The sequence below is a fragment of the Dermacentor silvarum genome, chromosome 9, assembly GCF_013339745.2.
Source record: "Dermacentor silvarum isolate Dsil-2018 chromosome 9, BIME_Dsil_1.4, whole genome shotgun sequence".
NCBI classification, from domain to species: Eukaryota; Metazoa; Arthropoda; class Arachnida; order Ixodida; family Ixodidae; genus Dermacentor; species Dermacentor silvarum.
The window spans coordinates 65,557,009-65,629,097 of NC_051162.1; the positions used below are offsets into that span (position 1 = coordinate 65,557,009).

A 72,089-nucleotide genomic window follows, 5' to 3' on the forward strand; every position below is an offset into this window, starting at 1 on the left:
GGCTACATTAGGACGTCCCAGAGTCTTTTCGCATAATTTCCAATACTCCTCTGCGTAAGTTGTGGTAAAAGGGTAAAAGGATATGAAGACTTTTAGTATTTCTGGAATTTTGTGAAGGTATATGGGAATGGTTCAAATGATAGGACACGTGCGCTGCATATTGAGGGTAGAATGTTTATGTTTCGAGGTACTGGTTTGTACTAAGCAAACACGCTTGTGCAATAATTCGGACAGCCTTCATTTGCACTGAAGGTCAGGTATACGCAAAAATTCTGCTTTGATATAATGCAAATACACTCAGTCAAATAGCTTCAACTGTATTCCTTTGTAAAAATACTACGTCTGGGGCTGCAGCCAACTTTTCTACTTCTGCGTCTTTTAATTGCACACACTGGGCGCTATTTATTTTTGTGGCACGTTTCAAGCCGCACAAGAGTTGCACAAAACACGCCTTTCCCAAGACGTAGCTGAAAAGGCAAAATATTTCTTAGTAATGTTTTCATAAATATTCACCTTAAGAAAGAAATGTACTTTCAAAACACGTTACCTGGGTTTATTTTCCAAAATACAATATACCTAAAGTGCAAAAGATGATTGGAAACACGTTCGCATGTTCTCTAAACCAGCCAGCAATTTTTTTAGGAAGACGTTGGTACAGTAGAAAGAAACTAAACAAGAACCGTAACCAAATGTCCTGCATTTCGGAATATGCCATCGGGTGGAAAATTGCCAAACTAAACAGCGACAAAGCGATAAGAAGCAGCGCGGCACAGCTGGCTTCGAACCTGCGAACTCACGATCGTGGTTATCAGCGATCTTGATCTGTGGTCGCTCAACACGCTCGGCTACCGCTTCGAAGCGCTGCTGTTGGCTAAAACTAGGTTTATATATGTACCACAATAAATTCCGCGAAATTTTTATGAAAACTGCGATTTTGGAACGACTTCTTTGCCATTTCAAGAACTGCTGCTGCAACTAGCTGAAAGCTGATTCATTGAAGTTGATAAATCCCCAGGAATGCGTCAGTCAATGCAATAGGTTCATCGCAAATTGCTTTTTACTGGCCAAAAAAGTCTCCAAAATTTTGGCTTTTCAATAGACTCCCATAACTGAAACTTCACCCGCAATATGGAACGAGTTTTCTGCCGTAAGTAATGGTACCACTTGCATGTTATTTCGGGCTAAGCGCCAAGAGCCTATTTCCACGGGAATATTTTAAAACACGGCTTCTATGATTAGTTATTTGGAAAAAAAAACGACGCTCTCCCGTAGAAAACGCGTATGTTTTCAGAGGCGGCCGCTAGAGGCGCTGTTCGGCGATGTCCCAAATTCCTGGTAATGTATAACAATTTTACACGCCTTTAATTTCAAAATATTTTTCTTTTAGGCTCATGGTAACTACGAGGCTATTCTTTTATTTTGTTTTTAATGCCTCCCCATAATTTTTTTGTATGCTACATACTGGGGCCGGATTCACAAAAACGTTCTCACGCTAAAACTGTTCGCAGAAGCAGGTGTCAGCCAATCGTGGTGCAGCACTTACGATCGAAAAGCTTTGTGAATTCGGCCCCTGGTGCTTTGTTACTCTGTTTTAGATCTTGTTTGGTTTGGGTATCACTTCTTATAATGTTACCTTGAAAAAAGTTTTATTGCGTGTATACATGCTCCCCGCTATAATCCTCCTCGAGCGAATATGGGACTGCGGGATAAATAAATGAAAGGCTGTTCCAGTGACTGAATCGTCCTGGTTCTGTTTTCAAGAAGGCTTAAATGTGCGTGCGATGAGGCGAAATTTAGTCACGGTGTTACGCAGGCTAATAACCAAAGTGGTCAATGCAGCAATAAAACATATACGTACCACCGCAAATATACACAGGCTTCAAGCGTTGAGTTGTACGAACAATGCTGAAAATGTGTTCCTATATTAAAGTTTTACCGCATGGCCTGCATATTGGTTCTTGGTTCACTAAAGTCCTGTTATTCTATTGATGGTCTAGTCGTATGCACGCCGTCATATGCAACAGTTGTCGCCTTGCGTCACCCTTGAATCACCTGTTAACAATAAGATTGTCGAACTTAGTGTGTCCTAGTGGTTTTTCCCACATTCCTTTGGTGCGAGATATCATTTTGTAGTTGGATTCATGATCTGTCTCGTTAGCGAATTTCTTGTAAGGATAAGACTATGCCGCGTGCAGTTGGGCCTTTTCTCTGTGCTCTATTGTGTCTGACTAGCGGCATTTTCAAGCTCAGTACATTAAATAAAAGAAGCAAAACAATGCAGCACTTACACCATAGAACATTCATTTGAAGAGCACAAATTTTTCATGTGCCAAGAAAATGACAACGTAAGGGTGTGTAAATGGTGTCATGCCACCCAAAAAGCGTTTAGCATTTAACGAGAGTGCAGCAGTCAGCTGCTCAATATCGTATTTGACCGTTTTTTCCCCAAATCTCTACGCAACGCCGCCACACACGTCGAACTGCGGTAGAAGACGAACACTGTCGAAAATGTTAACTTCCTATTGAGAATGCTTATTTTAACCAGAAAAAAAAAATTCTGCCGACTTTTTTCTAGGGCAGTATGGGCTCTAAAGAAAGCAAGTGCTAAGATCCAAAAACAAAGAGTTGATAGACTATCACTATCCGCTTTCAAAAGCACAAAGCCAATTTGTCTTGTTTGTGGTAAGTCCACGTCTCGGCCGCACGAGAGTGGAGCCACGTGTGCAACTTTCAATAAAAAACGACTACAGCGCAAAAGCTTGTAATACTCGCCTTCGCGCACTACCGTTAAATGTCGCACGTTTAATAAAAGGAAAAGAAAAATGAAGCAGCACTGTGCTTTTTGATCACCTCGGAAGGGGACTACTTCCAAGAACGCCGAACGCAAATGACTCTACCTACTGCAAAAATGTTTAGGTGTTTCCGTCGAACGAGACAGTGACCTTATGTTAATGTATTGAGACGCTGCCCAAAACAAACAGGAAGAAAACAAGAAGAGACGGGAAAGAGCGCACACTACCTAATACCACCATTTTTGGGCACTTGTACTTTGGATTCACTTTTAAAGCAACGGCTTGCGCGAGAGAATATATCCATTTTTCCAACAAGGAATCGACCCACCACCCGAAATTCTCTTTCTGCGTGCTGATATGCGTCATCCAATAGAAAACCGGATTTACAACATGTCTATGCCACCATATCCGCAGTGGCAGACACCAAGCTGCTTTTTGTAAACGACACGCTGTGCCCCATTTGCTCGAAAAAAATTATCGGCACTCAGTCGCAAGAAGACAGAACTGCGCCTGTATTCGAAACTTGTATGTGTATTGCGCCTGGCTTGAGCGTAATAAGTAATAATAATATTAACTACAATAATATTAACAATAAGGTCAATTTCGCCCGACAGGCGAATCACTGATTGCGACAGAAATTTACTAGACAGCTGTGCAAACTGAGGTTAGTCGTTTTATCAGCTGCATAAACGGCTGTAAACATTCGCTTACTAACTAAGTTAACCTGCACGTTGTCACGCGCGCACAATCACAAACGAGCACATTTCTCTCGATAAGCGCGGACACTCGCTGTCAAAACGATGGCGTGGGGGAGAGTGGCAGCAACAGCGAGCGAATTGTCCATCGTGCTACTTCTAGCTTCAACGCTAACTAATTGCGCCGAGAATACACCACACACGAAGGCATCAGGGGCACCTTAACGAAAAGCTATTCCAAACTGATTCTATTCTATTTTTGCAATCAGGCCTCCTTGATTGCCCAACTTCACTTGTATTTAACGCAACGTAAAGGAAAAATATTAGCGTAGCTTGCAAGGGAGGCGCAATGCTACAGAGAAAGAGGAGCTGATGGGCACCTAGCTTGGCATGGCTTTTGGACTAGGCTAAGCACTACCAAGTCATTCCCAGCATTTTCCGGAATTTATTGATCATTTATCGATTATCGATTAGCTGCTGGTTGACTATCGATTGTCTATCGATGAGAGACTAAGCTTAAGTAGTCCCAACCATGCTTAGCTAGACTTAACCAGGCTCAGCTTCGCCAGTTCACAGAGGTATGTGTCATTGCGCTTGAACGCTTTCTGCACTACCGCCAGGATCGGCCCACAATTTCTGTCCGCAGGTTACGGACTAACGCTCGGCTTAAACAGCTCCGCTGTTAAAAAACCGCGAGAGCTACTCACTCTTATATGACGTGTGCACACTAATTATGCATGTGAGACCGAACAACAGAAAAATATTATTTTTCGATTCCATGTCTTTTTACCATCAGCCATCCGCAATTGGTCAAAAGTTTTCGGGCTGCGTCCACTTCGCCTGTCTGTCACCTGACGTCCAAAAACCGTGAAAAATCACTGCGTCAAGGTGGCTTGTACGCATTAAAGATGCATTATTACCCCGATCAAAACTTAATTTTCTTTTTAATAGCCGGACACTGCCCCGTTCCGACATCAATAGAAGGTGGGTACCCGCCGATCGCTCTGGCACTGGCTAGTCGGAGCTGCCGTGGAGAATGGATTTATTTGCCTATATTAAAAATTTTGCGTGACATTATATGGTTGTAGAGTCCTTTCAGCACGAAAACGACATCGCTATGTCAAATTTTCTTCACTGAAGATTCGTTTTAGCTGCATTGTTACGTTTCCGTTGCACGCCGACGTGATTTTATAGCAGACACCGAAAGCTAAGTAAGAAGAAGCAGGGCAAACGCAGGCGCCGGCAACACCCTGCTCATCAGGTTATCTACTTTCACTGCTCTAGCCCGGCCCCACGTTACGCCCTCCACTTCTGCGTGCTCATCGCCCTTGGTCAGCCAATCAGGTAAGATATACATGTTAAGTTAGGCAATGCTATTCCTTTTGAAAGCAAACAACATGTGACCTCCTATAAAATAGGAGAGCGTTTCAATAGCCTTCTCAAACAATGCTGCGAGTCACCGCCCGATGCTTGCGTTGGCGGTTACGTAAAATGGACATCAGGTGATTAGAAGGAAAACAGATTGGAATAGTTTTACGTCATAGGGTCCCAGCCATCGGCCCGCCTAGGCTTTGTACCCAGCGCAGATCGCTTTCTAGATCGGGGCCGCGCGGCCGCGCTCAGCCGCGCCATACGTAGCCGCCACGGGAGTAAAACGTCCCCCACTTTCCCTGCGGCCTTGTGCGCGATGGAAGAAGGAGCGCTTTTTCCCCGCCTTCCTCCCTTGCGCACGCGAGACTGAGCAACCATTCTTTGCTCACCCTCTCATGCTTTCACTTTACCCATACCACACGGCACGCAGCCACGATGTTATCGCACTTGGACATTATACGAAACATCACGTTGATGACGACGGCGGAATTGTGCCTGGAGTGTCCATATATTTGCAATCGCAATAAAATTATGTGGATCTGACTCAGTGTGGTAAGCAGAGTAAGCTAAGCTTTCTCTGCTGTTTGCTTTGACTGACGATAGTACACGGTGATCTTAACAGTGAATGTTTAATTTCTTCAGCCTTTAGTGCAACCCGAGAGTGGTGAGTTGATGTTCTGCGTGCACCTGTTTGTCCGTGTAATACACACAATTTACAGCGAGACGTGCTTGCTTGAGGCATTGTTGTGCGCCGTTTTTCATAACCTTCGAGATTGAGTCACCAGGCTTCTAAGATGAATCTGGCACGCTTCCACTCGCACCGTCATCATACGGCATCCGGCCGCGATGTTATCGCAGTCGGACTTCACACGGAACATCGCGGCGACAGCGAAGGCGACGCGGATGACGTCGGCGTAAATGCGCCTGGAGTGTACATATAACTGCTTTCACAATAATAATAATAATAATAATAATAATAATAATAATAATAAAAAAAGTTGCAGTGGCTCAGCTCGGCTATGCCAGGATATACGTAGCGTTAGCAAAGGTTCAGCTGATTATTCTTAGCTTTCCTGGTTGTCTAGATTGTCAAGGATTAGCTTGATTGTCATGCTTACTGCTGCTCCAATGACACACACGCGGTATACGTATTATGTGGCACAGGTATATTTATTTTTGCGCTTTGCTAGACGTTCTTCCCTTTGCTCCAGTGTCTCCGCAGCACGTTTAGCCTTCTTCTGTTCATTCCTCCTACGCTCAACTGCTAATTGCCAGGCAACTACTTCGGGATCCGATGAGTCAAGCTTCTCCGTTCTTCTGCGCTGTTGAGCAGCATTTGCGCTCTCCTTCTCCATGGCTATGCCACACTGGCAAACGCCAGTCAGAAGCGCAGCGGCTCCAGCGCAGTGTCAGACGGCGACTGCACAGCGAGCGCGCACCGGCGCCAGTGCGTCTACCACGGCTACGACGTCACTCCTCTGGAATGCGCAGACCGGCGGCGGTGAGTCGCGCGCGGCGGCGGCGGAGTGCGCGAGAGGTGCCGGCTCCGGTGGCTCCGGTGCGCAAGCCGTGTGACATCACTGATCCTTGCGCATGCGCAGCACGGCTCTTGATGTGCCGCGCGAAACGGGCTTGGCTAGGCCAGTGTAGCTAACGCTACAAAAAGTTGTGTACGGGAAATACCGCTGCCATAAACTAGAAGCTTGTTTCCCCACAGTACGACTGAGTCTGTGGAGAAACAAACGCATTGTATGATTCCTTCGTATTTCCAAGCGATTTGGTGCGACTACATTTAAAAGCCCGGAATCAGGTTAGTCATGTCCGAACGATCGTCAGACCAGTGTTTTGCTGCGCTACGAGGACATTGTAAGAGTCACTTTACGAGAGGAAATATTCCCGACAAAGCGGGGCTCCGAGACGTATTCTCAAGAGATTACCAATTTGCTCAGCTAAGCAATCGTGTGGCTCACAGCAGACCCTACAACAATTGACCCGGTGTAGTTCAGTGGTTGCGGCTCCACTTTCTCAAACCTTCACAACCTTACCTTCGCGTATAACGTGCGAGATTTGCGTACACTTAACAGGCACGCATGATTTTAGTTATACTTCCGAACTGAAAAACGAAATCACGCAGAACCTCCTCTGGGAGTTGCCTAAGTATGCACAACCATTGTGCCGCTTGCTAATCCCCACGCTGCCCGGTGTCATCATCAATGTTATGAAACTTGATTCGACCAGCATAAACCCTTATAAACCCTCATCGGTCGTTATCAACCTTATCGAACACGATCCGACCCTTACGAACTATTATCGGTCCTTATCAACCTGTATGTCCAGCTAAGCTGTTACAAAACCACCACTACAATTGCTGAGGGAGCATGCAATGTTTATTCATGGTTCGGATGCTTGTTTTGCACTTGTTCTTTATTGAAACGTGTGCTGTTCTGTGTATTGTATGGGTGATCTGAATGAATGTATGCGCTCTTCGCTTCACTTCGCTGAGCGCTTCTAGCCTCTGCTTTACGTGGTTATGAGCCATTGCCTTCGTCTTACGTGACGGACGGACAAATTTCTCATTTGGTAGGCATAGAAATGCTTATGCATTTAAAACTAAAACGGGATGGTTTATTAAACGAGACGAAGCTGCTGATTTTCGCTGTAACACGGGGACTATCTTTTCCTCTTTATTTCGTTCCGTCGCGCGCACTATAGATCATGAGTGTTTCCTTTCAATTTGTTTTTACACTGATAATATTCAAACCTTCGCATTGTCGGCATATTGCACTAAACACACGCTTCACACGTAACAAATTAAGTAAACACCTAACAAGTAACACGTAAACACACGTAACAAGTGCTCTATTTGGCGATGTCCTTTTGCGTAAAAAATTTGCCTAATACTAAATCTGTCTAAGCACCTTATCTTTCTAAATACCAAATGAAACACTTTACCATGCACCGAAACTTGAGAAAAAGGGGGGCGCGCAACTAGGCTTCGCGCTTCGATGGCACTCCATAAAGCCATTTGGCCCGCTCCTTCTTGCAGAATCTAACACCATCATCTTTTCTTATACGTCATGGCGCAAATATGCATCACAGCTGCACATTCGTGTCCATTTTTGACATGGTCCGCAAGCTCTTTCCCATCAATTCCACCGCAAACGAATCTTTTGCCCCTGTAGAGATGCTTTGCCGCATAGTAGCCAAACAAAAGCGTCCCAGGAAAAAAATTCAGGTAGCGGAATAAAACCAAACTGAACCTACACATATAGAGAGACCTACAGTATGTGCCACTAGAGTGCAATTAGCGGATGAGTTTTTACTGTGCTGCAAACTACATTTTAAAAATTACCCCATGCATTTTCAATGGGTCTACAAAAGTGCCCCAGGAAAAAAATTCAGCAGGTGGAATTAGACTACACTCGACATATACCGTGAGAACGTTGTCGGGAATTAGTGCCTAAAGTTGAAATCGCGAAAAACGAGCCATTGCTCAGTAATCGATTTTTAAAAAATGCTTCCCATAGAGTTACGCCAACCGCATCGCCCCAGGGTCGGCTTCGCCGCAGTAGTCGATGTCCCAGATTGCTGGACTTTGCCGCGTTTACGGAGCTACGAGCCATTGCGTAAGGGGGCATGAGCCAATCATTCTCTTACGTGACGGAGAGATTTAATTTTTGAAGCAATTTAATTTCGAAGAATCGCAAGCGGCAGTGGCGGGCGAATGCTGCTAACAACGCCGCCGGGCAAATTCCAGACATCGAACGCAGGCGACAACGGCGAACTGCGGGCATACCGTCAGTGACGTTCTCCAAGTCGCAGCCGAACGTGTGTGTAACCTCATAATTAATAAATACTTTATTGAACCCTAGGGATTAACCCAGTGATAAACACCGGGGCCGCACGTTTCAGCTTCGCTGGTTAACTATCTTCACGCAGTGGTAGGGCCGATGAATTTTTTCATTCTGGACCAAGTGCCATTTTATTAAAGATATAGTTTACCCTGTCGAAAGCCACTAGCCTTTAACAAGGTAAATATTACCTTTATCAAACGTTTATACACTTGTGTTTCAAACTTGGTTCCACCTATAAAACATTAAAACAGGGCTCTACAAAAGTAGATAACTGCGTTTCAGCCCTTTTGAAAGTGCCCGGCAAAATTTTCGATTAATCGATGAAAAACCCTGCATCGAAAGCGATTAATCGATTAAAGGCTAAAACGATGAACGATTAATCGTTAATCGAATAAAATAATTCATCGACCATCCCTAGTCGATCGTTCACCGTCGGCGATCGTGCGTGATATACACATAGTTTGTGTAGCTGTTACCGATGCTTAGGTGGTTGGTGACAGCAGATGTATTTAAATGAGTATCAGTATACGAATAGCGCTTTCAACAGCTGTCATGTGGGACGGAAAGGCTAAATGGGGTATGATTACGGAGCATGGGGGCTGCACGGAAAGAAAAAAATGTGGTTGATCCCTCTTATATAGGAATCGGTATAGAACACGAAAGTGAAACGTGTCTTCACAGAAGTAGTGTAATGTTTATTGCACATTGATATATAATGTCTATTGGTGTTTTGTGGCTAAAGCGCCCTTAGGCGTTGATGCACCCACGCTGACGCCTGGTGGCACGTCTCCTCCATCACGACTACCAACGTCGATGACCATGAGCAACCGTCGTGCATATGGAAGCTGCACTACGCTGCACACGCTAGCACAACGCGAAAGACGAAGCACGTAACTGACACACTAATACAACGCGCAAGACAAAGCACGTAACTGAATCGTCACCGAGTCAAATCAGCGCGTACAGCGCGTCGTAATTGCAGCCTCCGCGATCAACTTCAGAAACATTTTCAGAGCTAATTGCGGAGGCCACGCTCCGCTGTGCTGAGTACGGTGAACGCCACCTTGGCGTTGGTAGTGCTTCTTGATGCCAGCGTCCCTTCGAATGCTGGCATCGAGGCGTCGTAGTGTTGAGACCACCGAAGCGTTCACTGTCGGTGCGCGTTAGTGTCATAATGCAGTACTTCTCTTTTCTGCTCGTAGGCGGCGGCACCGCCCCGAGCAAGAGCGCGGGTACACGGAGGAGTGTTAGATATATAAGGCGCGTCTGTGTAGCTCTCTGCAAATGCGTTTGTGGCGCAATGGGTTAAACGCTCGGCGATCTATCGTCGCGGACCGAGAGGTCGTGGGTTCGATTTCCAAATTTTGCATGTTTGTGGAACTTTTTCTTCTGGTTTCTTTCTTTGTATTATGTTCTATGACGTATTTCCGTGACGGAAATACGTCAGTGAAGTCTTGGTGGACCCCGGCATAAAACACTTTCGTGTTAAAATTCCTTCGCCAGGCAAATCTAGTTCTTTAATATTTTCTCTTTATTCGCTATGATGCGGCTGCAGTCACTGTTTAACCGGGAACTCGGCTTTGAGAAACTTTCAACCTCGATCAGAAGGTTCAGTTAAAACTGATCCGCGATGCTGCGCTGCCTCGACGGTATACCGACAATACGGCTCCGATATTCCGAGACATCGAATAAGCGGGCGGGATATTACCGGCAGGTCTAAGTTTGTTAGACCGACAAATATTTCCATTCACCTCCACTGGCCTCAACAGCGATGCCCTGTCCGAAAGACTGACATATATAGCTTTTGTGAGTATCAAGAAGAATGCTCTCGAACCGATCCTATTATGATGTTCCTTTGTAGTTAATGATTCAGTGTTTATTTTGAAGCAGCAAGGCGCGTCGGTATCTCCGCCCGTGAGCCTACCGTAACAGCATTGCAAATATCGGAAGCTTCACTGCTTTGCACACGCTAGTTTGTTTTCACCTCTGCACCTGCCAGGCGCATACATGCGACGTTGCAACGAGCTACCATGGCCATACCTGCAGTGCCGTCGATCTTAAAGGAACGAAGGGAGGTAAGAAATCGAGGCGTCATTAAAGAATTTATATTATGGGGCTTCGCGTCATGAAACTGCTGTGGATTACGAGGGACGCAATAATAGAGAGCTACAGATTCATCGTGGCCACCTGAAGTTATTTAACGCGCACCGAAAGAATGACACAAACGTTTTTGCATTTCCGTCGGAATGCGACAGGTTCGGCCGAAACGCTAAAGTCACCTTGTTACTGCGGCGACTGTCGTTGACAGTGAACGGATCAGCTGTTTGAAATTTCGCATAACAAGGTGGGATTTTGCCAGGCGTGTCGAAGCTTACGATGGCTCCATTCATATACCCTTGCAAGTCGATGGCTTCGACGCAAAATTAACGTGGAATAGCCGCAATTTGACCATTTTATCTTGCGCTGGATTTGTGTGATCAGCACCCCCGCAATGAGCACTCTCTGCTATCTGGAATGCAAGTGAATCACCGTGCGCAAGACGAGCCGCATTCATGCACAAACTACTTTTAGTTATCTCAAAAATAAGAAAAAGAAAGCACCGTGCAGACTGCAATAAAGTGCACGCACTGTATTTAGTGGGCACGCACTATTGTGCTGTGTCCGGCAAAGGAAGGTGTGCCATGGAGTGGTTGCAAGCAGGTCAGATAGACTGCCCGCTTGCATACCTAATTATCTCGAAGGAGAGATCGAATTCGGATTTAGGTGTCATGTACATTAGTTGAGTGCCTCTGCCTTCGTCATATCAACTGTGCCCTATATGCACAGTTATTAAAAGCACAAGTTTTTTCCTACAACGTTAAGTATGCTTTTTGCGGAATGTCCACTTTATCTGTGCACGCCATCTGAAAGCATGCTGTACATTATTGCAGACGCGTACGTTCATGCAGACACAGACAAAGAAGATATTTTTCAAAGCAGCATGATTTATTTACAATACAACAAAGTGAAAAGTGCCCAGCATAGCTTCACTGTAGGTGTTCAACACAGAATGGGGACTTATATACCAAGCTCTAACAGTAACAAATAAAAGCCACACTGCCACAGGAAATCCTAAAGCAGATAGGCAGTGTTAGTGCCTGCAACTTTTAAAATGTGAAACAAGCATAACGCATTAACTTCCATGTACTTCATGCAGTTGCGACCAACAAGAGTTGGGCCTCTCAGTTCACTCTTGTTCAATAAAGAATGTTTTGTTTATAACCAAAACTATATATATGCGTAAAATAGCAGATAACTACAACATGAGGAACAGAACGCACATATGTACTAAACTTACTGTAAGGTCACATTTTCTATAGATAAGTTATCTAATGAGGAATTTAGACAGCTAAGTGCTCGCAGCTTTAATGAAAAATAGTTATCTATGACTAGCACGAAAAAATAAGGAAGAATGAAAGCGCTGCATGAAAATCTATGAGGTGTGTTCAAAAGAAACCAAACTTTTGAAATAGCACGCAAACCGGCAGAGAGCACGCTGCGGCTCCTGAACGCATGTAGCCGCGGGTTTAGACAACAAACTGCCACTTGCCGCGTATCACTCTGACCATTGGTTTGTGAGCTACAGCCGCCGTTGGAGCTACAAGCTGTTTGTTGGAGTAGGGCAAAACTAACAATGAATGAGGTCGAAGAACAACGTGTGTGCGTGAAATTTTGCTACAAACTTGGCAAAACTTTCACAGAGACATTTCAATTGCTTAACCAAGCATACGGGGAAAATTGTATGAGTCGCACTCAGTGCTATGAGTAGTTTAAGCATTTTGAACAAAGCAGAATGTTGGTTAGTGACGATCCCAAGCCTGGATGACCTGCCACATCAACAGATGGTGATCATGTCAAGAGAGTGTGTGCTGTGATTCGTGAAAATCGTCGTTTAACTGTTCGAGAACTAGCTGACGAAGTGGTCATCAGCATAGGATCATGGCATCCTATTGTGAATGACAAACTTCAGATGCGTCGTGTCAGTGCAAAATTCGTGCCACGTTTGTTGACTGTCGATCAGAAACCCCTGTGTTGAAATAAGCCAGGAACTGCATGCCACTGGCAATGCTAATGAAAACTTCTGTAACATCACAACAGGCAATGAGACGTGGGTTTATGGCTCTGATATTGAAACAACAGTGCAGTCGTCGCAGTGGGTGGGCGAACAGTCTTCTCGTCCAAGAAAGCACGCATTAGTCAGCAAAAAATCAAGGTAATGGTGGTGTTTTCTGACCTGAAAGACATAGTCCATCAGGAATTTGTACCACGTGGTCAGATGGTAAACAAGGCAGTCTACCAAGGAATTCTAGCGAGTTTGCGGGAGGCTGTGTGCAGTAGGAAGCCTTAATTGTGGGAAACCCAGTCTTAATTGTGTCAACATGACAATTAGCTAGTTCACGCGTCGCTCCTTGTCTGCGGCTATCTAGAAAAACATCACACTCTCGTGCCCCATCCACCGTACTTTCCAGACCTAGCCCAAGAAGTCTTTTTCCTGTTTCCTGAACTTAAAATCGCGTTGAAAGGACGTCGTTTCGAACCCATAAAAGCAATTTCGAGACAATTGGACACGAGACCTACGCTCCATCCCAGAAAAAGCGTTCCAGGAGGCTTTCCAAAAATAGATGAGATCATAGGAACAATTTATTGCCAGAAGAGGGGACTACTTTGAAGAGGACATGCATAAAATGTTGTACAAAAAACGTTTTCTTCTTTCCCAATGTTTGTTCCCTCCAAACATAGTCGCGCTGTAATCGCTGCTCCCATAACGACCCTTGCTGATGTCGGTGACAATTCGTTCTGAACCGCTTTTCGCCCGAAGCTTCGCGACCATTTGGAACGACCTTGGACGACGTCCTACGCATATCAAGTGTTTCGTAGTAGCCCAAATAACGACTGTGCTGCCATGTGCCTTCACTGCAGCGCAAGTCACTTGTAGAGGGTTTGCGTGCAATAGCGACGTTTAGCCTAGCGGACACGTGCAAAACTTACACGCTAAAACACCCGGCTTAGACGAAGGCAAGAGTCTTATTTACGGCTTCTGGTGGCCCCTTCGTAAATGAATGCAATCCAAACATGTTTAGCCACCGACTGAGCTACAGCTATTGGTGAGCGCAAACTTCTGTGGTAGCACTTTGATAAATAATGCATTTTTACATCTGTCCTGTAAATACTCTTGATGCATCAAATTTTCATGCGTTTTCATTGATCAGAGTGGTTCAAACTGCTATCGCCATGCAGAAGCGCAGCTGCGCATTAATTTTTTGATATTACGGCAACCATACCTCCTAATTCATGACACGGCCAATATAGCTCCTTAAAATCAACTAGCGCGACAAACCCACGAGTTATGTATTTGTAGGACTTAACGCCGTGAAAATAAAGAAATGTTTTACGCACATAGACAGAACATTTTCGAATGCTTCTGAAGCGAAACTTTCGTTAAACGGGAAATGAAATGCTATAGGTTTAGTCATTTCGTTCCAATGTCCGACCTAAATCCAACTGACGCAAGCATGTGCTCTCGGAAACCACTGCTACGCGATGTGACCCACACGTGATTCATTTAAAGGATCTAGTTGGCGTTGAGACGATAAAAGCATACGTGCGATTGTGACCTAATGGTTATAAGGCTTCGCCCTTTTGTGCGGGGGTACCGAGGTAATTCAATTCTGTAAGTATAAGCTATTCTGCTAGATATCAGAAGCAACGAAGGTTGGGAGAGCTGGGAAAGAAAGCTATTCTTAAAAAAATCCAAACTTTCAGATGCCAAAACCCCAGCCTGATAATGAGGCACACCGTTAAACATCTCAAGTTGTAATACCTTTTTTTGGAGAACTCACAAAAGGTCGCACCACTTCTGATGTTTAATGTGCACCCGGCGCACCGGTACGCGACCATATTGGCATTGCACCCTCAGCTAATAGTGGCAGCTACGGGTGGGAATAAAACAGCGCCCTCGTTCTCAGCAGCTCATCTCCACGGCCACTTATCGACCATGGCCAGTGATGCGCCCGCTAGTTAATTACAGCGTGTGATGTTTTTCGTGTGTCACTGATCTCGGGGGCGTGCGGGTGTTATGAGAGATGGAGAGGGAAGAGGCATGGCAACACAGCAAACAGATTTTTTAATTCTCACACGAAAGCCAAAAAACCTCAAACTAAAACTCAAGTGCACACAGAACTAAAAGACAATGAATAAATAAAGGTTAACAAAAACAACCTAATGAATCACTAAATATCCTTAACTTCGCCTCCGTTAGTCCTAGGCCCTTCCTACCCCAAAGTCTGGCATCACTGGCCTACTGTAGTGACGATAGAGGAAAGTCTTTCTTACGAAAGTCCGTCGATGCGCGTATTCTCCCGGCGGGGATCTCGTTGGGCCTTTCTTAATGTCGGTGCCTCCGTCGACCGTCGTATATTCGTTGCTGCCTTTCGGTCGGTCCTTCAACTCGCTCTTCTCGGGAGCCTGGATAACCCGGTCGCTGCTGCTGACGTGGCCGGGAGAGGTGACGGGTTAGGCCTAGCGACGTCCTCGGCCGCTGCTTCCGTCTCGCTCCTTTCCCGAGAGCCGACGTGGCGTTCCGGGGATCATCGAGCGTGCCGGTCTGCCGTAGAAGGGGGAGCCTCTCTGGGGTGCCTGGTCTTGCCGTGAGGAGCTGCAGCTCGTCCAGGAGCCTCACCCGAACTTGCCGAGGTCGACGGCCACACCGTGGACGGCCAACGTCACGGACTCGGCCAGACCCCCAAGTCTCCCGTCGCCAGTGCGGTGCTGGCGATGCGACCTTCCTGGCCCGGAGCCACGTCGATAATGCTCAGACAACGCCGTTTCTCCTTCGATCACGCCTCGGGTCACGCGCCTCGCGCGCTCGCGCCGTTCAGAACGCTCCGCTCACATCGTCCTTGCCTTCTTTTATGGCGCCGCCGGCGTCTTACTCATGACACAGCGCACCAAAACAAATTTCCGTGAATAATTTTTGAAGAACACCAGACAGCAACCATAACAGTAGTGTTTCACGTTATCAATGAATAAAAATTTGCTACAGTGCTCTATTGTCAATCAATGTACAAAAGACGAGTGGACAGTATAGAACGGAAGAGTTCAACGGACTGGCGTGCAAACATTTCGCATTACAGCGTTCTTGAAGTCCACAAGTGTTGGGAGTGTTTAGTCCCGAGCAAGTCGTCTGTTTTCGTCTTCAGTCACCGCTTTGGGGGCCATGTCGCAGGGCTTCTGTCCATAATACACTTTGGCCAAAGGTAAATTGACAAGCGTTGCTTCCGTACGGCAATAGTTTAACTTTATTTAGACATCGTAATACGTGAACCCCAAATCGGCAAATAAGCAGAAGTGCAGCATGTCAGATGACGGCGCCGGATAGAGACCACAGCCTTGAAGCAACTGTAGCAAGACACCGATCACTAAGAGCAACGACATCAATTTTTTTGAAGATTGAACAGAAGATATCAGACAAGTATGGGGGCACCGAATGGCATAGTTGAGCAACGTATTTGTTGGGGCAGTGTTTTTGATACGCTGCGCATTGACAACCAAGACAACATGGGAAGCGCATAAGGTTTTAAGATATAGGTACTGCAGAATCAGATTACTGTAACGAGTCTGCGTTTGTTCGAGTACTCTGCTTGGTAAACTTGCTGAAAGAAGTTTGAAATGGCGCTGCCAAACTTTGCCGCACCGTGGCTCGAAGATTACTTACACATGCAACGTTCCTTGATGTCACTCTGGAAGTAGAGGTGCACTTTGGCACGACTTATCGACGGCCTGGTCAGTTCGTGCGCAAGAGAGCACCAGTTCTTGTTCCGTCTTTTCCTGTCCCTTGAACTTGCGCGATAAATCAACCTTGAGTCTTCCGTAACAGTCTGATGTGGTTTGATTTTACATTAAAGGAAAAAAAACGTGGAATTAAAGCACTAATTATTGTCACAACAATATCGACGTAAAAACAGTACTGTATATTTTCTAAGGCGATAGCACATCGAGAGTACGAGGTTACTTCCATGTACTTATCCATAAGGCGAGGTGGAGTGGGGGCGGGGGGGGGGGGGGGGGGGGGGGGAAGAGCGTTCATTGGCTGCGAGATGACACTAGATCAGCCACCTAAGGATCTTAGCCGGGAACGTTCGCAACATGTTTGATCTGTTGTAATGGCCTCTGCGCATGGCTCCTACAACTATGGGTGTTTGGCCAAGACGTTCTTAGCCAGCGCTCCTGTCATCCTTATCGGACAGGGCACAGATGCAGATGGCAGCGCCACTGTAGGGCTAACAACCTCATCCGGGGCTTTGAATGCTGCAATACAATAACTTTTCTTTCATGCACATTTTAAGGTTAAGGGCCTCATAATAAAATGGTCAAACACTCCCTGGCTGCTTTCTTGACGTGCTGTTAGTAAATCTGGAAATATTATCATATACTTACCCACATAACCGCCACTCATCCATTCTAAAGACAAAAGGTGCAAGATTTTGCGATTTTCCTCGTCTGAAGTCAAGAAAATGCTGCCAGTTTTCATTTCTTAAATAGTTTCAAACAGCGACTTTTCAATTCCAACTTTTCAATTCTAAAACAAACTTTTAAATAAACAAATTCGAGCGTCTTTTTCCACGGGTAGAACCTGCACTTCATCCGCGTCATGATGTAAGATCATATAATGAAACACAATAAATGAAGTGCGTATTTTACGCCAGGTAATGCACCTCCCCTTAGCGCACGAGGAGACCAGCGATGTTATACCGGGTGTTCTATTTGTTCTTTGCTAAATTCATTTTGCAATCATCAACCTCACAACATTGTTGAAAATGTATCGTGCCGATCTGAGATTCTAAAGGCGACACGGCGCGATAGTTGTTGCTGGTGCTTCTACTCACATTCGACGCACTAAATTCAATGAGCACGCTCACACACAGACGCACACACACATACATGCAAAAAAGAAAGGAAATATTTATATGGAACGGGCGCTGGCGTCTTCAACTTACGCTGCGCATGTGAATGCAAACTCTAAGATAGAGGCGTACGTCTTCGGCGCCGTGAAATCAAAAGCACTTTATGTGAAAGTCACGTCCAGGCATTTTCCTGCCAAGCAATTTGAGGCCTTTTTTTGAATATAGCAGACAAAGTGAATTTAAAATGGATGCGCGCGCATCACTCTGCCAAAGTGTATTCCGCGCCGCTTACAAGAACTAATTTTGCCCGAAAACGTTAGTAACAGTTAATCTTTGTATGGCATGCTGTCTACTTGTAGATGAAAAGGAGCGTCGGATAACTCATGGCGAGTCATATAGTTCCTATGATTTGAAAGCCTATTCATCAGACGATTTTCGTTCTTCCTCAATAGACTGATATACGTTTATCTGGTAATAGGCTCATTGATCAACCAACTACTTTTGGACAGTTTGAAGGACCAACTCGTTCAAAAAAATTTTCCTTGAAGCCCACGCTCATTTTGTGACATCGTTTTAAGCACGTAATTTTTGAGGTGGACGAAAATATGTCTTACCAGAATGCATTTTGAGGCCGTCAGCGTTTGGCTACATGTGCCGCCCAAACACCTCAGGGAATGTCACCGCTGCCAGCTGTCCGATTCCACGATTACCCATGTCATGGAGAGCGGCAGCGAAGCCGCTGCTCAACGTCTCGTAACCGCCAACCAGGTGCTCATCGAGGCTGCCTCCTAACACATTGTTTAGAGTGAGCATCAGCTTTCTCATATCGATCACATCGACAGAACGAACGGCCAAGTAGGGCATTTCCAACCAAGCACACAAACATATAATACTGTGCTGATCATGCTCGTCCTCCAGGTTTCCGGTCACAGCACATGCGTAGCGGCCATGTGTGCATGCCAAGGGCACGTACAGTCGAGTGCAAAATATTAGAGACCACGGGAGCGGCGACTAAACTGCATTGCTGCGCCTTCTGACGGCTGCGCGCCGAAGTTGGAGAGCGCGTACTGCGCAAGCGCGTACTTTCTTACCTGCCAGCCTGCTCGTTCGCTCGTTTCAACCGCGCGCGCACCGGAACGCGTGAGATAGCGCAAGGTGTCACTTCTGCTAGCCACTGTATACTTCTGCAGCCGCCGTTGAATCGCCCGAGTAATGATGTCGTCATATCGTGACGAAAACACATTTGCACTGCCAGCGCTTGGAGCGCGCCACTCTCTGCGCCTTGCTTCTTGATGCTGCGCGGCGCGAAAAATATGCTTTGCGTCACTTTTTCTATAATCGAGTATTGTGATAAGGTCAGGAAGCAGCAATGTCTTTTGCGCTCCATTTCCTGAAACTTAAGCATGATGCAATTATTTGTGGTACTCAGTCCAAATATCATGTACCCAGACACATACGTGAAACCACCGAACATCGAGCAGCGGGAGAGAAGAGCCAGGGAAGAGAACGGGGAATCATCGCAGATTTGTTCTCAGAAACAGTAAATGAAAAGGAAACCCCGACCATTACGATAATTCCTAATGCGAAATTTGAGCGCACCTCTATACGTGTTTTCATTTATCGCGGGCAATCTGCCTCATGCGGCGCGTTGCAAACGATCGAAGTGTGGCGCGACTGCCTCGCATAATTTGGAGATCGCGAGGGCCAGCGCGTGGGTGACGCGTGGGCCATATTCTGTGTTGCGGTACAAAGCGTGTCTGGCGTTTCACAGCCCCGTAGCTGAGCGGGACTCTTTATTCTTCCCAATAAACTATGCATTGCATTGAAACCCGGCAGATCGGACACTCGGTACTTGCCCGCGTGCCTTCTGCGATGATTCCCCGTTCTCTTCCCTGGCTCTTCTCTCCAGCTGCTCTATATGCAGTGGTTTCACGCATGTGTCTGGGCACATGATATTTGGACTGAGTACCACAAATAATTGCATCATGCTTAAATTTCCGGAAGTGGAGCGCAAAAGACATCGCTGCTTTCTGACCTTACCACAAAACTCGATTTCAGAAAAAAGTGACGCGAAGCATGTTTTTCGCGCCGCGGAACGTCAAGAAGCAAGGTGCAGAGAGTGGCGCGCTCCGAGTGCTGCCAGTGCAAATAAAGTGTTTTCGTCACGATATGATGACATCATCATTCGGGCGATTCGACGGCGACTGCAGAAGTGAAACCTTGCGCTCTCTCACGCGTTCCGGTGCGCGCGCGGTTGCAGCGAGCGAACGAGCAGGCTGGCAGGTAAGAAAGGACGCGCGTGCGCAGTACACGCTCTCGAACTTCGGCGCGCAGCCGTCAGAAGGCGCAGCCATGCAGTTCAGTCGCCGCTCCCGTGGTCTCTAATATTTTGCACTCGACTGTACGTGTTTATCCTACCTCGATAGCTGAACTCTCGCGCTATCATAGAGTGTAGCTTGAAATCGGCGACAAACTGTTGCAGTCTGCTGTTGAGGCGATAAATATGCCACCCTTTTAGTCTGTCGTGCGGTATAAGCCAGCAATAGAGCCATGTGATCAGTCTAAGCCGCTCATGTAATGATCTGATGGCTTTCAAGTTGCCGCGGATTGCCTCAACGGCTAGGTGCCGTGGAACGCCTGTGACCCGCACATTTGGAAGTATACCGGTGCCGGTCCAGCATTGCCAGTTCCTCTTCCGGCATCTCATGTAAGCGATGGCATAGCTTGTCCAAGTCTTTGTCTGTCATGATCGGAACTGCGAACGCTTCGTAGAACTGCTAGAAATATGGTGATCAGACAGGCGGTAGCTCCGGTAGTTCCAAGGCGTTCAGTCTCAACTGAATTGGCCCAATGGAAAGAAGCACGCTTGTTGCAGTGGCAGATGGTGGCGATGATCCGTGGTCAGGAGGCTGGATTTCGCAGTTGCCGTCGCATTATTGCAAGTGTCACACTGAAGTGCTTATGTTCGGCTTAGCAAGAATGACAGCTTTAGCAAATATATTACAAGCGATATTGTATTAGTGATAAGAATAAAGAAGAAAATTTTAAGACTTGCGTTGAAAAAGTGGCGAAATGGTTTGAAATCACGCGCGCTTGAGTTCCTGAAGATTGTGCTTGCGCATTTTGTCCTTTTCGGATGCTGCACAAAGGTTACACACGAAAATACTCAGATCTAAGTACGCTGGCGTTGTTTGCACTTCGGCCCCATGAAAATGCTGGTTAGCGTGGCCCTTTCTGCGTCATGCTTAGCGAACTTAAAATGATACAGCAGACTTATGCGAGCTTGGAGAATTACAGTTCAACTTGCTGCGAAGCTGCTTCTTTAGTAGCGCCAATATTAATTTTAACTGGCTGTTAAAAAACAGCCCACTTAAAGGTAACGTTGCACTGAGAGAAGAAACGTTGACTGTTTGTCTACACGCTTAAGACATTCGCCAAATCGAACGCTTTTGAGTGATTTTTCCCATAATTTTTAAGTAAACGCCATACTTCACCCATAGATTTATACCTTTACATGCGCATTAAGAATAAGATTTCTCTATTTTCAGTAAATGTATTCTTACTGTGCTTATAGTTCTATTAAGCTAACTAAACTATACCAGGCTAGTATAACACGCTTATAACGTTTTGAGTGCTCGTTCATAGGCACCCTGCAGTGTAGTTTGTGCGTTACGTCAGCGTCATCTACAAGTGAACCTTTGGGACGGTCAGCGTCAGAACCAGCAAAACGGGAAAGACTCTGTATACATTCGCAGCGAACATTCAATCACTTATCACGAGGCAAGACTGTCCGAGTTGTAAAAGCGTCGAAGCGCCCATGCTCTGCTTACGACAGCACACGTTCGCGATCGATATCAGAAGCGCGAACAATTGCGAGCTTGATCTCGTCAAAGCGCAGCGCATAACACTCTGACGAGCGACGAAAAGTGAGTCATTGTCCTTTGGAATGGCGTATCATTTTCATCGCATCTCCAGCGGCCGGTGTCAGCAATATTAGGGCTGAAAATAAAACGTCGTAGTGCCCTCTGCACATCGCGTGGCGCGTATGCACCTTCTTTTTTATGTGCGAAGCACTTTAGGCGCCCGGGCTGCCGGCGTGTAATGTGATCTCGTCGTCGTGGTCACGCGCAGAAACAGGGTCAAAAGAAATGCAGAATTGATCAAAATCGGTTCATTTCGCCCCCATAAATGCGCCGCCCCGGCCGCATTTATGGAGGCGATATGCAGAAACGTATGTGGACCGTGCTTGGGGTGTACGTTAAAGAACCTTGTCATAATTATTCCGGAGTCCCTCACTGTGGAATGCCTCATAATCATATTTTGGTTTTGGCATGCTAAACCCCGGAATAGAATTTTTAGGACATTCTGTAGGGGGGCTGAAACGTCAAGTTATTAATAACTTCTTCAAGTCGGTTGCAGTATTATCCGTTCTCTTTATAGTGAACAAGAATCGCTCAGCCATGTGTGCTCATTCTAAAGACGGAACTTATTGCGAACAATTGCCTAAACTTTAGCTAAACTGCTTGCCCAAGTAATGCTAAACGAGTGAACAACGTTATGTTGACGTCATTCCGCAAGAAACATATCCTGAATAACCTGAGCATTGTTTTCTACAAGTCAGCTACTAGCGAAGGCAGACGAATCAGTCTGTAAGCAATATGATTTTATTTATTTCTTTATGGAAACACCCTAAGAACCCCAGATGCCCCATAGGAAACGAGGGTGAAGCATGGCGATGATATCAGCATATAGATTCTGAGAGGCGAACAAATATTTGTCTTTTTCAAGACGCTAAGATTGCATCAAATGGGATTGCTACGTCTGTATCTTTTATTATAAAACAATATGGTGTTATTTTTCGCAAAGGTGTGTTCTCGTTTCTCTTTATTTTTCTTTTTGTCTCTCGAGGTGCTCACCGATCCTGTGTGCAGGTGGAATTACGGCTGCGTCCCCAATGCAGCGTAATGGCGGACAGATATATCTGCGAGAAATTATCGACGGTAGCTCTGCAACTGCTGTGTTTCAACGCCCGTGCTCACAAGGTGCTGGCGCTCCTGACGTTTGCATTTCATCAAATAAATGAAATTGCGCCACACTATTCTATGGAGGCAAACTTTAAGGAGTTAAAGGGCACGTAACCAAGCTTGGGCATTGAAATCTCAGAGACGTGGCGCATGGTATCAAGCCTATATACACAGCGCCGCTCAACACAGCTGAACATTGAGGCGAAAGCCCAGGCCCCCTTCCTCCTGGGATGGTCGTCTGGAAGGGCGGAGAATCAAAGCTACCCTAATCATTCCCTCTGCATCAGGCGCAGTGCTTACAATGTAATTTACTATAGTACATGACTTGGTGTAGAATATTCAAAACAGAACCGTAGACCAGTCATTGGAAGTGAAACACGTAGCAAAAAAAAAACGGAGAAAGGAAAAAAAGCAGAATCTGAGAAGCGAAGCCTTCGTGAAGTGGTAAATAAATGATATGCAAATGATTTTCAGCACAACCTTTTGCACCATTGCAGTAACCTGCCATCCGGTAAAAATGGCAAGACAGCAGGAACCCCCCTCTCTCCCTCCCCCGAGCCCCTCCACATGTACCTACGTCACCACTCATTATGCTGCCTTTTCGGAATTGCCCCCCTGTCCTATGACACTGTACCCAGGGTCGGCGCGTGGCCAAACAACGGCGGATTCTGGAAATATTGCAATAAAACTGCACTTAATTCGGCGAAAGATCGGACAAGTGCATGCTGCAAAGCCCAGACCGCATAAAAGCAGGCATAGTTGACATTATTAAAAGAATTGTGCTCCAGGTGACATATATTTAACGCATTGAGAACAATTGGGTATTTTTTGTTTTATCCGTGAGTAATTTCGTAGAAAACACGACCAACAGCCAGGACACCTGTGAGAGAGTCAATATGGGAGTGCTTTCTTTCATATGATCTATTCGGCAAAGTAGCAGCACCCAACCACGGTTACAAAAGTTGGGGAGGCTTGGTTGGATTGATTGTTCTTCTGCGAAATGGCGAGTCCATTCTGAGTGATCGCCCATGAATCGGACAATGCGAGAGAGAGTTCTCAAAGAAAGAGTTTCCTTAAAAATAAATAGAGGGGCGCATGACGTCAGCATGGCCAAAGCATGACGCGGTCCCACCGCTCTGGAATGGGAGAGGTAGGGGTAGGTAGGAAGCCTACATGCAGCGCCGTTTTAAAACGGCGTTGCATGTAGTCTTCCTAGGGGTAGGGGGAGCAAGGCCGTTAGCAGACACTTGCCAGTACAAAACAGGAGTGTCCCACTATTGGCACTAGAGTTCGCTTCCTTGCAGCGTGGTGGCGTGAGCGTTTATTTTGTCTGACCTCCTCGGTCATTCAACGAAATGAACAATTAATGTGGGTAAAAAGCTACCTAAAAGGCACTTCACATGTTCTAGTGAATCCACAAATTTTACCGTGGGACTTTGGCGAGGGGCTCTTTAAGAGGCCACGTGATATAAATACGAACTTCCCCTAACATTTGTTTTGAAGACTGCAGTGCCTATAGTACGTTAATATGGTTATCGAAAACGAAGCATGCGTATACAGAAAACGCTGCTTCCGTCATGCACTGAACGTGCAGAGTTTGCGTAATTATTGAATTTGACGCCCTTACTGCGGGTGCCTGAATAAACCTGTAGATGAATTTATTGCTGTTCAATACATTGAAACCGAACTGTTTATCATGAACAGCACTTTTAAAGGTACTACTATTACAGCCCAATAATATTTGTCAATTCTTGCAGTCCAGTGTTCATCTTCGTAGAACAGTTTTAAAATAATTAACTTACTGCAGCAGACTAAAAATGCATTTAATATATTCGCATCGCACTAGGGGCAGGGGGGTTCATGCTAAAAGCAACAGTTATGATGGTGTACACCGTAGTGGGGCCGCTGGGGTAAATTTGAGCTCTTGGTTTTTTTTAACGTGCACAAAATGCACGGTACACCAGCGTTTTTGCATCCGCTCGCTATCAGCGTGTGGCCGCTGCTGTCGAAATGAAGCCCTCGACAACAGCCCAACGAAATAGCCACTCAGCTACCGCAGTGAGTAACCGCTTTACATCATTGTACAAGCAGAAGTAACTCGTCAGACTCCATGTATTTCACGGCGCTTTATTAAAATAAGTACACAGACATAAAAGCACACACAAATAAAAAGTTGTCCATGGTGGTAAATGCAGCAGCAGGAAATCATTCAGGGCAATTTAAAGAAATTATTGTAGAAAAGGATTAATGGTACGTCTTCGTGCACCAAAACTGATGACAAGAAATTAATCTTTTTGAGGTTGTGGGGGCGGATATTTTCTATCACCCTAATGCGTTGAAGGTTACTTTTGTCAATAGCTATATCGTCTGAAAATATGCGACCAAATGTAACGCATTCGCTTATAAGATGAGCGAGATGAATGGCGTAGCTACGCAATTTAGCTACGTAGCTACATTGTATTCTGGTAACTTAAAAGGGTGACAGAAGGCGAGTTGGAAACACCAAGTTACCACTTTAAAATTCCAAATCACGTGGCGGTCTCTGTGTCGGTGTTCGTAAATTCTTGCACATCTAAAATATGATAATTAAAACACAATTCAGCCGTATTTGTGTGCGGCCACGTCGTGCATGTCTCTTCTATATACATGCAAATACATTCAACTGTCTCTTGCGATGCCGTGCACGTCTTTGCGTGTAGCTTTGTCAAAACTCTCGCACTCGCTGGCAATGCAGAGTACTTTTGGCCGCACATTTAAGAGGTAGTGCTCCAGGTATCAAACTTCACGCAGGCTGGGCACACGTACCACGTGTGCAAAGCGTCAGTATTTAACTGGAGGGCACGGCTTGGACATTCAAGGTCATATGTCTTGCAATCCCTGCAAATTAAATACTTTCTTTCTTGCCATTCAGCTGCGCCTTCGTCCCCACTCTGGCTGGACCTATCAGAAAGAACAAAAAATAAACACACAGCTGATATATAAACTTCAGAATCACAGGCATCGTCATTCTGCGTCATTATTCTCGATAACAGCGCAAGCTAGGCAACCACACGAGAAGACACAGGAAAATCAAGCTTCTTCAACAATGTTAGAGCGCAAAATGGCGCTTTTCGAAGGCGGCTGAAGGCTGTTCTTGAATAGGTGCAGTGAAGCAGCGTGGAGGCTTGGTAAGGCACAGGCTTGTGAATATCAACATGGGCATTTTTAGAAAAAAATTTGTTAGTAAAAGCTTCTTTCAGGCTTCTTGTGCACCTCCGATGTGTAGTTGATTATGAACCTGTGGTTTGTTATCGTGAACCAAAAGCCCTTTTTCCTAGCCGTTTTGGCAGCCCAAGCCCATGAGAATGCAGACGCCCAAACCATGATTCGAACCCCTCATGTCGTGTTCAATACCACGACGCCATACACGCTGACCCCACTGCCGCGTGTGAACGATTCAATTTCATATAGTCACCGAAAATGCAGCAACGGTGAGGTGAATGCACGCAATATCTGTGTTTGTTTCTGTACTCTCAATTTGCGCAATTCTTTTGCAGTAATAATTTCGCAACTTGCCTTAGTACTGGAACTTGCCGCCTCATCATTGCTGAATTGCTATTCGTATACCAGGATGATTCCAACTACAAACCTTAACTATTCAATTAGCTACGAATCCAATCAAAAATGCAACACAATTATACAGCAAATTTTTGACGTATTGCCCTTGACACGCAACATTTGGTTGTGGCAGTAGCCACTCGTGTACCGCGCTTTGCACCTTCTGATCGCTTTGCGAACGCCCTTCCCCTCCCCTTCCCCATAGTTCCTGTTTTCACCCCTAGGCGGCGAAATTGGGTGAAAAAAGTGAATCAGTGAGACTAAAGTTTTGTATCCTGGATTTTCGCAACCTATGAAGGGGCACTATGAGATCTGCTGTTGCTATGCAGTAGGTCAGAAGTCAACTCAAATCAGAGGTCCTCGTCAGTAACTCATCATTGCTGTGTGAAGGTAATATTTTAGCAGATCTGCATAAGAAGTATGGGTCACTGTGGCTCATCATTCATTGTAACGCTCTAAAATTGCAGGATTTTTACACTAGAATTGAGTGAGCATAACTTTTTCAGTAGTCTGCACTGGTGGGCTCGTTCGTGCTTATTCGTAATGAACGTTACCGTAAGCAGAACGAGACAAGGTGGAGAAGGGACAAGAGGCTTGCCCTGTCTTCTTGCGTCAGCCTGTTGGCGCGAAGGCTTATTATAAATAACACTTCTTTTGCGGGCAATTCAGTGCAGCCTTTTCGTCCACTTCTACGTGGTGTATCTGACTCGTTCGCTAAAGTCACCATTCATTGGTAAAATTGCTCTGCTGACACACAAGAATCACCCCCACCATGTTTTCATCCTGTGACGCATTTCAGCTAGTTACGCCGCCCCGACATTAAAAAAAAGGAAGGAAACAAAATTATATCTTAGGTGCTGCTGCAACAAGATGCATGTCGACGCTCACATAATAACAGTCTTCTCACTGGCATTGCTTCCTTCTGCTATTTTACAGGAATGTACTTTTATTTAACGGCCATTCACTGAAGTACTATAAACCCTGCCCAACACACGAAAGCAATTGTGCCATTTTTTGGTAATTGGCGTATAAAGTTTTAATTTGGCTGTCACTTGTACAATCTGAACAACAACCAAAAAAAAAGAAATTGAAAAATGGGATGGTTGAATTGCGCCAAGCCAGTCACAATCCTTGAAACAGCGTATAAAGTTAAAAAGCTATTTCAACGCCATACTTAGGTGGGGTCTAACGCAATATGACCGGACATTTTTAGTGACACCTTCTAATTGCTTGTTATTCATCGGAAAGTTCATAACTACTTACTACCATGGCTTGTACATCTTTCTAAGACCCCTTATACATTCTATTAAACATTGTCGTCAATCTTTTTTCAAATTTCGTTGGAAGTGAGCACTCAAAATATTCACATTGGATAGGAAGTCCGGTGCATGTTGATCTCTACCGTAGTGGTAATTATTTCAATATAATTTCGGTAAGATGCCAAAACTGCATCGCCATGAACGTATGAGTAACTATTTGCTCATATTTGCTGTGGTAAAAACTGCATTTCATATTTTGAACGAGACAAGAATGCGTCGTGCAAACTCACCGGCTACACGTCGCAAATTGCAATATGTGGTGTAAAGTAATTAACCGAGAAGTTCATTACTCAAGTTGTGTTACTTAGATGATTATGTGTTTCGATTTCTCGTGCTACTAATGTTCGCCTCTTCGAATAACCCAGCTCAGCGATAAGAATTGTGCTACCTGCCACAGCGATTAAAAAAAATCCGTAATGACTAATTTTGAAAACCCAGTGCACCGAAATAATTATTCATTCAAATTGCGTGCGCAACGCCAATAGTGGTGTGTGCGCAGTCGTGGGCAAAAGTAATGGACACTTGTGAATGCGTGCCGGAGAGTATCAGCACAACATGGCGTCACGCTGCTCTAGCTCATGTGACGGTAATTCTGGTATAGTGGGTAGGTGCGTCCATACATTGTTCGTCCGACATGACATAGTGCCCTTTCCGACACATGAACGCTATCATTATGCGATTTCTACTCGAGCCCCCGAGGCCTGCCAAGTGTAGCTGAGTGGTTGGCCATTGCAGCAGCCGCTCGCGCAGCATTCGCGAAACGATAGCGGGCCTGCGACAAATGATATAGGAACGCCCATGCGCACGGCACCAGAATGGATGTCACGCGAGCTTGAGCGGGGCGACGCCAGGTGCCACCAGCGTGCTCTTCGGCACGCGTCTCGCAGGCATCCATTGCTTTTGGTCACGACAGTACATTCTGTAACGTAAGCGTGTACCAGCGATTGCACCAGAGAGTAGAATGATTCATGTAGAAACAGCCGATGAATTTGACCCGTAGAATGAAATTTCGACAACCAATGACTGTGCTGGCCGTTTTCGTTCTACATTGAGTTTTACTTGTTTTGTTGGACACAAGGTCCCCCAATAAAAAGTTCAACTGTTCACTGACGCCTTTGGTAGTGTGGTTTTTCTAGGTCACCATAACGAAACAATTTCTATCTATCCATCTATCCATCCATCTATCCATCTATCTAGCTAAATAAATATCACGCTGGGCTACCTAGTTCACCCAGCGCGATGCCCCACTTGCTATGGCGTTGCGCACCAAAGCTCGAGGTCGCGGGCTCCGTCATGCCAAAGGCGGTCACATTATTATGGAAGCGAAATGCTCATATGTTCGTGTACTTCCATGAAGGTCCATGTTAAAGCATCCCAGATTGGCTATAATAATCAAGACTCGCCCTCTACGGCGTGCGCCATAATCAGATTGCGATTATACGGAAGTGACACTGCAATATGCCTTAACTTCAGCAACTTACATGGTTTATATATATATATATATAATTAAATGCTGAGAGCGTGCGAACAAGGCGACTGTGTGATACAATCATGCACTTCTACCTCCGAGTTGTTTCATGTTCCGCTTGTGCAATTTGATTAAATCTTTCTTTGCTACCCGACACCTAGATCAAATGTTTCCACTATATGTATCTAGCGGTCGCTTTCTTGCTTCTGATGCTTCATCGAGAGTGCAATTATTTCTGTAAAGAAGCGTTTCTGTACAGTATGCCTTCAAGCGATGGCATTTACTGAAAGAAAAGTAAAGGTTCGAACGTCTTCCGGGACACCTGAAAATTGTTAGGTTTCCACGAACCAGACAACACGACAGGTAGCACAAATATGCAGCTCCTTATTCATTTGCAGCATAGGCCCCAGAAACTATCACTCGCCGAATGGTGGTCCTTGCCCTCATAATACGCATCGCTTAATGAGACCCCCATAGGTGCAATAAATATGTCTGCTGTCGCTGCAACTTTAGAAATATGACAAAGTGTGTGCCACTCTGCAGGTGCAGCAGAGCATAGATGCTATTACCTGGTTGTCTCTTGGATATACAGCTTGCTTCTGCTCTGGTATACGCCCAGGTCTTCATGTTTGGGTGAGCTTTGACATGACATCACCGATGACTGCGAAGACGAATAGTCGGAAGCGACGTCTTCAAATACTGCAATAGAAGGATCAATTAAAAACAAACTTTTGGTTTCATCGCATAAAGTTGAACAAGAATGCGAGTATGAAAAGTGTTCAAAAGTACATCACTCAGAATAAATGGAGAGCGCAGCACGACATGCCTGCTTTGTACCGAAGTCATAACACTTCTCCTGTTGGAGCTTCAAAACTTGGGACATTTCGAGCTTTCAGCAGGGACAAAGCAACTTCTTATAAAAAAAAGCAGTAAGGGCGACCGGACTGAGGGGACGTTCGTCTCTCCGTGATTGCAATAATTCTACTGGCACTAAACTTGCAAAGAAGTCAAGCGCGAAATGATGACGGATCCGGGGATCACTTGACACGCAGGTGAATCGTCATTACTGAATTATTTTCGGACAGCTTATAGACGTACTTCCAACAGAATTGTGAAAATTTTTCATGCATCTCGTTTCATGGTATTTCCTATCACGATTCTGTACTTACTGTAAGCAAATACGATGTTTATTGATCAGTGCACTGTGATGCTCTATATTCGAACAGCTACAACTGGAACATTATTAGTCAGTGTATTGTTTAAGATACCACTCCGGAGAATTTCCTACAAAAAGGAATGGCATATTCGTAAAACGTTGTTCAGGTCAAGGAGCCATGCAATATTACCCAGAATTCATACCGAAGTCTGCCATTTTGAACAATACAATTTCGTTACTGAAGTATGTCGGCATGATTGCGTGTAAGTGCATATGCCACAGCGGATTGTTGTGTGGTGCCTTTTTGTAGGATTCGGCTTTACGCTAACAAGCTGACGCTCAATTGCCACAGTAGCACTAAATGCAGAGCCACTAAACACTCTAGATATTACGTTAATAATTTATGACAGGTTATATGTCTGTTATTGTTATATTTAACAACTTCCTTGTAACGCTTGACGCATAACTGTTCTATGATATATAACGACACTCCATAATAATGCTTGAAAAATGTTAGTTTAGCTTTCTGATCAGTCTTAGAAAATTTGCAGGATCCTTCAGCAGTGGTATTCACCCAATGGCTAGTATCTTAGCTACGAAGGGTGATTGACTAAACAAATGATTGACTGAGTGATGGCCTCTCAGACCCCACAGCAGCACTATGGATGTAATAAATGGTGAAGTGAGGACGCTTGCGACGTCACAAAGGAATATTTAACTTTGCCTACCGCCCATATTAGCCCCGACATATTTTATTGGCACCCTCTCGGGTGTGACATGAGCGAGGGCACTCCGCTGTCGCGGCAAGCCCACGCTCCCTCTGAGAAGGCAACCTGATGCTGATATGACCAGCGCAAAAACAGACACGAAACACAAAAAAGAGGTGACGAGTACGAGCGCTTCGTATCAATATGGAATAATAACTAGTCTGGTCTCCCACTTCACTTCAGTTTATTTCAACGCTTGTCCTCGTCGCCTCTACCCCGCCTTACACCTTAACGTGATGCTGTCGGCCGACCTGCCCTGCTCCAATTCTTGAAATTCAAATCTGTAGGTTTGTTCAGCACTATGTACTGAATGTTCCAGAACACTATTCACAGTGAAATCAACTGTTGTCACCGTAGTTACCTTGCAAAGTGTGGATTTCTCCTGGTATCGTCACTGATTTCTCTCAGTGTGTGCACTTGCGTGTATGGCGTTGGCCTCTTGTTATTGCTTTTCCGTTGTTATGGAGCACTCATAATGACTTGTCAGCCCTTCATGGACGATCAGTTGTAGCATTGGCTTTCCGCTACCATGTACGCGATGTAATACTGTGCTTGTATGGGCCCAGGGCGCTGAACGTTTGGTTTTCCAAGCCGTTGACCTCAGACCTCTGAATTGTGTGGCTGCCCAGCGTTTTAATATTACTTCGTGCATCGTTTCGAAAGCTGCACAGTCCGTGGTTTACTCGCTAGGCGTAATGATCTATTGCGGAATGACGAGATCGCGTGTATAAACACGACGGCCGTGGGTATATAAAAAATAATTGTTTACATCAGTGGAGTTTACCTATCAAAACCACGCTATAACTATGAGCCGGCCTAGTGCTAGTTGCACAATTAAATGTGACCACTGGAGGTTCTTTAGCAGTCACCTAAATATAATACACGAACATTCTTTTTGCATTATACCCCCCGCCCCCGACATTGAGCGACCAGTGACTTCGAACTCAGCAGCTCAAAGCCATAGATATTGGGTCACGAGCTCTGGCGGTTATATGGAAGATACTTTAAATATACAAGGTTTGCTTGTCTGTAAATGCTGGCATTTTCAAACCTGTCACTCGAAAAAATTACAGGTAATAATTGCCTTGTGGCGTGCCACACGAGCAAGCAGTTGGAGCGTGAGCAAACAAATGAAAATGCTGCCATGCTAGCCGGTGCGTAGCGGACGAGAAAAGCATGTCCCCCTGCTGACGACACCGGAGCGCCGTTCGCAGCTTACGCCATTGGTGGCGCACAACCAAGCCAAGTAATCGAAAATAGAAAAAAAGAATGTTGCATGAGTACAGTACCGCCAGACGCTACGGTAACGACAAAGAATACGCTAAATTTGAGGTATTACTTTACCAGTAACACAGCAACGACAAAGAATTAAAATACCAAACACTACATTATTGGAATGTAGTGTTCTCCCTTCGTCCTTGTCTTTTCACGCATTATAAGCCTCACGATGTCATACCAACAAGCCCAAATCACTGCATTAGAGCAAGCACTACCGCGATGACCGATTAACGACTTCAGCATTTCTGACGAACCGACATATATAGATACCGAATACGAGCACGTTCAGCATAGAAAGAAAACAAAGCATTACAATTTTCAAACGAAGATATGACACTTCGACACTATCATCGCCTGTTAGAGGACGTCGTCAGGGCTTATAACAACTCCGCAATAATTGAAGTCTTTATTCCAAAAGCTCAAGTGAAGATGTGCTAACAAACGCTTTGAAGTCTCTAAAATTGATGGCCTAGAATTTCACCGGTGGTCTTATCCCGGCATGTACTCACAGGCTTAGGTAACTTTTGCTCATATACCACGAGGTTGCAATAGGCCACGCTGTTGGATATCTCATCTTCTGTGCAAATTTAGCTCATTCGATTCCAGTGGCCCATGTAAAAAAAAACATTTGTAGCAATTACAAGCCGTTGTCTCAAAGAAAAGATAAGGTAGGATAGTTAAAACGTAGGAGGTGGTTTTTTAGGCATTCAGCCTTTTACTGCAAGTACTATGGCGGCGTGTCACAGTGTAAAAATATGGCAATGGTTAGTAAAACCCCGAAAAAACCACGCGCGAAATTTTAGAAGCAAGATATATCAAGGCTTCAAGACGGTTGCGTCAGCACACCTTCACTTGCACTTTCAGATAAAACAATTGAATTGCTTCCCAGTTGTAAATCAGAACTCACACGCGGATTATTCGACGATGACAGCGAAAACTGCCATACCTGTATCTTGCTTTGCGACTTGTGAAGCTGTTTTTCTTTTTTTCAAACACAACCTACAAATATTCTGAATCCGATCAGAAAAACATGTTTTGCATTTTGATATTTTACTTCGCAAAGCCCCTATCTGATTACTATGCACGCCCTACCAGGGGACAATGGAATAACTTCGATAACCAGAGCTTTTTTTAAGATGCACGTAACTCGAAGCACACGTGCGTTTTTATGTTTTGCCATCATCGCTATGCTACCACCGACGCCTAAAACTAAACAGACTAATTCGTGCTTAGCAGCCCAACGCCATAACCGATAACGAACCACGATGGGCGAACACTCAGTTGTTAGTTAAGCGCATGTGGCATCAGTTCTACGTTTATTCGTCATTCAGGCTCTGATGCATTAGTATGCGGAACCAATTGGACCAATAACACGTGCTCAGTGTATCTAAGCTTTCGTGCCTGTTCTACAATATGGCGATGGGAGACGTGAATGTGACGCACTTGATTTAGATTTGTCCCGGACTCCATCACGCCCATCTTCGCTATTACCGGGTGACAGCAACTTGTGCAGCAGGTACTCAAGTCCAAGAAAGCTGGATTCTTCGCTCCCTGCTAGATTTCCTGCAAAAACAAATAGCTTTTATTTTTCATATGTAAATACACATTTGTACTGCTGCTAACAACAGGCTTTCCATTAAAAATGACGCGAAAGAGTTCGTGCTTATATTTGTATGTGAAGGAAAAATTGAATTTCCTTGCTTGTCAATGCGCAGAATATCTGGTTATTTGTCTAGTTTATCGAATACGAAGTACTGCTTGTCCGCAGCTTAGTACCGCGAATATAGTAACTGTTCCGGGTCCCAATAGACAAACGTTTACAATAATCAAAAACACCCATTCGTCAAGCCACGCGGCAAGTCCATATTCGACACCGAAGCCCATCAGCAGGCATGTAGCCCAACACGGTTACTGGAATTAAAGGCAATGAAAACATTCTCTCACCACTGGAATTGTCACTTCGGTCAGGGCTCGTCCATAGCCACTGTTCTTTTCCATCCTCCTCGAGATTTTCTGTCGCGACGGCCGGCTCCATGTAGATACAGGCCCTAACAAAAGCGGCGCGTAGACTAGGGTACGTGCCACGCCGGAGCTTCTCGGAAGGGGTTCTCATCACCGCGCCCACAGCAGCGTTAACAACAGGCTCGAACTTATCTCCGGTGGCGTGAACGGCCAGGAACGGCATCGTGTTCCAGACGCAAAGGCAGGCATAATTGTGGTCTCCCTCCGTGGACTTCGGGTCTTGCACCATAATGCACGAGCAGCGGGCATTCCTCCGGCTCGGACCTATGGTCATCATGTCGCTACCCAACGCATACGCCAAGCTCCTGTAGAGTCCCGTTACGAAGCAATACCTTGCAAAGTGTTTGTGTCGGTACAGAGACCATCTCCCGAGCGTGTCGTGCGGAATCAGCCAGCAACCCATGCGTGCCACTCGCCTTAGTCGCCGCCTCGGTTCTTCAATGGCTCGAAGAGCGTCCTGGATGACCGTGACCGCCTCCCATGGCGTGGTGCCTTTGAGCCGCTGAAGCCAGTCTGCATGTTTCCTCTCGATTGGTTCAAATTCATGTGGTGGCACTTGCAAAACGAAGGAGCTAATACTGAGCAAGTCTTTTTCCGTCATGTTTTGGAAATCTACCAATGACTAGGAAGTCTTGCTGTAACTATAGCCTGCAGTGGGCGGATGCAATGACCCGTGGTGCTAAGCTTCCTTCTCAGTAGCTGTCAATACGAGCGTCTTCCGTCAAAATGGCTGCGTCTCGTACTCAGTTCAGCAAGCTTGAAATCGTTTGTGATGAACGGGCCTGTGGACGTAGCCGATGAGCCAGAATCCAAGTCGAAAGCGATACTGGTCCGAAATGTAACAATGACCCTATATTCCGAATGAGACGTGGCAGCTTGGCACTACGTATTGCCGGTGTTCACACTTCCATCTGGAAGGTTGGAATACAGCGAGTAGTGTTATTTTTTACAAAAGGCATAATTAAGCACAGCTAAGCGTATGCGTTCCCGTGCTTCGTACTTTACCGCGGCCCCTAAGGTAATCCGGAAACATGTTAAAGTACGCAAAAAAGAAAACAAAAGACAACGCACAAAGTGCAATATCAGATACCCGTACGTTTTTATCACCAATCATTGGCTCTTGAGGATCCAAGAACCCACGCTTACAATTTTCCAACAGTGAAAAACGTCTTACGCACCACTGTGGCTCATTTGCGCATGACAGCTACAATCAGCGAAACTGTGAGAAACGAGCAATCCGGTAGTTTCGCACTCTCTCAACCAACTCTAGAATGTGTCATGCGCGGTATCACACAAGTTCATTTCGAGCAAAAGCAGTGCCGCATCTGCACACCAGGTGGCACTGGCAAGTTAGGGTTAAAATGCAGCCACGAACGAGCTGTGTCATCTGCTTCGGGCCGGTTAAGTGTCTTCGAGAATTACACGCAGCGTAAACGAAATGTTTGTCCTTACCTTTTTCTTTTACATTTTTTTTCTGCAAAGCATTCTTTGTCTCTGTGTCCGCGTCATACCAGACTTCTGCGCATGCGCAGTACGTTTCCTTCCTTCTCTCCGCTCCCACTTCCGTTCCGACTTGGGGGGGGGGGGGGGATAAGAGCAACTACACATCCCAAATAAACGCTTGGTATGTTCGAGCGGCTTGTGCCTCGTAACTGCTCCAGCCCGCGTGCCGTGGCTATGATACTGTCACGTAGTAGTGACGCTGAAGAAAACAGCCGTAAAACTATAGAGAAAGAAATTCAACAAGAGGGGACACTCGGCAAAAACTGGCAACAGGAAACACGTCACCATACGTCACGCTATACTTCTGACACCGAACGTTAGCTGCCGCGAGCATCGCAAAAAAAAAAAAAAAAAAAGAAAGTGAACTTAAGTTAACAGGCATTCATTTATTTTTTAAATTCTTTGCCGCGAAAACTAAAACGTTTTGCGTATAAATGAACTTAAGCTTTGCGACTTATTTTCCTTGCCTTACCTAGCCACAGGTCAATGACGCGCCAGTTACATGCGTCATCCGCCAGACACTCCCCCGAAGCCAGCGAGGATGGCTGCGCGCGTGTTTGAGCGCTCGCGCGCGGCGACCCGTCTGTCTCATTCTTTTTTTTTTCTTTTTAAATGTAACCTGGTTTATTGGGCTCTCGGCGTATTCTTGCGTTCATTCTGCACTGGGACAAACACCACTGCACTATTGGACAACGGCAAGGTGAGAAATCTTGTTTCACAGTCTACGACGCAATTAGGCATACGGCACGGGACCGAGACTTAAGACGCAGTTAGCGAAAAACAGCTCGGCCATCCTGGCGCAGTTAATTTGAGTAAATGAATCGTGCTGAGACATGTTTCCGACGCTTCCTAGGGGACTATTGTAACTTATTTCGGTTTTTGAGCCACACTGGCCGCACAGGGCGCCGTGTCGCAGTTAGCGAGAACTCAGCCCGCTGGCCGCACAGCGCGCTGTGACGCAGTTAGCGATAAGCAGCTCGGCCGTGGTGATAAAGTTAGTTTGGCGTGTAATGAATCTTAGAGGGACAAGTCTCTGACGTTTTTTTGTGGCTCCGCAACAACATATACCTTCTTTCGGTACTCACGCCTGTTGAAAACGCGATGGGCGATTGCCAAGAGTGATAACATGGGGTGTGCTGCTGGCGCCGGCAGAACGCGCGAACGACGAACATATCAGAAACTTGTAATTCGAAAATTACGTCTTCTAAAGGATTGAAAAAAGGCATTGCACCCACGCATTTGTCTTGAGTGCCTGTTGCGTCCGTCTCTGTGTATGTCGCGTACCGTCGCGTCGCCCGAGGCCAAGTTTTGGAAACGTGAAGTCGCTCGTGTATTTGTGCTGCCTAAGTGCAGGAAATAATGCCCGGAAATTGGGGAACGCTTGGAAATCAGATGTTTTCATATATGTTTGGGATGAGTCGGGTATTTTCTACGCCATGTATGTAAAAGCGAATTGCTTTTGTTTGTAATGCCGCCCATTCACCGCTTTCGTACGTTTCGCCTCGCAGTATTCCTATGTCTAAATACCAAAATGACTCATGCTTGTAACATGCTGTTACGTGCTTGCAAATGTAACATGCTTGTAATTTACTTTTTTTTTCAGCTGGTACCGTCCGGTGGAGCTTCATACAGGAACTACTGCCTTACCTGCTGGTGTCACAACGTTGGATGAACGCACAAAAAGCGCGGAACGAGCTTTTATATAGAGCAAAATAAATATTTCCTCATTGCACAAAAGGTCTTGCGTCTACTTTGTGAAATTGCACGTGGCACAGATTCGATGGGACTTTACGAGATCGTTCGCAATCATTTTTACTAAATAATAAACCGATTCTGCACGAAGAGCAAAAAAAAAGAAAAAGAAAGGAAAGAAAAAGGGGGGGGGGCGCAGCCGGCGTGCTAGCTTGCGTTCAAAATACGCGCGCCCAAAACCGAAACCGGAAGTGATGCAAGTGATCGACACCGACCGCTTGGCACGCTGCAGTCAATTCGGCCGCTGGGCCCTATGGGAGTGTCCCCTCTTGTTGAATTCCTTTCTCTATGGTAAAACTGTGTACGACGAAACTGGTTGTTTATTGGGCGAACCTGTGCCCACAAAATCAAGGTACACTCAAAGCACAACCATAGAGAAAGAAATTCAACAAGAGGGGACACTCGGCAAAAACTGGCAACAGGAAACACGTCACCATACGTCACGCTATACTTTTGACACCGAACGTTAGCTGCCGCGAGCATCGAAAAAAAAAGAAAGAACTTAAGTTAACAGGCATTAATTTATTTTTTTTTAATTCTTTGCCGCGAAAACTAAAACGTTTTGCGTATAAATGAACTTAAGCTTTGCGACTTATTTTCCTTGCCTTACCTAGCCGCAGGTCAATGACACGCCAGATACATGCGTCATCCGCCAGACACTCCCCCGACGCCAGCGAGGATGGTTGCGCGCGCGTTTGAGCACTCGCGCACGGCGACCCGTCTGTCTCATTCTTTTTTTCTTTTTTAACACGAAAGTGTTTTATGCCGGGGTCCACCAAGACTTCACTGACGTATTTCCGTCACGGAAATACGTCATAGAACATAATACAAAGAAAGAAACCAGAAGAAAAAGTTCCACAAACATGCAAAATTTGGAAATCGAACCCACGACCTCTCGGTCCGCGACGATAGATCGCCGAGCGTTTAACCCATTGCGCCACAAACGCATTTGCAGAGAGCTACACAGACGCGCCTTATATATCTAACACTCCTCCGTGTACCCGCGCTCTTGCTCGGGGCGGTGCCGCCGCCTACGAGCAGAAAAGAGAAGTACTGCATTATGACACTAACGCGCACCGACAGTGAACGCTTCGGTGGTCTCAGCACTACGACGCCTCGATGCCAGCATTCGAAGGGACGCTGGCATCAAGAAGCACTACCAACGCCACCTAGGTGGCGTTCACCGTACTCAGCACAGCGGAGCGTGGCCTCCGCAATTAGCTCTGAAAATGTTTCTGAAGTTGATCGCGGAGGCTGCAATTACGACGCGCTGTACGCGCTGATTTGACTCGGTGACGATTCAGTTACGTGCTTTGTCTTGCGCGTTGTATTAGTGTGTCAGTTACGTGCTTCGTCTTTCGCGTTGTGCTAGCGTGTGCAGCGTAGTGCAGCTTCCATATGCACGACGGTTGCTCATGGTCATCGACGTTGGTAGTCGTGATGGAGGAGACGTGCCACCAGGCGTCAGCGTGGGTGCATCAACGCCTAAGGGCGCTTTAGCCACAAAACACCAATAGACATTATATATCAATGTGCAATAAACATTACACTACTTCTGTGAAGACGTTTCACTTTCGTGTTCTATACCGATTCCTATATAAGAGGGATCAACCACATTTTTAAATGTAACCTGGTTTATTGGGCTCTCGGCGTATTCTTGCGTTGCTTCTGCACTGGGACAAGGCACCACTGCACTATTGGACTACGGCAAGGTGAGAAATCTCGTTTCACAGTCTACGACGCAATTAGGCTTACGGCACGGGACCGAGACTTAAGACGCAGTTAGCGAAAAACAGCTCGGCCATCCTGGCGCAGTTAATTTGAGTAAATAAATCGTGCTGAGACATGTTTCCGACGCTTCCTAGGGGACTATTGTAACTTATTTCGGTTTTTGAGCCACACTGGCCGCACAGGGCGCCGTGTCGCAGTTAGCGAGAATTCAGCCGTGGTTTGTAGTCTAGTGCATCTTGCTAGAAGTTTGTGCCGCTTTCTCTGACGCCAGACATTACTGAAAAGTAATTTCGTTACTTTCTGGGGTACTTTTGAGGCACGCTGGCCGCACAGCGCGTTGTGACGCAGTTAGCGATAAGCAGCTCGGCCGTGGTGATAAAGTTAGTTTGGCGTGTAATGAATCTTAGAGGGACAAGTCTGACGTTTTTTTGTGGCTCCGCAACAACATATACGTTCTTTCGGTACTCACGCCTGTTGAAAACGCGATGGGCGGTTGCCAAGAGTGATAACATGGGGTGTGCTGCTGGCGCCGGCAGAACGCGCGAACGACGAACATATCAGAAACTTGTAATTCGAAAATTACGTCTTCTAAAGGACTGAAAAAAGGCATTGCACCCACGCATTTGTCTTGAGTGCTTGTTGCGTCCGTCTCTGTGTATGTCGCGTACCGTCGCGTCGCCCGAGGCCAAGTTTTGGAAACGCGAAGTCGCTCGTGTATTTGTGCTGCCTAAGTGCAGGAAATAATGCCCGGAAGTTGGGGAACGCTTGGAAATCAGATGTTTTCATATATGTTTGGGATGAGTGGGGTATTTTCTACGCCATGTATGTAAAAGCGAATTGCTTTTGTTTGTAATGCCGCCCATTCACCGCTTTCGTACGTTTCGCCTCGCAGTATTCCTATGTCTAAATACCAAAATGACTCATGCTGGTAACATGCTGTTACGTGCTTGCAAATGTAACATGCTTGTAATTTACTTTTTTTTCAGCTGGTACCGTCCGGTGGAGCTTCATACAGGAACTACTGCCTTACCTGCTGGTGTCACAACGTTCGATGAACGCACAAAAAGCGCGGAACGAGCTTTTATATAGAGCAAAATAAATATTTCCTCATTGCACAAAAGGTCTTGCGTCTACTTTGTGAAATTGCACGTGGCACAGATTCCATGGGACTTTACGAGATTGTTCGCAATCATTTTTACTAAATAATAAACCGATTCTGCACGAAGACCAAAAAAAAAGGAATGAGAGAGGGGGGGGGGGGGGTGCAGCCGGCGTGCTAGCTTGCGTTCAAAATACGCGCGCCCAAAACCGAAACCGGAAGTGATGTAAGTGATCGACACCGACCGCTTGGCACGCTGCAGTCAATTCGGCCGCTGGGCTCTATGGGAGTGTCCCCTCTTGTTGAATTTCTTTCTCTATGGCACAACTATAGCGGCGAACACAGTCGGCGATCGTCGAGAATCTGATCAGCGGCGAAACGCGTCGGCTTTTATACCTGAGTCATCGAAGGTTCTAGATTAATCCCTGATGCCCGCGTGTCTTCCAGAAAGTTCTAGACAATTCGCGTCAGTCATGCAATCAGATAACAAGCGTCGGTGAAAACAGGCAATGGAAAGAAGCATCGATAACCTTCTAGAAACTTCCGATACAGGCGCGTCCTGCGCCGAGCGATAACGTTTAACATTTGTTAGCCGGTGGAAAGCGGCCACCGGTGAAAGATAAACATGTATACGTGTCAATACAGTCTCATTCCAGGCATCTTTGAGTAGATAAATACAGTAGGTAGTAGGTTCCGGTCTCGTCACGTTTCGGCTCTCATCTATAAAAAGAAATGACTGGCCAAAAACCAACCAAGCTTGGCTTTTTGTGCACAACAGCCACACGTTCTAGCCACTAGGCTACGCTCGCACGCATATTTGCAGTCTACTTCACTCTCGCATACTCAACCGTCGTGATATTCCGATGGCTATGACACTGCGCTGCTGAACTGAAGGACGCCGGTTCCGTCCCCGTCAAGACGGCCGCATTTCTATGCGGGCGAAATGGAAGTAAGCTTTTGTACTTAGATATATCTACACGTTTGAGAACCTCAGTTTGTCAAAATAATTACGAAAAATAATTACTATCTTTGACACAAAATCAAAATTGAACCAAAAACTAGCCGCAATTATGACAGCCATTTTTTTACAATTTTTGCGGAACCATTGGCGTCTTATCGAGAAGTTGGTATCGCCATGATCAACGGAGAGAGGGTGGTCTGACGAGAAGCGCAAGCCAACAAGCGCAATTCACTTTGCTGCCGTGAGGCGCACGTGAAGATGCGCGTCATACAACACGTGCGCCGAGCACCTGGGTGGCCGTGGCATACCAGGGCACGCCAACGGGCCGTTCCTGCGGCAGCATAGGCACGACATACTTCACAACAAAAAGTAGAACAGAAATGCCATTTGTTTTCGTTGTCCTTTGCATTCCTTCTTATAATGAATTCGGTGTCTCCCTCGTTCATGCGTTGTCTAGTCTGCCTTGTCACCGCTTACTTTCTGTGGTTTCGCTTTTGACGAAACGCACGCGTTACCGTTATCCGATCATAGTGTTTTAGTTTCACTGCATGGTGTCAGTGACCAGAGCACTGCACAGGCTCGGGCTTACCCGAAAGCCCGGGCCCGGCCCGGCCCGGCCCGTGTAAGGCAGTTTTTGTCACGGGCTCGGGTCGGTCTCGGGCACGCCATGGGCTTTGAGGCGCGAAGATCCTTAGGGTGTGGGTCTGTCCCTCCTCTGTAGTATGCAGTAGTAGTAGTAGTAGTAGTCGTCGTCGTTGTACTAGGTAGCCACCGTCTACTATTATAAAAAAAAACCCGAAAGTTGTGTCCGTAGCGCGGATCGAACCAGGGACCCCTCGCTCCCGAACGCGCGGTGCTAACCACTACGCCACGAAGCGCACATCGACACACGCACCACGATGGCAATAAATACCCAACATTAAGGAAAGGCCCCGTTTCTAGCGCTTTTCTAACGCGTTTGTGCTAGCGCGCTACGGCCCGTGTAAGAACCTGGTGTAAGGCGCTGTGGCCTCTCCGCCTTACCTTCAACGCGTTTCGAACGCGCTGCCCAAAGCGGTGGCAAGTCAAGTTCAAGTCGAGGAGCGTTTATGAATACGGGGGGTATACTCTCTCAGCAGTCATGTGATGGCGTCGGCAAACGCGGTGCACGTTCCGGCATGTGTAAATGGCTGCGTAAGACGCTGTGGCCGCTCCCCCTTACTAGAGAGTACTGCACGTTTCTAACGCGTTTGTGCTAGCGTCCCCTTAAGCGGGAGATCCGATGATTCCCTCCGGAGCTTCGCCCACTCATCATCATTGACCCCGTGGATATGCTGTGATTTTTTTTTCCTTTCTGCGTTTTTTTTTGCCTCCCGTTTCACTTCCAATGACTGGTCTACGGTTCTGTTTCGAATGTTTTACGCAAAGTCAGTAAATTACGTTGTAAGCACTGCGCCTGATGCAGAGGGGATGATCAGGGTAGCTTTGATTCTCCGCCCTTCCAGACGACCATCCCAGGAGGAAGGGGGTCTGGGCTTTCGCTTATTTGTTCAGCTGTGTTGAGCGGCGCTGTGTATATATAGGCTTGATACCATGCGCCACGTCTCTGAGATTTCAATGCCCAAGCTTGGTTACGTGCCCTTTAGCTCCTTAAAGTTGGCCTCCACAGAATAGTGCGGCGCAAATGCATTTATGTGATGAAATGCAAGTGTCAGAAACGCCAGCACCTTGAGAGCACAGGAGCATTGAAACACAGCAGTTGCCGAGATACCGTCGATAATTTCTCGCCGGCATTTCTGTCCGCCATTTCGTTGCATTGGTGACGTAGCCGCAATTCCAGGTGCACACAGGATCGGTGAGCATCTCGAGAGACAAAAAAAAGAAATAAACGAGAACACACCTTTGGGAAGAAATACCAGAATTAAAGCAAAAAAAAGCCTTAATGTATTTTAATGAAATATACATACGTAGCAATACTATTTGATACAGTTTTAGCGTCTTGAAAAAGACAAATATTTGTTCGCCTCTCAGAATCTATACGCTGATACCATCGCCATCCTCACCCTCGTTTCCTATTGGGCGTCTGGGGTTCTTAGGGTGTTTCAATAAAGAAATAAATAAAATCATATTGCTTACAAACTGGTTCGTCTGCCTTCGCTAATAGCTGACTTGTTGAAAACAATGCTCAGGTTATTCAGGATATGTTTCTTGCGAAATGACGGCAACATAGCGTTGTTCACTGGTTTAGCATTACTTGGGCAAGTGGTTTAGCTAAAGTGTAGGCAATTGGTCGCAATAAGTTCCGTCTTTAGAATGAGCCCACATGGCTCAGCGATTCTTCTTCACAATAAAGAGAACGGGACATACTGCAACCAACTTGAAGAAGTTATTACTAACTTAATGTTTCAGCCCCCAGACAGAACGCCCTAAAAATTCAATTCCAGGGTTTAGCGTGCCAAAACCGAAGTATGGTTATGAGGCATTCCATATGCGAGGGACTCCGGAATCATTATGACGGGGTTCTTTAACGTGCACCCCAAGCACGGTCCACATACGTTTCTGCATTTTGCCCCCATCGAAATGCGGCCGCCCCGGCCGGGATTTGATCCCGCGACCTCGTACTTAGCAGCGCAACGATATAGCCGCTGAGCAACCATGGCGGGTAGACAGAATCTTCGTGGACCATAACGGGTAAACAGGATCGGCACAAGGTTTAAAGGGGTTGAGCGCACGACGTAGGGTGTGAGAATCAGTTTTGCTCCGTTCCTATCGAACGTACATTCCGTTGCCTGGGGGTGTAACGACTGGAGTGCGTATACTCCTGCTCCTCTATGCCGAATTTAGCACATATTAGATCTGGATAACATTCATCAATAGAAAAAAAGTGTCAGAAACATATATCGTGGGAATATTGGATCACTCCTTGGCAGTATGTGGAATAACGACACTAAAACATTGCAGTGAACTTCGTCTTGACTGGCATTGGTTCGAAAAAGGAGGAATAACTACGACAGCTTAGGGGGAACCATAATAAAAGCATTTGCTCTCTTAATGTTTGAACGCGCATGGAGCCTTGAATGCTGCACTTGCTGTTCTTGCTATTTAGTTGTGTTTTCAAGTTTTATGTGCTTTCTTGGTCAAACATATTTCCCAGCGAAGCTGCATACCTCTGCCCCTCAATGCATTTGTCGTGTCCTTGGGCAAAAATAACCTTTTCGTGGGCCGATCCCTGAGGTAGTCCAATCGTAAGCACAGACTGATTTAGAACGACATCCGCTTGTAACAGGGTGCGTGACGTCAAACCCCATATAAAATATAAATAAAGTGCCGGTTTCTGACAGCACACAGTTTGTGACACAGCACGTGACGTCACTGCATTACATATACTGGGTGTTTCAGCGAACACTTTCAAAATTTATTTAAGTTTGCCTGTGGCAGATAGCCCAATTCTAGTTAATGAGCTGGTCTACTCGAAGAGGCGGACATTACTTGCACAAAAAATTGAAATGCATATTCAACTAATCAACAAAAATTTACTAATTAATTTTTAACAAATTACCTGATGACCCATATTGCAATTTACAAATTGTAGCCGTGGAGTGCGCAAGGCGAATCCACTTGGAACTCAGGATGTCACCAGTTTAGAGATAATAATTCCCGAACTTTGCGTACAAAAGCATTGGCGTTCCAGATAATTTTGTGCTTCAATTCGTAGAGCGACGTTTTGTTAAGGAACTAACTCGAACGCCATTGCATTTCTCCGCAAAATTCGGGAATTATTATCTCGAAAATGGTGTCATCCCGAGAATTCGTTCCAAGTACATCCGCCTTGCGAACTCCACGGCTACAATTTGTAAATTTGAATATGGGCCATCAGGTATTTAGTTAAAAACTTAATTAGTAAATTCTTGTCAATTATTTGAGTATGCGTTTCAATTTCTTGTGTAAGTGATGTCCGCCTTTTCGAGTAGACCAGCTCATGAACTAGAATTGTGCTATCTGCCGCAGGCCACCTTTAAGAATTTTTGAAGTGTTCGCTGAAACACCCTGTATATACAAAGGGCCCACCTAGTAAGGCATTGCCTTTGTGTTGTGACAGTGCTATGCAAAGGCCACGTTTAGTGAGGACCCCTGTAGAGCAGCGTGCATACGAGGAGCGGCGAAGAGACCAGAGACGACAATCTCAACAACGGCGTCGTGCTCGTGCCAGGGATGAACATCGTGTCCACGACACTCAGCACAAGCACCAAGCGCGGCAGGATGATGAAGAATGTCGTGAAGCCGAAAACGCGTTCAAGCGACAAAGGTACAATGCAATCAATCGTTTCAAGGATGCAAATTGTAAATTTAAGAAGACATTTCTCGACGTATTATTTGGATTTAGCTGCTCCATGCGTGACTGACTGTGGTTCCTGGGTAAGTGTATTTCGCTTGTCTTTGATCCACTCTTTGTAGGTGAACGAAGTAGCCGCGCAAGCCAAGTCGCAGGTCGTATAAACGTACTTGGCTAATAATAAGGTAAAGTTCATGTAAATGTCGCTACGTGAATAATTTCAAGCCACGTCGCAATGGGTAATCTTTCTAGGTGTTTTTTCCAACTTCGCTGTCCAACCACCTTCACAACGTGCATTGGAGCCCAAATTTTTTTTCATCTTAGACGCTTTTTTTAATCAAAATTTGTTTCTTTGAACACTGCGTGCTATCGTCGATGGTGATGGTGTGTGGGGTTTAATGGCGCAAAGCCCAGTTATAACCAAAGAGCGCCAAAGAGGTGATGCTTCCTTTTCAAAGCAACAATCAATGCCGAGGAGTAGAGTAAATTGTTTTATAGAGTCCATAAAGTAATCGCTGTAAGGTGCGTAAATTATACATGCATCAAAGCTATGAGAATGACTCGTGAGGTGTGCTCTGTACATGAATTAATCCGACGAAGAAAATATGTGCTAAAAAAGTCGTAGTTTTGCCCGAAAGTGGAGCATCGATTGCGATTGCAAATTAGTATGCAGCTATATGAAGTAAGGATATTAGTTTTATCAGCCGTATAAACTTGCAAATGTTCGCGTACTAACTAAATTACCGACACGGTGTAACGCGTGCACAGGTAAGTATGAATACATCTCGCAGAATGACCGCGGAAACTCGCTGTGAAAACGCTGCGCTCAGGAAACGCGGCTGCAACAGCGAGCCAATTGACCTTCATGCGGTCTCTCGCTTCAACACGAATTGAGCCGCGAAAATACAGCGCCCGGCAGACTCTGCCCCCATAACAGATGGCTATGGGCATGCGAATATTCGAAACTTTCGAATAACAAATCGAATACTGTCCCATTCGATTCGGTCTTCGAATCGAAACGTCACTATTCGTAAATACTAAACGTCGAAAGCACAGCACATACGAAGCTATCGGCACTAGTAGCACGTTGTCCACATCGCAGATCGTTTTGAAGATGAGGCCTGCGCGGGCGTGTAATTTGTCCACGTCGCAGATCGCTGTCAAAAAACGGCGGCCGCGCGGCCGCGCGGCCGCGCCGTCAGGAGCAGCCACCCGAGTAGAACGCTCCTCCCACCTCCCTCAGTCCCCCCCCCCCCCCCCTTGCCTCGCGTGCGACAGAAGATGGCGCGTTTCCGCCCCTCCTTTCATGATAGCGCATGCGAGATCGAGCCGCGATCGTCGGCTGATCCTCGCAAGCTTTCACTCGCACATACGGCGTACAGCGCACTATGACATGGTTATCGTGTTTTAACTTACACGGATCATCATGACGACGACGACGGTGACGACAGAAATGCGCTTGGAGTGTCCGTATTATCGCTGTTAGTGTTAGAGCAGTAGCAATATTGTCTCACCCTTGAACCCAAGAGCCTGGAGCGGTCTCTAGTGGGAAGATGTGCTATGACTTTCTTGGGCTGATGACTTGCAATAGGCCGGCATCATTTAAAAAAGTTAGGATTGCTTTAATGTCACAGAATCCGTCTCTACGAGATAACATTGCTGCATGAGAAAAATCTGTTGTTCATAGACTAAAGGAAAGTACTTTTTTTATGAGGTTTCCCGTAGGTAAATCTGCGTGAGCCGGCGTTTCGTGTTTTGCGGCACCCCGAACACAAGCACATGGGTAACGGACCCTCCGGAGACTACTAGCGCGACTTGGTCGTGTTCCGAGGAAAAGGGTATGCTGTGGGTTGAGCCGTTGCTGAGTCATTCGATACTTAAGGCCCATCGGCAGAGACAACCCACCCCTTTAGCCTCAGCAATTCCGGGAGAAATCGGCAGACGCTTTTTACTGTCCTCCTCTTCAACCTTCGTGTTTGTCCCACACTTTCAATCTTTCCTGTTTCTACTCACTTCTGTATACCTTGAGAACTTCCAGACAACGAGGGTTGATCTTGTGTGAGAAAGCCACTCAAGGCTATATCATATTCGGTTATAGTACTAGCGTAGAAATGGCTTTTGAATGGCCTGTTTGTAGAAGTCCTGCAGCGTCCCCTATGCCCTAAACGAGCCAGATCCTCTAAATATTAGGCCCTGATCACCCGTTTACTCCTATCTTGACTGACGAAGCTTGTTCACATTTAAAAAATATATAAGGGCGAGGATGTAGATGTTCTGCACGAAAAGATATACCTGCGCTAGTTAATGATTCCTTTTAAAAAAAGTACATAGGCACCCCGTGCGCAGTTCAATTTCATTTCCACCCCAATATCGCCGACACCGGCCGCTAGAGGTGCGACGAGAATAATACGCCATTCCAAAGGACAGTGGCTCACTTTTCGTTGCTCATCTGAGTGTTATGCACTGCGCTTGGACGATATCAAGCTCGCAATTGTTCGCGCTTCTGATATAGATCGCGAACGTGTGATGTCATATGCTAAGCCTAGGCGCTTCGACGCTTTTACAACTCGGACAGTCTTGCCTCATGATGAGAGATCGAAAGTGTCGCAGCGAATGCATACAGAGGCCCGGATTCTGAAACGCTCCTTTCCTTACTAAGGACGTCTTACACGCTGTAAGGCGACCTGGCGTCAATTCTGGAACGTCCCTTACTAAGGGGCACTAAGTTAGGGCCTCCTTGGTGCTTCCTCACGCTTAGGAAGCCGGCATGCTACCTTCATGCTTCCTAACCGCGCTCCTCTATCTGAACGTATGCTTCTCCGCAGAACTTTGCACGCGGTACGCTCGGCTTGGATAGGTGCCGTGCGCAGCCAACGCCGCGGCAGCCAGCCACCGTGTATTGACGTCCAGTTTGGCTCCGCAGACCAGGCCCCGGAATAGAGCACTGCACGGGCCCGGGCCGGCCCGAAAGCCCGGGCGCGGCCCGGCCCGCGGGCCGGGCCGGGCCGTCCGAATCGTTTTGTCGGCGGGCTCGGGCTTGAGGCCACGGGCCCGGGCCGGGCTCGGGCTTGAAGCCACGGGCCCGGGCCAGAGTCGGGCCCGCTCATTGAAGGGCCTAAGTAGGCCTTCGAGCATACGCGACCGTTATGAATTGCATGGTTCAATGCATTCTGTGCCAAGCTGAAGTGACACGTGCAAGATGACTGTCATCATCATCATCAGTCTATATTTATGTCCACTGCAGGATGAAGGCCTCTCCCTGCGATCTCCAATTAACCCTGTCTTGCGCTAGCTGATTCCAATTTGCGCCTGCGAATTTCCTAACTTCATCACCCCACCTAGTTTTCTGTCGTCCTGGACTGCGCTTCCCTTCTCTTGGTATCCATTCTGTAGCTCTAATGGTCCATCGGTTATCCATCCTATGCATTACATGGCCTGCCCAGCTCCATTTTTTTCCGCTCAATGTCAATTAGAATATCGGTTATCCCCATTTGTTCTCAGATCCACACCGCTCTCTTGACTGTATATCTTATCAGATGACTATATCTTATCAAAGAAAATAGTAAAACAGATGAAGTTCTCATTTTCAGATGAAGCTGTTTCAGCCGGGCCTAATGTGTCCGCTGAATCCAAAAATGTGGGCCGATCCTGGCAGCAGTGCAGAAAGGGTCCAAGCGCAATGGCACATACACCTGTGAACTAGCGAAGCTGAGCCTGGATAAGTCTAGCTAAGAATAGTGGGGACTAATTGCCTATCGATAGGCAATTCATAGCCAATCAATAGCTAGTCGATAATCGATCAATAATCAATAAATTCCCGAAAACGCTGGGGATGACTTGGTAGTGCTTAGCCTAGCCCAAATACGTGGCCAATACCTTACGATAGCCAATCGGCAGCCAATCAATAGCTAATTGATAATAGATCAACAATCAATAAATTCCGATAACTTGGTAGTGCTTAGCCTATCCCAAATACGTGGCCAATATCTTGCAATAGAGAATCAATAACCAATCAATCGCCAATCAATAGCTAATCGATAATATATCAATAATAAATAAATTCCGGGAAATGCTGGGGATGACTTGGTAGTGCTTAGTCTAGTCCAAAAGCCAGGACTAGCTAGGTGGCCATCATATCCGCTGTCTCTTTAGCATTGCGCAGTCAGTGCAAGCTATGCTAATTTGTTTTTTCCTTTTCCGTAAAAACAAGCATTGTTTCCGCGTAAGGAAAAATTAATTATACAAAGAACCACTCCTCAAACCATTTCCATGTTACCGCTTTTGCGATCGCACTATTACCAGTGTCGATAATATGGCATTATTTTAGCGCTAAGGCCAGTTACATTTTGCTTCAATGCATAAAACAGCGTTTTCCTCAAAAAGTTAATTGGAACGCCCATGAATTTTGTCGGGCATATTGAAAATTAATATCTCGAAACTGGTTCAGTCCTGAGAATTCGTTCCAAGTGGACACGCCTTGCGAACTCAGCGGCTATAATTCGTAGATTGAAAGATGTGCCGTAAAATAATTAAAAAGTTAATTCGCGTAATTATGTTAAATATTCAAGTAGGCGTTTTTACCATCCATTAGGCCATCCATGTCAGAATTAGCTTGTAAATACAAAAATACAGTCCCCTAGGAAGCGTCGGAAACATGTCTCAGCACGATTTATTTACTCAAATTAACTGCGCCAGGATGGCCGAGCTGTTTTTCGCTAACTGCGTCTTAAGTCTCGGTCCCGTGCCGTAAGCCTAATTGCGTCGTAGACTGTGAAACGAGATTTCTCACCTTGCCGTAGTCCAATAGTGCAGTGGTGCCTTGTCCCAGTGCAGAAGCAACGCAAGAATACGCCGAGAGCCCAATAAACCAGGTTACATTTAAAAATGTGGTTGATCCCTCTTATATAGGAATCGGTATAGAACACGAAAGTGAAACGTGTCTTCACAGAAGTAGTGTAATGTTTATTGCACATTGATATATAATGTCTATTGGTGTTTTGTGGCTAAAGCGCCCTTAGGCGTTGATGCACCCACGCTGACGCCTGGTGGCACGTCTCCTCCATCACGACTACCAACGTCGATGACCATGAGCAACCGTCGTGCATATGGAAGCTGCACTACGCTGCACACGCTAGCACAACGCGAAAGACGAAGCACGTAACTGACACACTAATACAACGCGCAAGACAAAGCACGTAACTGAATCGTCACCGAGTCAAATCAGCGCGTACAGCGCGTCGTAATTGCAGCCTCCACGATCAACTTCAGAAACATTTTCATAGCTAATTGCGGAGGCCACGCTCCGCTGTGCTGAGTACGGTGAACGCCACCTAGGTGGCGTTGGTAGTGCTTCTTGATGCCAGCGTCCCTTCGAATGCTGGCATCGAGGCGTCGTAGTGCTGAGACCACCGAAGCGTTCACTGTCGGTGCGCGTTAGTGTCATAATGCAGTACTTCTCTTTTCTGCTCGTAGGCGGCGGCACCGCCCCGAGCAAGAGCGCGGGTACACGGAGGAGTGTTAGATATATAAGGCGCGTCTGTGTAGCTCTCTGCAAATGCGTTTGTGGCGCAATGGGTTAAACGCTCGGCGATCTATCGTCGCGGACCGAGAGGTCGTGGGTTCGATTTCCAAATAACAATTAGCCTCCTTAGAGCGTCGTCGCATTAATGCGAACACAAGAAATCCTGAGATATGGTCAATTCCATACTTCAGAACACTCTATAAGCATCAGTCGTTAATACCTGACCTACCGTTCACTTTCCACAAATACTAAAATGGCGGTAATTTCAGTAAGAACGAACTCAGCTGACACTTTGATCACTTGTAATGTATCTGATGTGATTATTATTCTGCCTTTCTGTATGGTTCTGAGTATATAATGTAAATCCTGTTTCGTTTTCTTAGCAAATGTTGATCTTGTAAAATTCAGTCTCATGCTATGTTGTATAGCTGGTGCTGTGCTGTTTTGTATAGCTAGCATTGTTATTGTAGTGTTGTTTAAAATGCATTCTGTTAAAACTTTTCCAATTCTGTTAAATCGCCGTTACGCAAATATTCTTTGCCTTTCCATTCATAGCTATTTCGTCTATGAGGAATTCCAGCGATAGCTGGAAATATATGTGAATTATTTTGCATGTGTGGTCTTTCGGGTCATGTCAAGCTACATATGTAGCTTTTAGTCCAAAATGACCGTCCAGCATCTAAACTGGACGATAAATTGATTTGATTTGATTGATTTCGTCGGACACTTTGAAAATTATTATCTCGAAACTGGTGTAGTCCTGAGAATTTGTTCCAAGTGGATACGCCTTGCGAACTCGGCGGATATAATTAGTGGATTGAAAGATGTGCCATGAAATAATTGGCACAGTAAGTAATGGCCGCCTCATCGAGTAGTTTAGATCAAGGATTGTAACTGTGCTATCTGCCACAGGCAATCTTTAAAAATTTGGTTCAGCTAAAATGAAACGCCCTGTATATTTGCATGCTAAATGACATCATAGAACCATATCGTACAAATCAAGGTAAGTACATGCGCACCACCAGAAAAATAGTAGCACAGGCAATGGGCCGGATTACTGATGTTCCGTGGGAGAAACAAAGATTTCGGCCTTTTATTGCTTATATACTACAGCTGATTAAACCTCGAGAAGGTGAGGCTGACAGATACGGTACAATCTGTAAGTAAAAAAAAGGAATTTTTTCTTACAGGCCGGGCCTGGTCATGCACACGCGGGCCCTAGCTAAGCTTAGTAATGAACGCCCGGGTCCGGGCCGGGCCCGGGCTCAGTAACACGGGCCCTGGCCGGGCCCGGGCTTGGAACCACGGGCTCGGGCCGGGCCCGGACTGGTCTCGGTCATGTACGCTCGGGCCCGGGCCGGGCTCGGGCTTTGTATTACGGGCCCGGGCTGGGCTCGGGCCTCGTAAAGCGGGCCCGGGCCGGGCTCGGGCCGAAAAATCAGGCCCGTGCAGTGCTCTACCCCGGAAACTCGCGAGTTCACCAAATGGCCACAGAGGGCGAAAAAATCGCTGCTAACAAAACAAGCATAGTACATCCCCTCAAAAAATGCCTAAGTGAGTTCAGTAGCTCCCGCTAGAGGCGCCGTAATAAGCGCAATTTTAACCTACAAACTTTCTCCCGCGCTTATCGAAGCGTTTTTGTTAATTGACAAAGGGTGCAAAATTATTATTCTTAATTATACATTGTACTATTGAGCACTAACTCTGTTCTTTTTTTGCCATTGTAAACGCAAAATAACGCTCAGCATCATCGATCTCTCACGTGACCTCTGGCCTGAATTTAAAATTTTTACCGGCATTTTCGCGTACACGGAAAGCACGGATTCATTGGTTCGTACACTTATGGTGGTTGCTTATTTTGTGCTAAAACCAGTTTATTGCGCTTCGACACCTCGCGTTATTTAACTTGGGGTGAAGTGACGGGTTTGCGAGGGGAGATGTGAGCCAGAAAGCTAGGTTTTGATCGTGAAGCATGCGGAACAGTGTATGCATCGAAACGGGAGCCGGATTCTGCTGCGACTGAGGATGGCAATACCGGTAAGTCGTTTAACATCGCTGCTGCTTGAATCGTTATGTAATATTCGTCTCGTTAACTTACAGGCGGAGACAAGTTCACGAACTTGATTCTGCATTACATATGGGCAGTCAGGACCCTCCTTTGCTGTTTCCAAAATAAATCTTTAGTTGCGAGGCCGTCGTTATGCAAACACAAACACGAAAAAAAGAGAGCGATATCGGAAAGCCCGTCACATTTTTCATCTCGTTGTATCCGTGGCCGTAGGCGACTGAGTAGCCTTATCAATATATATATATATATATATATATATATTGTCGATTCCGCCGGCAACTTCTTTCGTCCACAAAACCAGATAACCCTTTGGTAGATTGAAGTTAAAGTACTGAATTTAATGTATTAAACAGTTGCACGCATGGTCATTTACCCATATTTCGTACTTGTTGGTTCCAAGTGTTCTTGCTGTTCCGTTTGATTTACCTTGGGGCATTTATTTTTGTAGTAATGAAGTGGTGCATCACATTCGTGCAGAAAAAGAATGCAGCAGTTCTAATAGCTTCATGTTTGTCTTGCATTTGCTTGTGAAGCCAGCAGTGTGATCTCTAGTGTATAAATGGGCGCAAAAATGTTCTCATTTGTGATCCTAATAATACTTAAGGTGTTGACACGCATTGTATTTAAGCAGACATAAATTTTATGGGCAGTACCAATATTTAATTAACATGCTGATGAAGCACCCTAGAACAAACAGTGTACATTTGCATGTGTTCTGCAGTCTAAAATCATTACAATACATATGTCTCACCTTCTTGCATTTCATATTGCAAAATTGTGCTTTTTCAATTTCTGATGCAATCAAAATTTCTGTTCCAGACATGCAGTAAAGAGGATGGCACCAGTGTAAATCAACACACTCCACACACCAAAGACAAGCTACTTCCTGCTACAAGAAGGCCATTGTGTGTACTTTGGCTGTTACTACAAGGTAAACAACACCAAGTTCAGAAATAAATATGCTTAATATATACTGTATTGGCTCGCTAGTATTGAGACACATGTCATTTGTTTGTAGGAGATGATATGAACGTTTTTCCACATTTACGGTTCAGCATAATTGGTTCAAACATAAAAGAAAACACTACATGAGTTTGGCTAATCTGTGCTGTATCTCATGTGTTACTGTTGTGTTCCAACAGAATCTGCACCAAGCACACCATGGTCCTCATCACAGAAGCCCCAATCTACCCTGACTGGAAGGGGCTGGAGCCAAATATACAAGGATTTTACACCACAAAGAAGCGGACGCAGAAGTATTTGGATGAAATATCAAGTCTACGGATGACTGTGTCAAGACTGAAAAGAGCCTCAGCCATCATTCCACCAGCACGGATATTGGCCGAGTCATCCAGGTACCTCAACAAAGACTTTCTAGAAATTCTTCATGTTGAGATGCACCTGCAACCATTGAACAAGCACGGACGACGCTGGCCAAAAGAGTTCCTTCCATCAGTATGCCCTTCCTTAATCAGCTTCCTGGTCATGTCAAATTCCATTTGTGCCAAGTATACATTTTTTTCTATACATGCAAGCTTTTTCATTCCCCACTCTTGTTAGGGATAATTCTTCTTCCTCATCCAAACATGAAGGTCAACCGATTCTTTGCTCATACTTAATACCATTCACTGTCTAGTAGCATACCATATCTGTAGCAGTATTTCTTAGTGTATGTTGCCATGTGCAATTCCTCTCCAGAAATAGCCGATGCAGCATCGGCATACGTCTTGCATTAACCGTTGCACCGTGTGCTTTGTAGCATTCAACTTTTCTTAATGTTTTTGGCCTTCAGTGCTTGCAGAGCCGAGTGGCTTCTTTCGTGAACGCAAGCTTTCTGATTGCCATATTTAATTCCTAGTCTCATTCATGCATTGCTCTTCTTGCTCGATAGCCTGGGTGTAGCCTTGCCTTGTTCGATAACCTTCAGTGTAGCACAAGCTACACTGAAGTGATTGATTACAGAGTCTGGTTTCACTGCTGTCCCACTTGGTCGTGGTCACCATGTTACGTTTCTCGGATGTGGGGACCTGGTAAGTTGCATTGGGAAGCAGTCTCTTGAGGTAAGCACCTGCTCCTGCAGTTTGCACAGCAACATAGACTCCCAATTTACACGCACCGTGATTGGTGCTCCCCGTTCTGTCCTTTCCTGCTGTAGCCATGTGCAAATTTTGCCTGTGGCCTTCGTCAGCTGCAATTTGGCATGAACATAGACCAGCATACGTGCTTACATGATCTGAGGAGTATGAAGTTGATAGCCACCTGGGTGGAGTGGCCCGCAAAAGTGGCTGCCGAAGGTGATGCCCACGAAACCAACTTGTCCATACTGAGACAAATTGGGGCACCAAGTGTGAACCATACATTAGCGGCCCTCTAAAGAAAAGAAACGTGCAGCCTGGAAAGGAGGTAATGGTAAAATGCTGGGTAGTCCATGTTGCTGAGTTGACTGCGGCAGCAGGTGCCTGCGTCACCTGATTGCTTCGCAATGCAACTTGCTAATATTCAACAGTGACTGTCGGTGCAAATAGGTGGGACACGCCGCCCAATCTGTTTGCGCTGCTTGTTGTCGCTCATTACCAGACCACCATGTGTGACGGAGGCCAGCACTATGCCTGTAGTCGGACAGCTGAATGTGCCCTAAGCGACCCATGTACGTGAATGCTCACTGTTGCCATATGGATCTTCACCAATGTATAATGTACTGTGTGGACCTTATGCGGTCATTGATTGCAGCGTCTCATTTCACTATTATCTGACTTGGTTATGGTTGCCGTGTTATGTTTCTTGGGTGTGGCGGCCTGGGCAGCTGCATTGGGAAGCAGTCTCTCGTGGTAAGCATTCGCTCCTGCAGTCCGCACAATGACATAGACTGCCAATTTACATGCTCCGTGATTGGTGCTCCCCGTTCTGTCCTTTCCTGCTGCAGCCGTGGGCAAATTGTGCATGTGGTCTTCCTCGGCCGCGATTTGGCGTGAACGTACACCAGCATTTAGAAGAGTGTGGGTGTAGGCCAGTTGGTGATTCATGATTTGGGAAGTTACCGCAAATAACACACCAGAAAAAGAAAGAGACAACACGAAGCGGTACTGACGACTGTTTATTTAATGAAATGATTACCGAGCTCTTACAGATCAGACACACGTGTGCACCCGAAAAGCAACGAGAAAACCAATAATAACACACAGCGACCTTCAAGAGGGGTGCAATACAAACGCTAAGATACACGCTGATAGACTAGTGAGGCACCTAACACGTGTGTATCACGTGGAAAGAATCAAAAGTTCTTTCTGGGTAACAGCAGATTATCGGCAGAAAAAATGGCCAGCTGAAAAGAGGTTGTAGAGGCAGTAGCCATGCGACGCTTTAAGGATGGTGATTGCGTTAGTTTTCAGTCAGTTGCTGTTACCCAGAAGGAACTTTTGTATTTTCTACGTTATACACACGTGTTAGGTGCCTCGGTAGTCTACAAGCTTTTATCTTAGCATTTGTATCGCACCCCTCTTGAAGGTCGCTGTGTGTTATTATTGGTTTTCTCGTTGCTTTTCGGGTGCACACGTGTGTCTGATCTGTAAGAGCTCGGTAATCATTTCATTAAATAAACAGTCGTCAGTACAGCTTCGTGTTATCTCTTTCTTCGTCTCGTGTGTGTGTGTTTTTTTTTTTGCGGTAATTCTAGACCAGCATACATGCTTACATGGTCCGATGTGTGTGAAGTTGAAAGGCCCGCAAAAAGGCTGCCGAAGGTGATGCCCACGAAACCGACCATGTTCATATTGAAAGATAGACGGGCACCAAGTGTGATCTACACATTCGCGGCCACCGAAATAACAAAAAAGAAACGTGCAGGTTGGAACGGAGGTAACGTTAAATTTCCGGGTAGTCCATGTCGCTGTGTTGGCTGCGGCAGCAGATGCCAGCGTCACCCGATTGCTTCGCAATGCAAGTTGCTCATCTTCAACGGCGACTGTCGGTGCAAACAGGTGGGACACTGTCCAATCTGCTTACATTGCTGGTTGTCGCTCGTTACCAGACCGCCATGTGCGACGACGAAATTGAGCCGTTTACGAGCTCGCGTTAATGATTCCAGCGTATCTCGACATGCAATTTTTATTTCTGCTCTTGTACGAGAAGGTGCACTGCTTGTCTTCTGCCAATAAAGTCGCACGTTCCGTTCACTCACTTGTGGCTTGTTTTTATGGGCGTCAGTAGAGGCTCTTTGGTCTCCTGGCAATTAGAACGCAAAAACTACGCGGCAGCCAAGGCAATGAGGCGTGCCGCAACGCCAATCGGGCGAGCGCGGCGTGTAGCAGCGTATGCGACCGGTAAAAAGCGGCCATATTGAATTTTGCTAAAAAAAAACGTTTCTGCTTCCTGTTTGAGCAGCGCCATCTGTCTTACGCCTAAGTAAGTTCCATGCGCTGCCGCTTCTTATTTTCGTACCACTGTGGAAGGTACAGTTTCCCTTCTCTAAAGTTGGTTCTTTATTCTATGCGCAGACTGTGGTTTGTGCCATTTCTTTTGTGATTCTGTTTTTCTGTGAAAAGCGAGCGGCGAGAATGACGGCCTTGCGATATTTATCCGAAGACGATAGCTTCGAAAGCTATGCAAGGTTTCTTCGGCGTGCAAGTGAACTTCTTTACGGGACTGTGTACAAGCCTCCGCCGTTGACTCCAGTCTGGCATGTGATTGACAGGCTATATTCACTGGAACACTACAACGAAGTAGAATTTCTAGCCCGGTATCGTTTTTCCAAGCGAGCTGTTGCAACCATACTGACAGAGCGGCAACTGCTTTGTAACACTGACAACAGAGGAGCGCCGCTACCTGCTCTGTTGAAGGTCCTCATCGCACTGCGTTTTTACGGAACGGGTGCCATGCAAACTGTTGTAGGGGACCTTGTGCGTGTATCCCTAACCCTCTATATGCCGATGCACTTGAGATAAGACACAGCTAATATGCCTACGTCTGTATCCCAAGTACGTTCGGCTGCCAAACGCCAGTGAAGCGAGGTCAGTCATGACTAGGTTCTATGCCATTGGAGGATTCCCCGGGGTTACTGGGTGCATAGATTGTACTTATATACCCATTAAAAGCCCCGGTGTAGACGACGCAGAAGAGACGGAGGAAGAACGAGCTGCACGCCTCGAGAAGCGTCGTAAGTACGAAGTGGCCAGGCTAGTGGATTCAGATGAGGATAGCACCCGAAACGTGTTCAAGTCACTGGACGACAACCCCTTATCCTCCCGCCTCACCGACCATCGGGCCGTCTTTGTGGCAATTGAGAAACAACAAGATGAAGACTTTCACAATAAATACGTTACCATTTAATAATGTCTAGTCTTTAATATAACCATAACTTAACGAGAGGTAACAACCAAACCTAAACATTCAGACGTACGAAGCTAAATGAAAAAGACATAACTGTAGAGAGAACCAAGCTAAACAATAGGATTAACCGTACCTCTAGCTACGCACACCCAGGCATAACTGAGTTAGGCCACAGCCAATTTTTCTTCCTCCGTGAAATAAGTTTTGCCCGGCATGGCAAATACACACACACACACACACACGCACGAAACAAAACGCAGGCCAAAAAGAAAAAGAAAGCGATGCCTGACCGACCGAACTGTCAGATGCTGCCAAAGTTGCTAGGCTGAGCTTGCTTTCCTGCCATGTGCATCATTTTTGAGCTATTTTTACGTCATTGACGAAAGAAGTGGTATTTATGCCCTTATATAGAAGTAGAAATGCAATTCTAACAGCGCCGGAAGTTCACTTTGGCAATTCATTAGAAATATTTTGCATATTTTCGTTAGTAATCTCCAAACCAGAAGCCTGTAACGTTCCAATTCCTTTGGTGAGGCGTAAAGTCCCTAGATTTTAAGCAAAAAAAATATCTAGGGACTTTAGTGAGGCGCTCCTTCCGCAGGGAAGGTAAAAGGAAGCTTTTAAAATTCGCGATGGCCTTCTGAGGGAGCCTAACGTTTAGGTAGCATGAAGGACTCCTTGCGTAAGGTAGGGAAACGGTCTAAGGTTAGGAGCATTTCTGAATCCGGGCCAGAGTCTCTCCCGTTTTGCTGTTTTTGACGCTGACCGTCCCAGTGCTTTACTTATAGATGGCACATAGGTCATGCGCAAATTGCACTGCAGGGTGCCTATAAACGAGCATTCAGAGCGTTATACGAGTGGTATACAAGCTTCATATGATATAGTTAGCTTAATAGAACTGTAAGCACAGTCAGAGTATATTTACTGAAAATAGAGAAATATTATTCTTGATGCGCAAGTAAGGGCATAAATTTATGGGTGAAGTACGAATTTTACTTAAAAATTATTACAAAAAGTGCTCAAAAGCGTTTTACTTGGTGAATGTTTTAAGCGTGTAGACCAACGGGCGAGTCATGCGGTAACGTTTAAGGTCTCAGTGCAGCGTGTCGTTTAAGTGGGCTGTTTTGTAACAGCCAGTTGAAGTTAATAATGACACTGCTAAAGAAACAGCTTCGCAGCAAGTTGAACACCCGCCGGGGTGGCTCAGTCAGCTAAGGCGTTGCGCTGCTGAGCACAAGGTTGCGGGATCGAATCCCGGCACCGGCGGCCGCATTTCGATGGAGGCTAAATGCAAAAACGCCCGTGTGCTTGCGTTGTAGTGCACGTTAAAGAACCCCAGGTGGTCAAAATTAACCCGGAGCCCTCCACTACGGCGTGCCTCATAATCAGAACTGGTTTTGGCACGTAAAACCCAAGAAAGAAGAAGAAGAAGCAAGTTGAACTGGGATTCTTCAAGCACGCATAAGTCCGCTGTAATATTTTAAGTTCGCTAAGCATGACGCAGGAAGAGGCACGCTAAGCAGCATTTTCACGGGGATGAAGTGCAAAAAATGCCAGTGTACTTACATGTAAGTATTTTCATCTGCAATCTTTGTGCAGCATGCGAAAAGGACAAAATGCGCAAGCGCAATCTTCAGGAACTCAAGCACGCGTGACTTCAAACCATTTCACCGCTTTTTCAGTGCAAATCTTAAGATTTCCTTCTTTATTCTTATCACTAATACAATATCGCTTGTAATATCTTTGCTAAAGCTGTCATTCTTGCTAAGCCGAACATCAGCACTTCAGTGTGACACTTGCAATAATGCGACGGCAACTGCGAAATCCAGCCTCCAGACCACGGATCATCGCCACCATCTGCCACTGCAACAAGCGTGCTTCTTTCCTTCGGGTCAACTGAGCTGAGACTGAACGCCTTGGAACTACCGGAGCTACCGTACTGTCTGACCACCCTATTTCTATTAGTTCTACGAGCCGTTCGCAGTTCCGACCATGACAGACAAAGACTTGGACAAGCTATGCCATTGCTTACATGAGGTGCCGGAAGAGGAACTGGCAATGCTGGACGGCACCTGTATACTTCCAAATGTGCGGGTCACAGGCGTTCCACGGCACCTAGCCGTTGAGGCAATACGCGGCAACTTGAAATCCATGAGATCATTGCATGAGCGGCTTAGACGGATAACATGGGTCTATTGCTGGCTTTTACCGCACGACAGACTAAAAGGGTGGCAGCTTTATCGCCTCAACAGCAGACTGGAACAGTTTGTCACCGATTTCAAACTACACTCTATGATAGCGCAAGAGTTCTGCTGGCGCGGTAGGATAAAGACGTACGTGCCCTTGGCATGCACACATGGCCGCTACGCATGTGTCGTGACCGGCGACCTGGAAGACCAGCCTGTAGAACACAGTCTTCTATGTTTGTGTGCTTGGTTGAAAATGCCCTACTTAGCCGTTCGTTCAGTCGATGTGATTGATACGAGAAACTTGATGCACGCTCTAAATAATGTGATGGGAGGCAGCCTCAATGAACACCTGGTTGGCGGTTACGAGACGTTGAGCAGCGGCTGCACTGCCGCTCTCCTTGACATGAGTCATCGTGCAAGCAGACAGCTGGCAGCGGTGACATTCCCAGAGGTGTTTGGGCGGAACATATAGCCAAACGCCGACGGCCTCAAAATGCATTCTGGTAAGAAATATTTTCGTCGACCTCAAAAATTACGTTTATAAATCGGTGTCACAAAATGAGCCTGCGCTTCTAGGAACAATTTGTGAACGTGTTGGTCCTTCAAACTGTCGAAAAAGTAGTTGGTTGATCAATTAGCCAATTACCAGCTGAGCGTATATTACTCTATTGAGGAAGAAAGAAAATAGTCTGAAGAATAGGCTTTCAAATAATAAGAACTACATGACTCGCCATGAGTTATTCGATGCTTCTTTTCTTCTACAAGTAGACAGCACGCCATACAAAGATTAACTGTTACTAACGTTGTCGTGCAAAATTACTTCTTGTAAGCTGCGCGGAATACACTTTGGCACAAAGATTTGCGGGCAACCATTTTCAATTCACTTTGTCAGTTATATTAAAGGACAGCTTTCAAATTGTTTGGCAGGAAAATGCCTGCACGTGACTTTCACATAACTTGTTTTTGATTTCACGGTGCCGAATACGTACGCCACTATCTTAGAGTTTGCATTCACATTCGCCGCGTAAATTGAAGACGCCTGCGCCTGTTCCATATACATATTTCCTTTCTTTTGTGCATGTATGTGTGTGTGTGTGTGTCTGTGTGTGAGCGCGCCCATTGAATTTAGTGCGTCGAATGTGACTAGAAGCACTAGCAACAACAATCGTGCCGTATCGCCTTTAGAATCTCAGATTGGCACGATGCATTTTCAACAATATCGTGAGCCTGATGATTGGAAAATGAATTTAGCAAAGAACCAATAGAACACCCGGTGTAACATCACTGGTCTCCTCGTGCGCTAAGGGGAGGTGCATTACCTGGCGAAAAATACGCACTTCATTTATTTTGTTTCATTATATGATCCTACATCATTGCGCGGATGAAGTGCAGGTTATACCCGTGGAAAACGACGCTCGAATTTGTTTATTTAAAAGTTTGTTTTAGAATTGAAAAGTTGGAATTGAAAAGTCGCTGTTCTCAACTATATGAGAAACGAAAAATGGCAGCATTTGCTTGAGTTCAGACCAGGAAAATTGTAAAATCTTGCACCTTTCGTCTTTAGGATGGATGAGTGGCGGTTATGTCGGTAAGTATATGATATTTCCAGATTTACTAACAGCATATCAAGAAACCAGCCAGTGAGTGTTTGACCACTTTATTACGAGCTCCTTAACCTTAAAATGTGCATGAAAGTAAAGTTGTTATTGTATTGCAGCATTCAAAGCCCCGGATGAGGTTGCGTGCCATACAGTGGCGCTGCCGTCTACATCTGTACCCTGTCCGATTAGGATGACAGGAGCGCTTATTAAGAACGTCTTGGCCAATCACCCATAGTTGTAGGAACCATGCGCAGATGCCAAAACAGCAGATTCAAACAAGTTGCGAACGTTCCCGGCTACGGTCCTTAGGTGACTGATCCACGGTCATCTCGCTGCCAATGACTGCTCCCCCACCCCCGCCCCACCTCGCCTTAAGCATGAGTACGTGGAAGTAACCTCGTTATCTCGACGTGCTATCGCCTTAGAAAATATATAGTACTGTTTTTTAAGTCGATACTGTTGTCAAAATAATGAGTGCTTTTAATCCACTTTTTTTCTTTAAGGTAAAATCAAACCACATCAGACTGTTATGGAAGACTCAAGGTTGATTCGTCGCGCAAGTTTAAGGGACAGGAAAAGGCGGAACAAGAACTGGCGCTCTCTTGTGCACAAGCTGACCAGGCCGTCGATAAGTCGTGCCAAAGTGCACCTCCACTTCCAGAGTGACATCAAGGGACGTTGCATGTGCAAGTGCTCTTCGAGCCACGGCGCGGCAAAGTTTGGCGGCGCCATTTCAAACTTCTGCCAGCAAGTTTACCAAGCAGAGTACTCGAACGAATGCACACTCGTTACAGTAATTTGCAGTACCTATATCTTAAAACCTTATGCGCTTCCGATGTTGTCTTGGTTGTCAATGCGCAGCGTATCAAAAACACTGCCCCAACAAATACGTTGCTCAAGTATGCCATTCGGTGCCCCCATACTCGTCTGATATCTGCTGTTCAATCTTCAAAATCTTTGATGTGGTTGCTCGTACGTGATCGGTGTATTGCTACAGTAGCTTCAAGGCTGTGGTCTCTATCCGGCGCCGTCATCTGACATGCTGCACTTCTGCTTATTTGCCGATTTGGAGTTCACGTATTACGATGTCTAAATAAAGTGCAACTTATTGCCGTACGGAAGCAACGCTTGTCAATTTGCCTTTGGCCTAAGTGTATTATGGACAGAAGCCCTGCGACGTGGCCCCCAAAGCGGTGACTGAAGACGAATACAGACGACTTGCTCGGGACTAAACACTCCCAACACTTGTGGACTTCACGAACGCCGTAATGCGAGAGGTTTGCGCGCCATTCCGTTCAACTCGTCCGTTCTATACTGGCCACTTGCCTTTTGTACATTGATTTACAATAGAGCACCGCAGCAAATTATTATTCGATGATAACGTAAAACACTACTGCTAAGCTTCCTGTCTGGTGTTCTTCAAAACTATTTCGCGGAAATTTGTTTTGATGCACTATAATTAACTAGCGGGCGCATCACTGGCCATGGTCGATAAGTGGCCGTGGAGATGAGCTCCTGAGAACGAGGGCGCTGTTTTATTCCCACTCATAGCCACCACTGTTAGCTGAGGGTGGAATGCCAATATAATCGCGTACCGGTGCGCCAGGTGCACATTAAACATCAGAAGTGGTGCGACCTTTGGCGAGTTCTCCAAAAAAAAGGTATTACAACTTGAGATGTTTAACGGTGTGCCTCATTATCAGGCCGGGATTTTGGCATCTGAAACTTTGGATTTTTTAAGAATAGCTTTCTTTCCCAGCTCTCCCAACCTTCGTTGCTTCTGATATCTTGCAGAATAGCCTATACTTAAAGAATTGAATTACCTCGGTGCCCCCGCTACAGAAGCGCGAAGCCTTATAACGATTAGGTCACAATCGCACGTATGCTTTTATCGTCTCAACGCCAGCTATATCTTTGAAATGGTTAATGTGTGTGTCACATTGCGTAGCAGCGGTTCCCGAGAGCTCATGCTTGCGTCAGTTGGATTTCCGTCGGACACTGGAACGAAATCACTAAACCTATAGCATTTCATTTCCTGTTTAACGAAAGTTTCGGTTCAGAAGCATTCGAAAATGTTCAGTCTATGTGCGTAAAACATTCCTTTATTTTCACGGCGTTAATTCCTACAAATACATAACTCGTGGGTTTGTCGCGATAGTTGATTTTAAGGAGCTATTTTGGCCGTGTAAGGAATTAGGAGGTATGCTTGCCGTAATGTCAGAAAATTAATGCGCAGCTGCGCGTCTGGCGACTGCAGTCTGAACCACTGTGGTCAATGAAAACGCATGAAAATTTGATGCATCAAGAGTATTTACAAAAGGAAAGGTGTAAAAATGCAATATTTATCAAGGTGCTACCACAGAGTTTACGCACAGTCAGTGGCGAAATATGTTTGCATTGCATTCATTTACGAAGCGGCCACCAGAAGCCGTAAATAACACTCTTGCCTACGTCTAAGCCGGTTGTTTTAGCGTGTGCGTTTTGCACGCGTCCGCTAGGGTAAAGGTCGCTATTGCACGCAAACCCTTGACACGTGAATAGCACTGCAGTGTAGGCACATAGCAGCTCAGCCGTAATTTTGGCAACTACGAAACAGTTGATATGCGTAGGACTTCGTCTTTCTGTGACATATACTTTTGCTTGTAAAACAGCAAATAGAATGGAGTAAACAAAACTAACATCATTTGAAGAACTGATATGATTCTAGTCACAATTTTGGATAATCATACTTTCCAACAATGTTAAATTGTGCCGTCGCATTGTAGATCCTTGCCTAGCTTACGACCACCTCAGTAGCCCTGGATGTATATTTACTGTTGACATGGAAACTTGGTCGGGCGAAAGTACGCGCCCCTTTATATGCAGTGTGTGTGACCACCAATTACCGATTGAAACAAGCGAAAGAGCCAAAGAAGGACATTCGCGCATTAAAAAAATTTACAGGTCCTACGCAGCGTGATAATGCACTCCCCGCGAAGCATCATGAGAACGACGGTGAAACTATTGTATGACAGCGACAGCATAATTTCTACTGGTGTCGTTAGGGGCAAGTTTACGACATGCCGATTGTTGGGTTCCATAGGCATTGGACGGGAGTCGGCGAAATTAGTTATGGGGTTTTACGTGCTAAACCCACGATCTGATGAGGCACGCAGTAGTGGGAGACTCCATCATAATTTGGTCTACCTAGGGTTGGTTAACATGTACCTGAATCTAATACCCCTGACACACGGGCACTCTAAGGTCCTTTAGGTAAGGGGGTATCTACTGAAAAGGCGTTCTAGTGCAGTGACACACGACAATGGAGTATCTCCCTTCCGACAAAGTTCCTTTGCGGTAAAGGAGATCGCCCATCAACTTTTCGAGCGGAAAGGTGTACTCTTGCATACAGCGTGCACAACTGTACAGAACCTGTTACATAGCTAAGGCGCCCCGTAAATATTCTTTTACCCTGGAAAATGTTTTAAAATTTAGCGGTAATGCGATGTGTCGAACAGTGAAGATTTACTCTAGCTATACTCTCAAACGCCTGCGCCACGTCCGTAGCGCCGCCATGTTGAATTCCAAATATGCGCATTATAAGCCATCAAAATGGGAGAAAATGTTTTTAGGTTCTACAATCACTAAATGTAATCTACATGCGCAGATTCTTGTAAATGTTTTCTCTCTCGCTGCTTTAATAAGCAGTGCTTTTTTTTGGGGGGGGGGGGGCGGCGTTCTTCTTCTCCTTCTTTCTGGGGTTTTACGCGCCAAAGCCAATTGTGATTATGAGGCACGCCGTAGTGGAGGGCTCCGGATTAATTTTGACCACCAGGGGTTCTTTAACGTGCTCTACAACGCAAGCACATTTCATTTGAGGAAGGAAGGAAGGAAGAGAAAGCAGGGAGGTTAACCAGAATAAAGTCCGGTTGGCTGCCCTACATCGGGGGAATGGGAAAATGGAACACAAAGATGACAGGGAGGGAGAGGGGGAAGGAAAGAAGGGAAATTAGCGGTTAGTTCGCTGACGCGTGTGTTATTGCACTAACAGTCACAGACGTTGACACCTAAAGAAGTTAGTGCGCTGCCGTGTGCCATCGGCGCAACTCCTTTCTGCAAGGGTTACTTCAGAGTAACAAAAGGGCTTTCCTGCAAAAGACTTTACTTTTGCCCGTGTGTCAAGTGTATAAGTACACTAGTGTTTTCCCATCCCCCCCCCCCCCCCCACCACCGCCCCCCTTCAAAATACGACTGCCGTGGCCAAGAAAGGTGGCGAAAGTAACAAAGATTGTTACGTGATATGCTACTCTTTACCAATCGAGTAACATCTATACGAATACGTCGTGTGGTGTGTGTTAAAATGGCTATGGCAGTTGTACTCCTGTGATAAAACATTAAAACCTGTGCGACCTCAGACAATCATGAAGGCGGCACAATATCACAAAACTTCCACGTAGCATTAGCTGTTGCAAGGAATGGACTGGGGAATGTGGGCCTATCACGATTGTGATCCAGTCGAACATGGTGTTTGATAGCGGGAGCAGTCACGAGGCAATATTTTGAGAAACTGATAGGTGACGCAAGTTCCAGGCAGTCTCAAAAAGCTAGTCGACTTTCCCACGAAAGAAATATGCGTGTGATCGTGGCCTTATCAGTAAGGCATTAGGCAGCTGTACAGGAAGACAGAGGTTTAGATCCTGCCATTGATGTCACATTTGTTTTTAGTGAATACGCCCACAACGAAGTGAGACAAGAACATACCCTTCAGAAAGTGTCTCGAATGAGGAAAAAGAATGCATCACATTAGTAACACTACTTGCAACGACTGGTCATCTAGCATGGTAACGATTCTGGCTAACAGATGGTGTGGTTGCAGAGGCTTGCGCATGATAAGCAGAGCCTGCTCGAATGGCAACGTTATCTTCACCATGGTAGTGCTGCTTACGCTGTAGGTGAGATCGTCTGCAGCCTCGCTGGCAGACCACGACACTACGTGATCGATGGCAACGCCGACAACGAAAGCGAGACCACATGTATGAACAACATTGTTCAGATGATCACAACGAATACATGCTGACGCGACAATTTGTTCCGTGGCATATTGGAAAACAAAGAGTTGTCTCTGTGTCAGGTACAATGAGAATCACTATGGAGGAGAAAGTAGCGTGGCGAGAGATAGCTGCATGAGCGTATTTATTGCTTTTGCATCCAAGACACACGGGCAGATTGCACAAATCAGCGGGTAGGCGCTGCGCATGCAACAAACCATCAAAATCAACAAACGCGAGAGATGCGGGACATCTGCACTTGGCATACTGTCATTTCACTTCTAATACGATGGGATCGCAGACGTAGACAAAGGAAAGGAACTGTTAACGTCGGGGTGGTCGGGCTGGTGATTGGGCGGCATCTACAATGCTCTGGAGACTCAGGGTCAAGGTGATAGAACTTGTCTATATCCGTAATAATAGGAAGACATTGTTAGAAAAATCGCAGAGGGACAAAGACGGTGGAATAGAGGACTGGTGCTTTCTAAGAGCTTTAGTGCTTTTTTAGGAAATCTTGAGCTTGTACTAGCTGGTGAATTTTCATCTTTTTTTGTGCTAGCCTGAGAAAACTAGGACTAGCACGGATACAAAGCAACGGGACTGAATAGGTTAAGAACAACCTGTTCAGTTGTGATGATTGTTCAATGTATTTATTCAAGCACGCGCAAAATAGATGGCTGTTTTAGAAACGGAGATTACGTAAAAACCACAGTGAGTTCCCATGACAGCGCCACTCTTAAGTGGAAAGGAACATCGAAGGCATTTTGATATGCAGCAAAACAACTGAATCACACTCGGTTTAACATCATATCTGTTTTTTTTTTTTGACAAGCTGCAAAACTTGACTGCCGCTTAGCATACGCCCGAGAGAAGGAAGGCGAAAGCCTGCGTGTTAAGGAGACATTCATGAAATTACTTGACATTCTCATTGCAATGCGTTGTTTCGTTCTATTGCTTGTTTTGTGCTTCCAAAGGCCATGGGTTTGAGTGCCTTAATTAACTCTATCTTAATTAAGGTAGAGTTACTAAAGGCACTCGAACCCACGACTTTTGTTGGTGCCACCATGTAGCATGGTGGTTCCATGAATCGTTCTAATGCATTGCTACTTCCTATTGCTTTCTCCCACCATAGGTGGTTCGACTCGCAGCAAAGGTCGAGGATATGACCGCCAAAAAAGGTAGTGGGTCCGAGCGCCTTGATAAACTTAATCTTAAGTAAATGTGCCTGAATAACAAAGGTCCTTCGTTCGACTATAAATGACGGCACCAGCAATGTTCGTGCAAATAAATTTTTTGGATGGCCAAATTTTCGACCCATCAGCCATCTAAGTCTCATGGGCCAACATTCACTGTCAGATGGGTTCTGCCGGATTTAAAGCGAACAGCCTTCTTTATCTCTTTGCGCTCTTTTCGTGGTAGGTCGCTGGTACGCCAGTAGGTCGCACATGATGGTGGGAAGGCGTGGGAACGCGCCTGGGGAAATTGTAGGGCTCTCGGGGCGCCAAGTTTCGCAGAGGGGCGACAAGATGACTGCTCCACGCTGCTTTCAAAACGGGCAAATTCACTAGGAATCCAAATAATGAAATAGTTGGCGCCATCGGCACCAAGTAAGCCTGCAGGAAAATCTTTTTCATCTTTTTTTGTGCTAGCCTGGGAAAACTAGGACTAGCACGGATACAAAGCAACGAGACTGAATAGGTTAAGAGCAACCTGTTCAGTATTCATGATTGTTCAATGTATTTATTCAAGCACGCGCAAAAATAGATGGCTGGTTTAGAAACGGAGATTACGTAAGAACCACAGTGAGTTCCCATGACTGCGCCACTCTTAAGTGGAAAGGAACATCGAAGGCATTGAATATGCAGCAAAACAACTGAATCACACTCGGTTTTAGCATCATGTCTGTTTTTTTGTTTTTTTTGACGAACCGGCCGGAGGTGGCCATCCAGGGACTCCATCGTTTTCACAAACATCAACACAACATCCGTTGGTTTGAGACCAACTAAGTTTTCGTTGAACCGATAAAGCAGCCACGGGCTGAATATGCCGCGTGGTACGATCCAGGAGTACAACGTGGCTACAAGCTGAAGCCGTTCTTTAGGCTTTTTGGTGGCTTGCAGTGTGCGTAGGATTGTGTCGACAGCCGCTAACAGACTCAGGCCGTTGATCCGTGGGAGCCACGGGAACTTGGTGTTGTCCAAGGAACGCACTTCTTCAAATGGCAGGCAGTAGAAAGTGCAGCACAGCTTTCCTATTTCCTTGGCCGACATCACTGAAACTTGGTGCTGAACTAATTGTTTTCAATTGGTCTTGTGTTGTTCTCGTCGCCTTTCGCGTTTTATAGCGGCGAGCTTTCACTGAAGTACTTCGGTATCTTGCTTTTAAAAAACGCGTATCCGGGCATTGAGTGTTCTCGAATAAACGAGTGTTTCTATGTTTCAATATTTTCGGCGGAATCAGATACTTATGTTCTGTGACCCACCGTAAACACGTAATCTTATATAGAACTGAAATAAAAAGTTGTCGCAGTTTCACCCGAAAGGCGAAGCATCAATTGCGATAGCAACTTAGTAGAGAGCTATACGAAGTAAGGATAGTAGTTTTATCCGCTGTACAAACTTGGACATGCAGCAGCACCGGCAACACACAGCACTGTTGTCGACGCCGTCGGCGTTTTGCCCGCGTTCGCACAAAATGCGTGCGGCGTTGGTGACTGTTGCCGGAGCCTCTGATATAAATAGGCACTTGGTGCCGCAGCTAAACGTCGCCTCCCTTCCCTGCCCCCCCCCCGCCCCCCCCCCGCCCCCACGGCCTTTCGTGTGTCAGAAGAAGGCGCGTTTGCTCTACATATATGGTGATTGTAAAGGAGGAAAGAGACGCCTACTTCTGCAGCCCTTAAGGGAGCACGGCACAGAACGCGCGCTTGTTCTCCGCCGTGCGTTCACTCCCCGTGAAAGCGCGCGTCCCTCGCGCCCTTTCAATCGCACATACAGCGTTCGGCGGCGCGCGGCGACGATTTCATCTCCATTGACGTCATACGGAACCTCACGGCGACGGCGACGGCGACGGCTACGGCGACGGCGACGCCGACGGCAGAAATCTGCTTTGGAGTGTCCATATAATTGCTATCGCAATAAAAGAACAAAGGTTAGTTATAGACAAACCAGATCTATGAAGGTAAACATTTAGGCGGGGAAGCTTGATAATATCACCTCGCATTGTCGTGAAAGGCATTTGCTCGTGTTCCACCGGAAATTTAGATGTCGAAAATCCTCTGCGGAAAGTAGGGATGATTTAGTACAATTTAGAAATAAAAAGCGTTTAAATCTAGCACCTGTTATAAAAGCGAAATCAGGAAGGATATTTAAGACAGGACTATTTAGTGACAATGATCCGAGCGAGTCAGCTGATTCATTTAAAGAAATTCCACTATGACCGGGGACCCATAGAAAGCGGACTTCAGACAAAGTGTCTGGAACAAGGGTCGAAAATATACTCAGTAGGTGTGAATGATTTGTAGAAGTTATATGTGTACAAACCGACAGCGCATCGGTAACAATTATTACTTTCGATGTCTGGGTACCCAATTTTCTAATGGCTAGAATGATGGCCAGAAATTCTGCAAGAAATATTGGGGTGTAATCTGCTAGACGAAGGGCAAAAGACCAGTTAAGCTGATTTGAAAAGATGCCCACTCCGGCCTTCTCAGCATTTTGTGTAGCGTCCGTAGAAATAACCAAGTGAGACTGAAATTGATTAAGATGATCTTGAAGGAGACCTTCAAGTATGCGTGACGGAAGAAGTTTAGCGTGTTTTGGAAAAATATCATCAAAAATCAAGTTCACCTTTAACGAATCAGTTTTTGGAGAAATCAGGCACGGTAGGCGAACATGAAGTTTTGATAACAGCGTCTGAACAAAAACAACTTGAGGTTGTCGATAACGCCGCCAATGTGTTCGGAAAAATAAACCGGGATAATTTATGAAAACGGATTGCAAACGGGATAGGGATGTATCATAAAGCTTTAGAAAAGTCACGGCAGTAAGTTGCTTAAACCTGGACTCAAGCGGGAAAATTCCAGCCTCCAGATAAAGCACATCATTAGCCCCAAACGTGGCAACCCAAGACAAAGAGGTAGCTCTTGCCTTTCTAGCAGTATTAAAGGTCTTAGCTTGTATGCTGCACATCCTGAAAAAATAACACAGTCGAATTCGAGAATAGGGGGGACGTAGAGTTTGTAAATCATCAGCAACGTAGCGGTACGCATACCCGTCTTTTTATTACTGAAATGGCGCAAGAATGCCATTGCACGTGCTCCTTTCCTAGCATTTGTTTCGATTTGCGGTTGCCAGTTTAGTGTACCATCATAGGTTATCCCCAAGTACTTCACAGCTGCAACTTGCGGTATTGGCTCATTTCGATAATGAAGAGAAATGAAAACGGGATTTGATAATGGAAATACAAGTAACGCGCATTTCTTAACGTTAAGGGAAAATGACAGTCCGTCCAGCCAGATCTCGAGTGCAGACAAATAAGATTGTAAAATTTGGTGCAACGTACTGATATCCCGTGATGAGGAGAAAAATGCAATGTCATCAGCATAGAGGTAGAGTTGCACATCCTGATGAGTTGGGACAGAAGATAACAAAATATTAAACAAAAGCGGAGAAAGAACTGATCCCTGTGGTACGCCTCGCGTCTGTTTATACGTACCT

General features: G+C 45.9%; 1 protein-coding gene across 1 annotated transcript; it reads right to left on the reverse strand.

The window, feature by feature from the left end:
- Positions 1–25,225: 25,225 nt before the first annotated feature.
- Positions 25,226–35,213, reverse strand: LOC125940123 (uncharacterized). Its single transcript, XM_049655817.1, has 4 exons — positions 34,208–35,213; positions 33,707–33,826; positions 29,632–29,761; positions 25,226–25,618 (listed from the first exon to the last, which is right to left on the reverse strand). The coding sequence occupies exons 1-4, from the start codon at positions 34,884–34,886 to the stop codon at positions 25,432–25,434; spliced, it is 1,116 nt and encodes a 371-aa protein (XP_049511774.1). The 5' UTR covers positions 34,887–35,213; the 3' UTR covers positions 25,226–25,431.
- Positions 35,214–72,089: the final 36,876 nt, after the last annotated feature.

Bases quoted from the DNA above. Each gene is read 5' to 3' on its own strand.
- LOC125940123 (XM_049655817.1), bottom strand. From the start codon at position 34,886: ATGACGGAAAAAGACTTGCTCAGTATTAGCTCCTTCGTTTTGCAAGTG. The intron at 33,827-34,207 runs GTGAGAGAATGT...TTGTTTTTGCAG, and splicing joins CCGAAGTGACAATTCCAGTG to GAAATCTAGCAGGGAGCGAA. The intron at 29,762-33,706 runs GTGCGTCACATT...CTTCTATTGCAG, and splicing joins CCGGGACAAATCTAAATCAA to TATTTGAAGACGTCGCTTCC.